General features: G+C 39.5%; 2 protein-coding genes across 3 annotated transcripts; one reads left to right on the forward strand and one right to left on the reverse strand.

The window, feature by feature from the left end:
- The first annotated feature begins 6881 nt into the window (after nucleotides 1-6881).
- On the forward strand, nucleotides 6882-14289 carry SLN (sarcolipin). 2 transcript variants are annotated; one of them, XM_063304471.1, is made up of 2 exons: nucleotides 6882-7202; nucleotides 13668-14289. In XM_063304471.1, the coding sequence occupies exon 2, from the start codon at nucleotides 13770-13772 to the stop codon at nucleotides 13863-13865; it is 96 nt and encodes a 31-aa protein (XP_063160541.1). In that variant the 5' UTR covers nucleotides 6882-7202; nucleotides 13668-13769; the 3' UTR covers nucleotides 13866-14289. The 2 variants fall into 2 exon arrangements, with proteins under 2 accessions (XP_063160541.1, XP_063160540.1); XM_063304470.1 differs by having other exon boundaries at nucleotides 6899-7202; nucleotides 13734-14289.
- A 9476-nt stretch (nucleotides 14290-23765) lies between these two features.
- ELMOD1 (ELMO domain containing 1) lies at nucleotides 23766-50772 on the reverse strand. Its single transcript, XM_063304472.1, has 11 exons — nucleotides 50676-50772; nucleotides 42378-42523; nucleotides 41200-41228; nucleotides 40346-40443; nucleotides 39471-39600; nucleotides 37158-37291; nucleotides 36093-36161; nucleotides 35831-35854; nucleotides 33197-33247; nucleotides 27249-27382; nucleotides 23766-24194 (listed from the first exon to the last, which is right to left on the reverse strand). Exons 1-11 carry the CDS (start codon nucleotides 50690-50692, stop codon nucleotides 24022-24024), a joined length of 1005 nt encoding a protein of 334 aa, XP_063160542.1. The 5' UTR covers nucleotides 50693-50772; the 3' UTR covers nucleotides 23766-24021.
- Nucleotides 50773-70200: the final 19428 nt, after the last annotated feature.

Below are 70200 nucleotides of genomic sequence, written 5' to 3' on the forward strand. Positions count from 1 at the left end.
TGGAACTGCTGTTCCCCTACCTTGAAGTAGTGAGAATCATGAGATCTGGGTTCTCACACCATTGGATGGTTGTGAGAGGAAATGATGGATTCCAAAACCATGTGCTTTTCCTGCAGGCCACTAGATCCCCTGTTCTATGAAAGCAGAGCAGCGGGGAAACCAAGCAAGTTTAATAAATATGCAAAAGCTCCCAGGAAGTTATTATTTAGTTAACATGACAGGGAAAGAGGCCTGGGGAAGAAAAGCATCCTTAAGTCCTTAAAGATCTTCAAGATAAACTTGTCTCTAAGAAACATTTTGGCTTTTTGTTCCTTATTTTGTCCAACACTAGAGTTAAAATCTCATGTCCAAAAAGGTTTTGCCTGCCATCAGATAAATTTGCACAGGCAGGTTCTGCAAACTTTTATTAATCAACAACTCTGTCACATGACTATTGCACATATATGTCATGTAGAATGCATTTGAGGATGTCCTTGTTGTGATTACAGAACTCACTGGCAGGCAAAAATGTTTGGCAGGCAAAAAAGGAACAAGAGAAATATTCCCAATGAAGAACTACCTCGATTCTTGGTTTCTGTGCCCTGGGGACTCTCAGACGATGACAGGTGGTTATACATTGAATGAGAGCCCCAGTTTTAGCACCCGTGATATTCTATATAAATTGATAAATGCAGGATCCCAACTGACAGAGCTTGATCGCCTTAATTTGGGATCTTCACAGCACCAATGGAAGTTGAATGCTGTTGCTAGTAGGCAGCCAGTGGCCCAAATAAAATAACATTATGATGCAGAAAATCTACTGCAGGAGAGCTGTTTTCCCTCCCCTCCCCACTGCTCTAAATATGTCCTGCCTGCATTTGAAATCTCAGTTCTTTTCCTTGTTTCTCCCCTGAAAGTTCACTGCTGTCACTATTTTCAGGTATATCAAAAGCTGTAGCAGAACTGCCCTGCAGTTACTTAGCAACTACAATATTTCTGCAAATGCCTTGGGTATATACTGAAAGAAAAATATGCCATCTGCTCACATGGCTCTCATTTTGACTATGGCAACATGATCTGACAAATAACAATCAGTTGTGGAGAAGTGGGAAACACAGCTGTGACTTCTGACACAGGGTTGTTGGTATTTCTCTGCTTGTACCCTACATGGTAGAGGATTTGGAAAATATCAACTCTCAACTAGAGACATACACATTGGCTAATATAAGGCAGCCATCCTTTAGCATTTATATAAGGGTCAGCATTATCTTTGACATTGCCAATTCTTTGGCATGGAGAACAGGATATAGTAGATAAAATAAACGTAACAGACAAAATGGACATTGCGCCCTTTTCTTCCCTGTCCTTTGGACATGACCAGAGTCAAACCCAACCCTTCTCTTTGCCTAATCCCATCAGCCCAAATTGACCCTCCCTGCCCCAGACAGTCCCCTGCAATCCCATCAAACAAAAAAATAGAAGCCTCCTCACCAGCTCAGAGCACAGCCCAAGGGGAGCCCTAACAAGGGAATTGCAACCTAGAGAAACCCCACCTGTTCCATCCTCCATCAGCTGATGACTTCAAAGTCCCATCTTCCATCTCCTTCACAATGAACTTCCTCTGCTGCCCTCCTGAAAGGTCCATTTTGCCTAACAATAGAAATAACTCAAGGTACACTGACAAGGACCTGCCTAGCTTCCCCAAACTGGTCAGCAAATCAGATCCCTAGGATTTCCTGCCTTGTAGCCCTCAACTTCTATAAAAATCTTTGTTTTTCCATTTTTTGGGATCCCTCTTTCTTGTAAATCAGGCACCAAATGATTGTTGCAATAAAGCTTGGTTCTTCTCTTCAGTGTCATGGTGCTTCTTCAGACTGAATCCATGACAAGAATGATAGCTTGGTGCCTATCCCAAAATACTTGCCTCTTCCTGTGCTGCAGTGCTGCTTGGAATTTAGGATCAAGGCTAAATGGTTCAAAATGCATGTAACATGTGATATCAAGAGACTTTGTTTGGTTCTCAAGTGTTAACTGCATTCAGGCTTTCTCTAATCTCAGCTTTCTCTAATCTCATGCACCTACCATCACAACTTAGCCAACCTGCACTTCTTTACAATGGGGAACACAACTGTAAAAGCTTGCTGTTTACACAAAAGGTCTCTGTATGTTGTAAAGCCATGATAAGATATTGGCAATAGAACAGATCTACATCTGCTTCCTGAAATTTTACATATTCCCCCAAGTCTCTCTAAAAGTTGCCCATCAGATAGTCATTTTTAACATGACAGAAGGGAAATATTACAAAATACAGGTAGTCTTTGTTTAACGACCATTCATTTAGTGAAGGTATGGACTTATGACAGTGCTGAAAAAATCGACTTACGACCAGTCCTCACACTTACAACCATCACAGCGTCCCCAAGGTCACATGATCACGATCTGGGTTCTTGGCAACTGGTTTGCATTTATGACTGTTGCAGCATCCCATGGTCATGTGATCACCACTTTTGACCTTTCCAGTTGGCTTCTGGCAAGCAAAATCAATGGGCGACCACATGATTCACTTAATGACCATGTGGTTCACTTAACGCCCGTGTAATTTGCTTAACAATTGCTGCAAAAAAGATAATAAAATTGGGTTAGATTCACTTAATCACTGCTTCACTTAGCAACTGAAATTCCGATCCCAATTGTGGTTGTTAGGCAAGGACTTGCTAGATTGATGTCAGCTATCCCAGGTAAACTAGACAGGAAACATGACTTGATGAGCAAATTCTACTTTGTGATAAGGCTACATTAACAGAATCTTGCAAGTCTGAAAGTACAAACCTCCCACCCTCCCTATTTACTGCCTGGTGGGTCCTTCCTAAGTTTCTTTCTCTGGCTCTTACTCTGTTGAGGGCTCCTTTCTCTTTTAACTGATTGTTCCCTAGGTGGCATCTCTTCCTCCTGTCCTCACATCCCATTACAGTATCCCTGTATCCCTGACGTTGTTACCTGGACAATAAATAAGGTTCTAATACAGCAGAATAATTTATCTGTTTCAGTCTCCTTTGCTCTTCTTCTATAGTTATTCCAATGCTGATGTGAAGACTAGGTTCATAGAATCATGAAATTGTAGAGTTGGAAGGGATCCGGAAGATCATCTAGTCCAACCCTCAGCATTGTACTGGAAAACCAATTACAGCATCCATGAGAGGCAGCTGCCCAGCCTTTTCTTAAAACCCTCCAGAGCTGGAGAATCCACAACTTCTTTGCATTCAAGGGCACATGCAGCCACCAAAGCTGATATGACTTAAAGCCATCTGGTATCTCTTTGCCCAGTGTGACCTCACAGGATTGTTGTGGGAATAAAATTGCAGAAGATGCTCCTAAACAGGAAGAAAAATGGAAAAGTGCCATCTCTCCACCTTCACAGTATGCATTTTGCACTTTGCCCCTGGATACCAAAAGATTGCCCACTCCATAACATCATGAGCAATTGCACTTCAATCACATAAGATTGCTAGTAAGGCCTACGTGCTCCTTGAGGGTTGTCTAAAATGAAATTGACACAGGTATGCTGAGGATAAATATAGACTGGTGTCTTAAGTTACACTATAAGGCATGAGGAGGGAATTTAGGCCAGATATTTTTTAAAAGGTTAGCGTATTTAAACTGATTTTAGAAACAATAATAACCTGCAGAGTCTGATAGTGTGGTTAAAGTATATAATTCCCCCAAATAATCTGGGGTACCTAAGGTTCATTTTGAAGAAACTTTGGTAGCCAGTGGTAAGCAGACCATAGTTGTAGCATCCCCAAGGGTTCCATGTCATCAAGCAAATATATAACTTTGTTTTTGGTGTTGGGTGACAAGGCTAAGCTACTCTATCTGTAATGGTAGTTGGCCTGAAATTTCAAATGTGAGCTTTTCCCAATCATGCAGAAAATTTGCAAATATAGACAGAAGGCATGAGAGTAATAAACAGGACTACCAGATCTGGAGGGCTAAAATCTGGAGAACTCCTAGATGGTAGCAAAGAGATACAAAAAACCCCTCAAATGCTTTGCTGATATCCAGTGGATGTCTGGGTTTCTAAGCCCAGATCTGGTAGCTCTATTCCTGAATCCTCTCCTTAGCTGATAAGTGCAGAATTTGGGGCAGGCTGAGGGCCATGTTTGTATGTGATCAGGGACTGCATTCCAAAACTGTGGGGGCACTGGATAATATACATACTGTATACTATTTAATTTACCAGATACTATTTAGTTTGACTAAAATTAAGTGATGCAGACTTAATGCATTAAATTATATAAAGGAATTAATAAAAAGAAATAGAAATAATTCCCTCCATAACTAAACTTCTGAGGTAATAGAGTCTTGCCCAACCAGAGTAATTTCCAGTAGCAGTGCCAACTGAGGTAAGATGAATAAGTGGCTTGTAGGAGAATGGGTGGCAAGAAAGCAAGGAGTCAGCCTCCTCAACTTCCCCCCGATTTACATGTTAAACCACACCCCCATGCCCTGCTGTAGATGGTGGATGAGTGGCAGCTCCCCATTTGAAGACAGTCCCATACAAACCTATTCAACTTTGACACTGACGATCAGGATACGATAATCTTGTTGCAAACATTGATGCCCCTTTCAGTTATATTTGTCCTTAGTATTTTGGTTCACCTTCTGGGTTTTTCATTAATGCTTAGTTGGCCAGAGTGGGAATTAGATGCCCTGTTGGCCTGATTCAGCATGGCTGTTCTTCAATATGTATATTCATTTCATCTTATGTAAGCTTTCTCTCTATCCTAACATTTAGTATTTCTGGCAAGTCATTATCTCTCAGCACAACACACCTCAGAACTGTTGCCAACAGAGACTAGAATAGCCACCTGTTCTTTTTGGATGAAGGATCAAAATATATCCATATGGTATGACACTTAGCAGACGGGGTGGATGTTTCAAATACTCATGTAATAGCATGCCATATATCAAAACCACAGGTACTTTCCTAACATTAAGTTGCTATCAAAGCAACAGATGAAAACACTTCTCTTTGAAATTGCTTTGAACTTCCTTTCCCCCCATGCTTTGAAAACTCCATGTTGCACTTTGTGGTGTTGAAGCAAGAGTTTTCTGGGGGTACATTTGTGATATTTCAATTCAGTTTCTACACAATTCCTAACCACAGAAGAGAATACTTTTTTTTCCATAGTTAATCTTCCAATTTATTATTTGCCTTCCCTGGGAAGACTCATGTGTAGGAGTGTCCAGATGGGGAAGAGGAGTGGAATGCAGGATTCTGCCCCATCCAACAACTTTCTGCAACACCAGTCTGCATTCTTTATGTTCTACAGAGCTCTGAAGAAACACTAGCCTGTATTCACACAGATTCCTCTACATAATTCAAACCTCATTCACATGGAGCTACTAGTCAAGTGGAAGAACATGTTGCTGATTTCATGAAGGGTGCAGAGGTGAGAATGGGTTATGGAAGTGACATTGGGATGAAGTCAGATATATACTCTGGGTAATCCACCGCTGAGAAGAAGGCTAAACAATGAAGGGGGTTTAGTTCAGCCTTCTTCAACCCCAATAAATTCCAGTTATTTTGGGCTTTAATTCCTAGGCAACAGGCATGCTGGCTGAAAATTCTGGAAATGGCACCTTCCTGAAAGCTGTCCAGGTTGGGGAAAGTTGGCATAGTCAATCAATATTCCACCCTCTGTCCAATTTAGTATGGGCTTCCGTTGCGTACGTAGCACTTCTGTTAAGTGTTATCTACATCTTGCCAGATGGCAAAAAAATGAAATTAAATTGTTAGACCTCTAAAATGATTATGGAAAAGTTTTCTGCAGCTTATATATTTATACCCACATGAATATCAGTGTGTGTGTATGTTGTGTGAGAGAGAGACAGAGAGAGAAACAAATTTTCCTTATACATCTAAAATGATACATTAAATTAAATTTTCATGGTCTTATTTTGAATATCTCCTGCTCGAAGAAAAAATCAAATGTATAAATCAGTTTTAAATAATGTTATGTAAGCTTACTTGGTACTTTGTAAACAATTTGTGCCAGGGCTCATGATGTTGAAAATTTGCTCCTTTTCGCTCAATTTTGCCATTGAGAGTGTCAGAGGAACTGCCAAACAAGAAACCGACACCCATGAGGGTTGTCAACTGCTTACCTTCTGCTAGGTAAGTCAGAAAAGTGTTATTTCAGTCATTATGTCTTTTTGTAGCATTTTTTGTGTGTGTGGGGGGGTAGAATATCTTTTCTTTCAGGTAGTGTATACTGAGGTGTGTGGCATGATTTTGCCAACCATACTAGCTGGGAGAGAGATTGCCCAAGGCGTCCTTTCTTAACTATTATGACATCTAAATGATTTGCCAAAACTGCTCATGGGAGCCAGAGAAAGGCATGTCATCAGGTATTTAACACCCAGGGCACTATATTTATGAATGAATTTATATTCAAATAAACTTCTTGAGAAAATGAGTTAGGAGATGAAAGCATAGGGTAAATTTATCAATAACTAAGTCCATATAGCATTGGTTCAGATTGTGGGAAATTGGAGTCCCTTGGTTTTCACCTTATAACAGTTTAACTAGTTACTTCATCTTGCAGTACAAAGAAGGTTTTGCACCTGCTGTTCTTTCTTTCTTGGATTCAATCTATAGGAATATGAGAAGCTAAGAGATTACTATAATAAGAATGTGGGACAGGAACAGGTGGCTGTGCTTGTCAAGCAATCTGCACAGAACCTGGAATTTGGAAGCTCAGTTGTCAAAAGGTTGAGTAAGACTTCCTTGAGCCTAAAGAACATAGAAAATTCCAGGCAATTACCTCTCTCTCTTTCTCTTTGCTTTGCAGGGCATTACGTAGTGGATGCTTTGAGGAAGAATCAACTTGCTAAAAAAATATCTAGAAGGATCCTCCCTGATTCAGAATTCTTTGGCATTCTTACAACCAAATCAGGCCAGAACCCCAAAATATGTAAATCTGAACATATTCCTGCCTCCCTGCTCCCAATACATAAATAACCTCAACTGAATTCTCCTCATCAGCTTAACCCCATTTAAAGAGGAAGCCTGTGACATCACTGCTTATGTTGCCAATGCTCTCCTCCCTCGGACTACTTTAGTTCCTGCAGAGGAATTCCCACCCAGACAGCCCTGGATGATGAGAAGAAGCTGAGAAGCTCTGGGCATCAAGCTCTGGTGCTCCATCCATCATCTGCAGGTAGAGCAAGAGATGCATTTTATATGTGTAGATCTTATTTCTTCTTCAAAGAGGAAAGAAAACTAACAGCCCAAAGTGGGAAAATCCTGACATTTAAAGCTATAGGAAATGCTGGCTTTCCCACTTTATTGTGTAGCCAGAAAACTTTTAATGATGTAGAGTATTGACTTTCTTTGCTTCTAATTATGGAACTATTACTAATCATTGGACATAATGCTTGCTAATAAGGACACAGTATTACCCTCATGTAGAGATTTGGAATGGAGGTTGAGGGAAGCTGAATGGATCAGGACCATTTGGATCCAGTGGGAGATGACACAGGGTTGCTAGAATTAAAAGCAATCTAATATTGCAGAACCACGCTGCTTTATCTTTCACAGAACTAGTTTAACATAGAATGCAATCTCAGCTTTTGGTGAACCCGCTCAGGAGCTTCAGGCAAGCTGCCATCTCTCAACCCAAGACTTCTATAGAACAGAGAACGTAGTTAGTAATGCCCCTTACAAGAGTGTCTCAAGCATTACTATGGAAATTATGACTTAAGTTTATTTTGTTTACAGCTTTGATGCTTATACCATTAGATTATATTGTTCCCCACTTAATAGTACTAATATAAAAATCCTACTCTAATATTTTCTCAAGTCAACACATAGCTGGGAGATACAATCCTTGCCTAGGTACACAGATCAGCCTCAGTGAAATCAGCATAGGAATTTGGTTGAGCTTAATCTCTTCATTTATGGATCATGTGGAAAGCTTGAAAATTTAAATACATAAATTAAGCCCCCGACTAGCTAACAAAAGGAAAATATTTGATACTCGGACTATTTTGGAAGATGGTACTGAAGCCTCTCAATATTCTTCCCAAAATAAATGGACTAAACTATTATTAGGACAAGGAAGTATGGAGGAAAACATTCACAGAATATCTAATAAGTTTCTCTTCAACCTGTCTTTCTCAATCTGGCACTCTCCAAGAATTCCTTGCTTGCTGCAGGTACAGAGCTGTAGTCTTTCAACATCTGGAAGGCACCCAGTTGGGAATGCTGCTTACTGTTGTAAAGACAGGGTATTATTTCAGGGAGAATGAAAAGAGTTGGCGAATCTTGAATAATAGCCATGCTATTTTTGAGAATTGTTCTTTTATAGGCCTTTATATGCTCCGGAGCATATTTCAAAAAGGGCAAAGGAGAGGCAGGGAGAAAGAATGTAAGATTCTTTCTTAACTATATGAAAGGTTGCAACTGGCCACTGACAATTCTCCCTAAGATATATTTCTAGCACAAATTTATGAAGGGGGTTAAAAGAGAGAAAAGCAATCACTGAAATTAATTTGCATCCAATCAGGAAAACTATATGAACTATGACATGAAATTTAATGCAGTCTATTTTGCTTTGATTAAAGTCCTTTGCAGATACTTCTATGCATATCAAATATTCACTGTCCTATAGATCTAAAAAGCTTATTGTGAAGTGAAACCCTGGGCAAATCCTTTTAATGAGTCTCTTGACATAAAAAAATATAAAAGGTAAGGCTACTATCTGATCCACTAGAGTTTAATTTAACTGTACCTTAAAGCAAGACTGACATGTAATAAGATGATAAACCAGCCCTTATATGATGTCTATAGAAGAACCAACAAGGATCATCAGATTCAAAGAATACCTTGTTGCAAGACTGCTGGCTTTTCCCAGCATTAATTGCTATATTAACTGAGCAGATTTCTTTAGACTAAGATGAGCTGAAGAAGCTTGGAAAAATCCCAATATGCATGGAATTCTCTTACATCAGGATGCGGGGGTGGGATTACTATCATTTCAAGCAAGGGGGATTGGACTTGCTTCTCTTTTTTCATTCGGGAGTTGTGGTTGTATTTTGGTTCTTGTCAGCAGTGCAATGGGGAGAGAAGATAGTCTTTGAAGACCTTTCAGCCATCCAGGTTGTCCTTTCCTACTTATTAAGCAAATAAAGGAAGGAAGGAAGGAAGGAAGGAAGGAAGGAAGGAAGTTGTCCTATTAGCTGATACCTGGCAGGACCTTTCCAAGGTAGTCCAGCATTTTGAGCCATGACATTGCTGATATTCTGAATGTTGTAGCTCTGACTCCTTTGGAGGGTATCAAATTGGGGAAGATGGCTTTAAGGTTTCAAGTGCAGGATCTTCACAGCTTTGGTACCTTTTCTAAGAAATTAAATTCAGACATGTAAGTCTCCAGTTGTATTGCAGCAACATCTGCATGTTCATTAACCTTTGTGGTCAAGATCGTTAGTCATACAGTAAAACCAACCCCAGATCTATACTGTTGTTAAGAAAAATTACTATGGGATGAAATTCTTGCCTTATGAAATTTCTGTTCAGCAGTTTTTAGGTTTTTAAAAGTAGCACTGTCCTTTATATGTTTGTTTAAAAATAAGTTCCATTATGTGCAGCGGGACTTATTCCTAGTATTATTGTAGCCTAATACTTGCAGTAGAAACTTATACATGCTTGATCAAGGGTAAGGCCCTTTGTATTCAAGCAATTGTGCATTGAATTGTGGTCCTATTAGAAGCATCCTACTGGTTTCCTTTGAGGGAGACCTTCCATAACATATGCTCCAATTTAATGAATTAGATTATGGAACTAGGACACCCGCCATGTCTGTAACTTCCACATTGGAGGAAAAAAATGGTGCTGATCCCAGTAGATCCTAAATCTAGTAAGAGTTTAGCATTCTCATGTGAACTCTTGAGATGCACTGAAATCATATGCAATTTTGGTGTTCTCAAGAGATCCCATGAGATTTTGGGGTTGAGATTGATTACCTAATAAGAGTTGGGCAATTTTCTAGGAAAATAGTGGAGATCGGGGGCTGCAAAAGTTTTCAACTGCTGATTTAGATCCTTCTTTTCCTCCAAGGTATGCAAGGCAGCATTTATCCATACAAGCTGCTTGTCTGTGAAGGAGAGATGGGGGACCATGATTCACTGCCTCTTCCTGTGGAAAAGAATGATAAACAGATAAATAAATAAGACTTCTGTGCAGGAGTGGTACTTCCCTTCCATAAAGCCAGACGTTGCTTTATTATAAAGCTCATTTGTTTTGAATGGAGGAGGGCTACATTTATCTTCCTGTCTAGTATAGTTGCCACACAGGTTTGATGATAGAATATGTTTTCATTTTGTATGGGCCTCACAATTTCTAATAATGGGATCCCCACCTTTGGAAAGAATTGGCCTTGGAGAATGGTGATGAAGGATAGAAATTTTCATCTTCAGGTTTCCCTCCCCTCTCTTACAAGAATAAAATTCAGTCCATAACTTCTTAGTGTCCTAGGGGCTCAGCTTTTGTATCCTTATTTTCAGTATGTTTATCTGAATTACTGTTTTTGGTTGTTTTGTATTCTGCTATGCTTGTTTATTGGTTTTATTATATTCTATTTGTGTGCATAGCTTTATTCGGACATTTGTCCCACTGCCCTGGAGTCTTCTGGATAGAGGGTGACTAAGAAATATTTTTAATTACTCCAGTGCAAACCATTTATAGCCATGACCATGCATACAGATGGATTAGATGTCTAGGTAATTTCATCTTGGCAGTGTTTATATAGGGTTCATTTGTTCAGATCAGATCCTATCACAACACATCTGATGCCAGTATCTTTTTAATTAGCTTGTTTACCATAGAGACATCATATTGACTGGGAAGTCTGAGAGCCAAAATCCAATAATATAATTAGGCAACAGGTTGGAGAAGATAGGTCCAGATATGGAGAGACAGTCACTTGGAACTTCCTGCCTTGAGCTGAAATTACTATGTTGTCTCCTCTAATTTCCAAGATGTTTCAGGAAAATCACAGTTATTGTCTAGATGAATGCACAGTAACACTTTGCTACTATATCAACAAAGTATTAAAGGTGATACATTGTGGATCTTTCTTAAATGTGTCAACATTTCCAGTTCTCTGTTTCATCACCTGAGGCATCTTTGTCTTCTGGCTTGGCTGCTATATACAAGTGGTTGGATCCCACTTTGCTCTAAAAAAATTCAAAATTGAGGAAGTATGTGGCATGAGATTATGACATGCCTTCCCATCTTTCTAACTGCAAGGAAGGGGCATGACTAGTCTTCATGCCATCTATATGATTCACTTGATTTCCTGTTTGAAATTTCACCAGTTCTGTGTAATGTCACTCCTTTCAATAGCACTTCAGTAGTGCAATAAGGTAAGATGAATTGAGCATCCATGTTGTTTCTTTGGCAGCAATACAGAAACGGTTTTCAACCACCCAGTCTATCAGATTTTCTGGTGGTCTCTCATTCACTAGATCTGTCCCTGCCTAGCTTTTTGAGGTTAGCCAAAGTCCACTAGGTATTTCAATTTTAATTATATTTTTATGAAACATTTTTGAGAAAGGAAAAAAGAAAAGAAGATAAACAAGGAAAAAGAAAAAAGAGGCAAGGAAGGGCAGTTAAACACTAAGTGAATAAACAGGGAATTTACAAGTATCACAGAATTAGGTAAGAATGTTCAATCTTTCATAAGTTTTAAATAAAGGAATATATTGCATTGTAAAAACTGCAGATCATTATTAAAATCTAAGCAATATATAAATATCAGTAACAATAATCAGCACTATAGAAATCATACAATGAGATTAGGAATCACAGAATTTCCATCCAAACAGCTGAAGATCTATCCTCATTTAACAGATCACTGAAGATTCAAGAATGGTAAGATTTTATGTTAAGAGAAACCCTACTTTCACAGGTGGTACAAGTCATATATAGAATTATAATCCCAAAATGTTTCAGATATTTCAACCTGCTGTGAAGCAAAATAATAGTAAAAATCGAACTGATTCTTAAGGCCAATTGCCAGATGATGTTTAGCAAATGATCCTGAACAAAACCCACCAACAAAACAACAGGGGATTAGTGTTTTGGCAATATTCAGTTTAGTATTCAAACAGCCCAAGAAGAGAATGTTTAAAATCTATTGCTAAACCATTTATGCCATGAATTCTTTTGTCCTGAAATGCTATTACAACCAGTGCAATATATTAAATATTAAATAAAATATGTAATATTTATACAAACTAAATAATTAATAATTAATTGTAAATTCTAAAATCAATGTTAAAATAGTTACCATTGAACAAATAATACTATCAAACAGGTGCATCTTGCTTATTTTTTCCATAACATCTTAATATTTTCATTCATACTCTATTAAAAAAAACTTCTTACAATTTAGGGGTGTATTCTAAGGGGGAAACCAAAACCCCACCATTCATCCAAAAGAATTCTTCTAGCTCAAGGATAGATGAAGAATAGATCAAAATCTACTGTAGTTCTGTGAGTAAATCTGAAATAGTTTATCAAGGATTTTCAACTTCCAATTGCTTAACAAGAGTAGCCACAAATTGTTTCTTCACATCCCCACATTATGGTCAAATGAAGAAAGTGAATTGTAACCAACAATAGATTATTGTACACAAGGACTACTCAAAATAGATTCCTAGACTCAAGTATCTAATAAAAATATGTCTTTTACATCAAGGTAGATGTTCCTAGATCTTGAGTTCCAGTAAAACAAACAAACAACACACATATCCAAATATACCCATATTGCAATGCTTTTCTTCCAAAGAAGAAAATCTCATACTAGCACCAAAGCAGGGTTCAAGAATAGATTAACTGGAAAGTGGTCATCTTCACATCTGAACAGAAATAACATTAAAGGCAAGCTAATTCTAGTATTTGCTTATTGAGAGCCAGTTTGGTGCAGTGGTTAAGGCACCAGGCTAGAAACTGGGAGATCATGAGTTCTAGTCCCACCTTATGCACAAAGCCACCTGAGTGACCTTGGGCCAGTCACTCTCTCAGCCCTAGGAAGAAGAAAGCAATGGCAAACCACTTCCAAAATCTTGCCAACAAAGCTGCAGGGACTTGTCCAGGCAGTCCCCAGGAATCAATAATGACTTGAAGGCACCAAAAAATAAATAAATCTAGTATTTGGATGAGCAAGGCATTAACCATGATACACTCATACTTCTGAAACAGCTGAAGGAGGTTCCTAAAATATATGAAGGTGGATCCTTCCCAAAATATATGGAAGGAAGCCTATGCTTCCTTTTTGTTTTAGAGCAGACAAGAATACAGTCACTACTAACTTTCCCCCAAGATGCAATATGTTTCCACAACCATAAAAAACAAAAATAATTGCAAATCTAAATGGCACTCTCATGAAGGTTATGTCTGTGGAGAAGTTGAGTGATGTCAACAAGAATGCTTGTTGCACAGTAGAAACTGAAGAAGGCGATAAGCTGTTAGAGATACCTTCTGCCTTTTTTATATCTCTTGCTTGCATAACGGTTAGCAATAGAAATAACATTTACTTATGCTAGTTGTGGTATAAATAGGACTGGAGAATGCTTGTGATCCTCCTACATCTAGTTTTGTTGGGATCTTTCTTGTTCTTTAGGTGAGGACAAGGTTGGTCACAAGGACAAAGTGAAACAAGAGCTTCCCTTTCCCTTTCACCCCACAGACGGAGTTTCTGCTCTTTCTTTGAATCTTCCTGGCCATGGATAGATCCACGCAAGAGCTCTTCCTCAACTTTATGATAGTAGTGATAACAGTACTCCTCATGTGGCTTCTGGTGAAGTCTTATCAAGACTGAGCAACCATCTCACACTCCTGGAATCATGGAAAGATCTGCCTCTGGTGAAGGATGAGAGTGCTACTCCTCAGAAGTGCTTCTCGGTGTGCTCCAAGTTTTGATGTAGAAAAAATGTAATGCATTTTTTTAAAAAAAGCTAAAATACCTCATTTATATTTATCTGATAATTCAAATGGATCTAAGAAGATGTAAATTAATTTCTCTTCAAAACATGGCAAAAACTCTCTTTTCCCTGAATTTTTTTGTAAATGATGGATGTATCTCATGTAGAATCATGATACTAGCTACAAACATGAAAACTTATTAACACATCAGCTTATTGTGGCTTAGACACTCATGAACTCTTCATTGTTTCCGTTTTATGTAATCAATTAGTGGAAATATGCTGATCTACCATTGTTATCATCTGAATAAATAATGTTTGGTGTGCTTCCTGTTCTTTTCAATTGTCTTCTTGATGTTACCTTTGTAAGCAAGTCTTTTCTTACAGGATAACAGGATGTTATTGTATTTCAAGAACACTAAACTCAGATATTGTTGTATGCATTCTAATTCAGCAGTATATAAAAGCAGGAATTGGCTGAAACACCAATTTCACAAAAACACCTCGATCAGGAAGGGATCTAGACATGGAGTTTTGGTAGGACAACAGGTTGAAACACAAGTCTTTTGAATAAGGCAACTGTCACACTTATGAGAAATAATACTCATCAATGCATGGGAAAGTGAGTTTGTTGGTTGATTATATATATAGGAGTTGGCCCTACCAGTCTTGGTTTGGGTGTGGTTTCTTCCTTGAAGATAGTTCCTTGATTTGGAACTATCCCTCCCATGGTCAAGGAACTATCAAGGAAGAACACCCACCCACACCTGTCAAGACTGGCAGGGCAAGCTTCTATATAGAGTTGCTCCTTGAGATGGGCAGTGACTAAATTTGAAGAATACACACACACACACAACAGCAAACTCCACTCTTCCATGCACTGATGATGTTACCTAGCCTGATAATGAAATGCTTGCAAGAAAACAACCAAGCTCAGAGAACATCACAAATCTAGCAGTTCAACCTTGAGCTACATATATTTTCTACTATATTGGAAATAATACTCACATATTATTATTTTAGCCCTCAGAGCTCCCCAAAGCCAAATAAATGTTTTGTAGGATTGGAAGGTTTAAGGCTTAAGGCTTACAATACAATTTCATCCCTTAATCATTCTGAAGAAATCTTAAAAATTGCAGTCCTGGTCTAGCCCACTTTCAGAGTATAGACTTTGACATGCCACACAAATTTCCCTGCAGCCTTAAGCCAATTAACATGGTCAACCCTGTTTGCATCACATAAAGGGAAGTAATAATAAAGGCTTAGTGCAGACTTTCCCAACCCAGTGTCTTCCAAATATATTGGGATTGAAACTCCCAGAATCTGAAACAAGCATAAGATATTCCGAAGTACTACATAGCAAATGAGGAATTTGGTTTTAATTGTATTTGGAGTTGTATTTGGAGTTGTCTCTCTGTAGAATTCAGAAAAAAATGTATATTTTGAACCAGGATGAGGAAGTCTAGCAATGCCAATTGGGCAATATTATACTGCCAATATTATACTGGAAATAGGAAGTGATTTAATGTACCCTTGGTCCCTCTAGTCCATATGGGGAATTACTATAGTGCTCCAGAAATTCTACTAGAGAGAGGCCATTCTCATCAACTGTTACCTGCCCCATGTTATTTAGAGATGCCAGGGATTGAACTTGGGGTCTTCTGGACACAAAGCAGGTACTCTGCTACTGCCCTGCCTACTGAAAGAAAGTTGCCTTACATGAAGTCACACAATTTAATCAACTAGGCAAGTACTATCTACTGTAACTGTCAGCAGCTTTAGAAAGTAACACACAGAGAGAGGTCTTTCCATTGTCCAAATGGAACTCCACATACAACTCCAAATACAATTAAAATCAAATTCCAGGTATACCTTGACTGAATACCTGGAGGTACCATGAATCTGGGGCCTTTGACTGTGCATATCCCTTACTAGTGAGCTATGTCTCTTTTTCCCACAAAATGTAAGTACATAAACATAAAAACCTTGCCTATGTGGACTTCCAGGATAGGAACTGAGGAAAGGGTCTTACAAAGGCATAAGAAAGGTAGGAAAGGATATGGTTTAATATTGTGTGTTAAACCCATTTAATATACAATATAGTTTCTTAATTATGCATAGAAATATACTAGAGCAATTCTATACATATCTACTGAGAAGTCCCTTTGGGAGTTTACTGCAGAAGTAAGTCTCCTTAAATTCATTTGGACTTTTTCCACAGATAAATGGGCATAAGACTGAACTACCTGTAGACTTCTTTCCAGACTAATAACAGTCTACTCATATCTCCTGTTCTCCAGAAGTGTTGGACTTCAACGTCTGTAATCCTAAATGTAATGTAACTGAAATGTAAAATAAATATGGTGAGTACTGCTAATCCTCACTTACTTCACCATTGTCTACTTTTGTCACATTTAGATACTGTAGTTTTTAAGTCTTGGGGGACTTAAGGGGTTTCATCCAAACCTTTCAGAGCTGCATGTGGTCATGGGGCTGTCTAACTGCAGGTCACTAATTTCACTTCTTCCCACACTGTTTGAGGACCCATAGCATTGGACCTTCTTGCACCTTCTCAGACTTCTTGTCTTACTCATGCTGCCAAGCATTAATGCATGCCATATCTTCCATTCCACCAAGGTAACCCAAGAAGCTGGTCAAAGAAGTTGATTTATGCTAAGAGAGAGATTATACATAGCCTTGACATTATCTTCAATCAGAAGAAGCACCACCAGTGCTTTGCACATTTCTGTTCCACTCTATGGCTTACAGTTGACTAATGGGAGTGCCATCCAGAGAACAGTTAATAATCTATATTTCTTTAAGTTGTGAATTTCTTGCCATTGAATACAGAGGCATCTCATTACATATCATGCCTGTCCTGATATCCTACTTGACTATGTGTGTCATCATCTGGTATTCTTAGATGTCCCACCAGCTTAAAATTACTTCCCCCTGAGAACCATATGTATTAAAGCAATGCTTTAGAGCTTCAACAGCTGCTGGGCCAGATTTCTCCCCTCCCAAGTAATGAAGCCACAGTGTGTGCTTGAAAGATACTTCTCATAGATTCAAAGGCCATCTTAAAGACAAGCAGAATGTGACTCAGCTGCTTGACACACATTTCAGAAGGCAGGGGAAATCCCATGAGACAGACAGTTGTATGTCACTTTTTTATTAACAAAACAGGACACCTTAGGCTTAAGCAAAAAACCAAGTGAGAAGCAGAAATAGTATTTTTGCTCTAGCTTTTTTTTTTTTTGCTCTCTAAAGGAGAAAATACATGGGGTCTTTCAAGAAACACATATTTAGTTAGCTATATTTCATCTTTTAAAAGTTCCATTTAGAACAGGAGTGGGCAATTTTTGGTGAATGGTAAAATAATGGATTCCCTGGAGTTGATCTCAGCTGGTTCATGGAATTTTCTTGGCAACAGTATAGAATGCCTTTTTCTGGGTCTTTTTCTTTTACTTCCTACTGGGAAGAAAGAAAGCTACATTGGCCAATTGAGAGCAACTCCAGGGAGTCTCTCATTTTACCAGTCCCCATAATTCTCGAAATTCCAAGATGGTCCCCCATCCAAGTTCTAATCATTTTACTCGTCTCTACTCAGAAATACTGTAAGTCCCAAAGGGGACCAGTTCCACGTAAATATGGCATCCTGTAGCTGGAAGGAGATGGTTGGGGTGAAGACATGCACAGTTGTCACTTGATGATTCAAGGCCGAATGAATGAACAGCTTCTGCAAGAGTATACCATAGCTGAAGTGATCTTGGTGATATGGAAGTTCTTTCTGTGGACGTAATTCTTCAACAGTTCATTTCTAGGTTGTTGTAATTGTCAAGATCCATCTAGGATTCTTGGTTTAGGGAATGGTTCACATTTGGAGAGGCAAGAACTTCAAAGATGAGGTGATGATGTACAGTAAATGGTCAGGGTTAGGAATTTTCTTTTTTCACTTTTTGGGGGTGGGATTTGCTTTGTCTGCTTTTTAAACCACGCTAAGTGAATAATTTTCATGTGTTTCTTGCAAAAAGGCAAGAAAACAGAATTTGGCTGATTTTCAGAATGATTGGGGGTGTGCATGCATGTTTGTATTGATAACTTAATATCTTGATGGTACTCATCCTACTAAGCTGGCTGCCTCCATGAGTTCCAAGATCTTTCAGCTTTCAGTTACAAAGTTTTTCAGCTTGGCAATGCAGGACAGGCATTACGTAAGTTAGGTTTCTTCTTACCCTGTGAGTCAAAAACCAGAAGAATTGTGAGGAAGAGGACTGCCTTTGCTTTATGGGTTACAGCAAATTTGGAGATCAAGATGCTATTGGGAAAAAAATTGCATGATACTGCGTATCCCTAAAAGCATTACATATATTATGACTTGTTTTCTGCCTTGTAGGTCTTGTGTTATTCTGCAAGTCAGCCCAGCCCTTTGAATCTGTCTTCTAATGACTGGCATCAATTATACTACTTATGTTGATGGTTGTAACCACTCACTTCACTAAATCCTAAAATCCCCTGGCCCTTAGCCCAACAGGGGTACAGTCTGATCCAGGGAGATCCCAGAGTTCTCTGCAAGGATTAAACCTCTGAGGAATCCCTGTTACACTGCAAGATATGGTTGCCAGGCACCAGCAGGCTGTAAGAGCACTTGAAAATCACAACCCTTTTTATCTTATCATTCCTTAAATTTCTTATCTACCACTTCATCAGCTCACCACTGTCTGCAACCAACATCTGTTTTGAACTGAGGGAATCTTCATCTGTATTTCTACTAAACAAGTGAATAGCATCTCCTTGCTGGGAAAAAAATAAACTTATTTTGGAGTAGAAGAAAACCCTGGATCTGTATGAGTTAACTCAATTGTTTTGAGATTCCAATATAGTTTTATCCCATGAGAATAAATCAGCTTGTGTAGCATTAATTCTTATTTTCCTTCTGAAATTCTAGCACCGCCTCTTCCAACTTGATTCCTATAGGAAGCCAACAGGATTCTAGCACCAAAAATCCATGGGAGCAGACTCTAGACAATTTAGAGACAGGGCACTACTGAGCAAAGGCACTTTTCCTGGTTGCTACCCACCCAATGTTATCTTGTTGGAAAGGGAGGGCATGCAGAGATGGGTCTCCACTTATTAACATTATGCACAAGTGAGCATGATCAGAGCAGGCAATCCACAGGTCCCTAAATGAAAGGCAGAAGGCAGAAGCTGGAGAAGTTTGTTCTTTCTTGTTCCACAGGACCAAATTAAAACCAAGCAGAGAAAATTACAGGAAGCAGATTTGGGATGAAGGTTGCTTTGCTTTGCTACTCCAAGGCTGGAAGGCAGGGGAGGCATTATATTCAGAGGATTTCTGGGAGAAGAGGTTTGAGACCTCCAACCTTTCAGTCTTTGGGCTTAGCTGGTTACTGCATATGCCTACATACATTTCTGCTGTTGAATTGCTGAGGAAAGAAGCAATAAGCCCTTCCTATTTCCTTCCCACCTGTTGACTGGGCCTGACTTACCAATGTGGCAGCCTCCACTGGTTTTTCTGAAGGGTTGTGACTCCACAAAGCTCAGTGACCATACAGTATTCCCAGTGCAGAAATCATAGTGCTGGATTTTTAAGAGACCCTGTTCTTTTTAAAGCCTGCTAGAGCTGGCTCAGAATAAAAGGTCAGGTGTTTCTGCTTTGATTGTTACACTGTATGGTTGGTTACTGGGGGAAAATGGTGGCAGCACTGGTGAGTTAGGAGAGAACCAGATAATTAGGGAAGGAGGCTGCGGATACCTATGGAGGGTTATAACCTGATGTACATCACTCAATCAGGTTTCAGAGGATAACTTGGACAGATACATCTCTATCATGTGTCAGCAGCTCGATCTTCAAATTAGTTTTTTTTATAATTCTACAAATGCACTAATAAAAGGTAACCTGCCAATGTATAGGTACTAGCAGTTTCTCTCCATAAAGAAAATAGATTTTTCTGCTAAGGATGCTTTGATCACAATCCCACTTCCTTATACATTTTTTTTTAAACTCGTAATCTGAAACATTTTGCATTGTACAATACTGCATTTTAAACATTTTTATTAGAGAATGCAATACAGCAGGCTACATGCTAAACAAAATGGGTCAAATTGTTATGTGTTAAGCTTTATTTGATAAGACTAGATTGCTGCATGTTAAAAATAAAATTACTGTAACAGTGAAGAACATATGTTATTCTTTTATTAGAATATCTTGTGATTTTCAGACTTGGAATGAGACAGAAGCTTTCATGTCCCTATTGGGAAAGGGTGGATGGATGGTGAAATGAGTGAATAATTCATAGATGATGGGATGGTTCCCAGGAAAATAACTTGTGCTTAATAATTCATGGTATTTTATTCTTAATAAAATATCATGAATTACAATAAAAGGTTTGTAATACCTTTTATTGTAATTCCATGAATTACAATAAAATACCATGAATTACAATAAAAGGTTTTTATTGTAAACCGCCCAGAGTCCCTCCTTTTTTGGGGGGATGGGCGGTGATAAAATTTGATACATAAATAAAATAAAAATAAATAAGAATAAATAGCAAGGAGAGTATCAAAACCCCAGCAACTATCACTAATACTGTAGTAGCTTCTGGGTCTTGTTAGTGTTATGTTCCTGGTGAATGTTCTGATTGAAATCCAGTTTTAAATAACATTTTGGGGATGGTTTGTCAGAGAGCAACTTTTTTTAAAAAAGTTGGGGTAGTTTAACTGGGAAAAATGAAGAGATCAGCAGTTTTGAAGTTGTGTTATTTCTGCTGGAGTTAAGAGGTTTCACTGAGTGAAGCTGAACTTCTGATAACCACATGGCTACATCCATTTGATTTTCTTCAGCAATAATATGGAAGTGGTTTGCCATTTTCTTCCATCTTTTTTTTTCTACTTCCCAATTTAACCTATAGGCCTCAAATTACCTGGTGATCTCCCATCCTAATCAGTTTCAACTCTGCTTACACTCTTTCAAGCAGTTTTACATGTAACTGCAGCAAAGACCTGATTTATGCATATGTATATTTAAGTTGGAATCTTATCCTATAAACTTTCTAAATATACCCATTCAACCCCTTCTCCTTACTTCACATTTCAAATGACGAAGACTTTATGTGAAAGAATGTACATAAAGAATGTAGCCACCTTATATCATTTCTCAATCTTACTCAGTATTGTCTATGCCTGTGTTTCCCAACCTTGGCAATTTCCAGGTGTGTGGAATTCAGTCCCAGAATTCCACAGGCAGCATAGACTTTGATGAGGATTCTGGAAGTTAGTCCATACCACCAGGAAGCTCCAAGGTTGGTAAACACTAACCTATATCCTCCAGGTATTTAGAACTAAAATTCCCATAATCAGTTCTTCACCATTGGCTATGCTGACTGTAGTTGATGGGAACTGTAGTCCAAAATGTTTGAAGAACAACAGTTTTCTACCTGTTCTGCATACTCTCAGCAGCTTCCCAGGATTTTAGGCAACCTTTTGTAGCTGTTACTGGGACTTTTTGTGTACACAGCAAATGGTTTGCCACTGAACTACATTTCTTAGATCCATAGGATGTTCCACTGCAAACCAAATACCCCATTTGTTGGGACCCAGAAAAACAATGGATGAACTGTAAGATACTGATATATAGCTTTAGCTTCTTTATAAACTGGCCAAAGTAGCAGCTGTGGGTCCAGGAGTCAACTGGTTCTGTGTTGGGTTTATTTATCTCATTAACATACCAAAGACTTCAGAAAGCAACTCAGCATGGTTCCTCAGCATGTGTACATGCAACACAATTCATATATCATGCATGATTTATCTCAGTGTCTGGAGTCGGGCAGCATATAAATTTAATAAATTATGATGACGATTAGCTAGATTTATAGATCACACTAATCTTAAATAAGTTTGATTATTTGTGGCTCTGAGTTCAGCTACTGTGGCTTAAAAAACAGACCATGAAGGACTGGATTGGGTGCTTCCAGACAGAGGGCTATTGTGCACCTGCTCCAATCTTCATCTCCTTAATTTTTGCTCCTAGGTTAAAAAAAGTGGCAATGGAAAACGTAGTAGGAAGATTTATTTATTTGACCCACTGCAATCAAGAGAATATAGGTCAACAATACCACATCCAGGCTACTGAAACTGGGCAAGCATTAGATAGAAGCAAGGAGATAAGAGAAAGCTGTCCTTGCTGTCATTTAAAGAGTCTTCTGTCTCTATGGACTTCCTACAAACTCTGAAATGAGCCAAGTTAAAATGGGCTCCCCAAATTTGGGGGTGGATTTAAAACCAGCTGAATCTGGATTTTACCATTACTAGGAAAAAAATATATATATATATATACATTTTCTCCTTAGTGATCACAATTGAATCACACAGTATTCTGCTCCCATGTCTTTTCCTCGAATACACCTGAGCAGTAATACTTAACATTGCTTCATTTTAAATAATGAGCCGCACAGTTTTCCTGTTTGGAATGATGTCATTTATTCATATAATCCACAAATAATTAGGCAATACCTCAAATTCAATCTTGCTATGCAAGCAACTTCACAACCTACTCTATAACAGTCAGAAGGTTAAAAAAAATATCATGGTACAGTATGAAATGCCATGGTAAATACAACTGAGTGTAGATTACATATGGTGTCAGAGGAGCTGAGGACAATCCAAATGGCGTTGTTCTTCTGAAAGCCCATTTTTTTAAAAAATGAATGTTTGCATGAGCTTCATGGAAAATATAATGCATCTACCAGTCATTTCAGCACAATTTTATGAGAATGTTTTATACAGAATGTGCATGTTTTCTTCTCTTGAATCACTTGTCATTTCCTTAATAACCAGTTACATTTACTCACTTCACGCCTCTTCATTAATTCCTTTCAGCTAGGAACAGAGCTGAAAATCCAAGCCCAAAATTCAATAATTGAAAAATGAAGAAAATATAGTTTTGACTCCTTAAAGCAGTCCAGAACACACTCACACGCAATCAAATTGCATTCAAACATGCAGAAACACAACCCAAGAATCCTGCATTTTCTTAGTTTAGCTGAATATGGTGACAATAGTCCAATGTAAACTTCTAATGAGATAAACCTCCTCTGTTCCTCCTCTCCAAACAGATACTTTTTTATAGTCATTGTGGTTGGAGATGAGAAGAACATCTGATGAGAAGGGCATCAGTCCAGCGCATATGAAGGTCACCAAGTTACAGAAGGTTGCCGGAGACTTGCTTACAACAGTGTACTTTTTTGAACTCTTACCAGTTTAATTCATTCCCTCAAATTCCCTCAATCTCTCTGCCAATGCAGCCTCATTATAAATTATTTATGTACGTTAAAATTATTCACACACTTTTATTATAAATCTTACTATTGTTTTTTCATGAAGCATGCATGTCTGCATGAGGGAGAAATTGTTACATTTAATGTATTTTGCCAAGGTCAGGCTGAAGTCATATACACCGCCTTCCAAATAATGTTCAATGCATGATGCCAGTTAATGCAAGCACTTTTTAGTCCCCTCAACTTCAGTGCCATTCAGTTAAATGGGACTGAGAAAAGTTGACTATAACTGGATCATGCCCATTTAAAAAAAAACGATCAGTTATCATAAAACAAAGCGAGTAAGTTAAAAGGCTTTCACAGTACAAGTTTCCAACGAAACTATTCTGTATATATAAACAAAAAGAAATAAAATGCACCCCCCACCCCCCAACCTAGAGAAATACAGTTCTCTAATTAAATGAATTATGTGGTGGGAAATGGAGCGGGTAAGAGCCTAAAAAAAGGGGGAAAAATACAGGACATTAATTCAAAATGTTTAACACTGCAAGATATTGCAATATGAGCTCTCTTTGTCAGTGACCAAACTCTCCATAGGAGCATTGGGAGGAGGTTCCCGAAAGAGAGTGCGAGAGATGAATACTGCATCAAGAAGCATGCATGCACTTGCCGTGATCATTCAATACATCAGCAATTTATCTCTAGATGGTGGTATAACACAAGAACGGGGCAGTGTTTCCAAGCCAAACCATGGGAACGGCTACAGGTTGATCAAGCTTTCTGAGGCAGCAAAGTGAGGGCATAACGCCATATTCGGATTCTGGAGCTGCCTGATAATTCGTTTGTGGAATTTCTCTCGCACCCGATTGAACTCCATTATGTCCAGGGGATCCTCTTCAATCCAGAATTTATGAAATTCATGCATCAAATAGCCTAAGGGAACAAAAAGTCAAAGGGTTTGAATTCAAGTGCACCGGGTTTTCCTTTGGTCCATAAACAGTTTCTACTATTCCCCTTCTAAATGTAACCTAATCCAAATGTCATTTAATGCTATGACTTTGTTTTGGTCGTACTATGGATGCAGGAGAACACAATCTCGCTGGGGAGAAGGAAGCCGCTGCTGAAGGCAAGTCAGCCCAGAGGGATTCAGGCCTCTGGTATTGGACAGGAATTCTCATAATTCTCTGCCATCATGCACACAAGACAGGTGGAAAACACTGGCTTGGAAAAAGCCACGTGCTGTTTTTTAATGCAGACAGGCAGGATTAGAGATACTTCAGTTTTGCAGTATTTAGTGCATATTATTAGTTTTCCAGATGCCCTTTTTATCAAAGGTACAGATAGTCCTTGCTTAACGACCACAATTGGGACTGAAATTTCAGTTGCTAAGCAAAGCGGTCATTAAGCGAATCCTATCCAATTTTATGACCTTTTTTGCAGTGGTCATTAAGCAAATCATGTGGTTCCCCATTAATTTTGCTTGCCAGAAGCTGGCCGGGAGGGTTGAAAATGGTGATCACGTGACCATGGGACACTGCCATGGTCATAAATGCAAACTGGTTGCAAAGCGCCCAAATTGTGATCATGTGACCACAGAGATGCTGTGACAGTTTAAGTGTGAGGACCAGTTGCAAGTCAGTTTTTCAGCAATGTCTTAACCATCACTAAATGAATGATCGTTAAGTGAGGAGTACCTGTAATTTGTTTCATCCCAAGAAAAATAGATTCTCTTATTCTTATCATCATTCTCTCTCTAAAGAGCCTTACCATGCCTCTTCAGTGCAATCTTTCTAGCTAAGAACAAAACCAAAACCAAACAGCTTAGTTACCAGTTTTAAACAATCGTTTAGATTGTTTTTAACTGTGCATTTAGATACTGCATTTGCACTGCGCTAAAATCCAAGCAGGTAAACTTGGAAAAGCAAAACATAAGCCCCGCGGCTGGAATTCTGGCAGAGCAAAAGCTCAGAAGGTATAAGGATTATTTAAAAACTTACTTTCTGGTAAAATGAGCCTAGGGAAGAAATAGAGCGTGTGGGTTTCTCTCAAAGTATACTTGCAAAGGTGCTTCCCGGCTCTACCCAAACAGCATTAAAAAAAAAGCCATCAAAACTTGAAACTAGCATCATTATCCTTTCAAATGGTTTTTCTAGCAGAATTTGTGTCAAACTAGCAAAGTAGGAAGCCTCTGAAACCAACAGAGGAGCACCTTTTGAACAAACTATTTAAAACCAAGGATATGAATGGAAAATGTACATCTGTAGCCAATGGAGAATTGTTGTACATGGGAATTTCCAGTTCAGGTGTGGCAGCCATTTCAATCAGGGGAAAAAAAAAGAATGCTGAGGCAGTATTTCTTCCAAGAGATCAAAAGGTCCCAAAATATATGAGATAGATACACCCACCCACCCACACACACACAGAAAAAAGGAACATAGTATTTCTGGCAGATTTATAATTAACTATACATGTTCCATTTTGAAATTGTGCATCATCTCTTTATATCTAGCAATTTTAGATTAAAAAAATTAGTAATCCCCTTTTTTACCACAATAGGAATGCCAAAAATGTGCTCTGCTTCTGTGTTACTGGAGATGGCTGAGCGTCACACAGGTAAACATAATAAAAGCCAGTGGGAATGGAGGAATGCAAAGGCAGCCAGAATTTGACCTGATAATTGCAAGGCAACATTAGTCTAACTATCATTCTTTACCCAAGGGGACATTCTGAAAAAAGATCTGAAATGCATGACTTCTTTCTCTTGAAACCTGTCTGTGCTTAGTGAATGGAAACTGTCACAGCTTGTGCAGAAACAATAGGGGAATTCTGTGATGTGTTGAAATCCTGAGCTAGCCAAGGGCCATGTTATTACTGAAGGGGTAAGGAACAGAATAGGTTGGGGCAGAATTAGAAGACAGAGTTAAAATGTGTGTTTGATGACTGCAGAAATAAAACAGCCCCATCTGCTGGCATTGGCAAATCATAACATGTGCTGTCCTAATGCCACATTTGTGCAGGTGGTCTTGGCTGATGTTAAAAATTCTCCAAGACTCACAAAGGATTTAACTATCAAACAGTAGACAGAAAAGTGGAATCTGGGGGACATTTCAAAACTGTTTTCCTGGACTAATTGTCCTGCAGAGACTAATGGGCAAAAAATTAGAACAAGAAAAAACGGTCCAATTTCACCAACTCACAGGCAGTAGAAATGATCTCACATGTTTATGGATGGTATATTGTGTGCGGGAGGATAAAGCTCATCAGCACCACTGGAGTCTCTCCCTCCAATGCTGAATACTATTTCTTCTCCCCAAAACCCCTCAGTGCTGCTAGATAGTAATACAGCAAATCTTTTTAGGGCACCATCATTCTTCACTTTGATAGCAACACAATTCACAAAATGTATTTAAATTATATAGGCATGCATTTTAGGCTTGACGATTACAGTATTTGTTCCATCTTTAACAAGCATAACAGTAGTTATATATTGTGACACTCTTTGAAATAAGCTGCAAATGCTTCTCTCAGTTTTCAGTTTTAGGCAATCCTTTTTTTTTAAAGGATACAGCATTTTGAGATCAAAATGGTTCAGTGTTGGAATATTTCACACACCTCTACCAGTAAACTTTTAAAAAATCTAATATAAGAGGGAAAACAAAATTAATAGGTTTTGCAGACACGATCTTAAGAGGCTAATGAGTTTCTGGTTGTTTGGAGACAAGTCAACTTTTGCCAAAGTTCGTTTGTCATGAAATTCCTCATAAAACTGATTGGCTTATTTCCTGTAAAACAGATCTATTACTGCCAAACAGTGGTCATTCTAAAAACACATATTAGTTTTAATATAAAGCATAAATTTAGTCAGTGGAATACAACACTTTGCATAATTGATCCCCTGTGATTTTGATAAAAATTGTGCTTGTGTGCGCACACACAATCATTCTCTCTCTTACACAGAGAAATAGTCACACACACAAATGCACTCACAAAATGTTTGCTGGAAATGGGATAACGTTGGAGCTTCTGGAGCAACATTGTAGAAATGTGTTTTCAGAGCACCGCTCACAAGCAGATTGTACGCAAGCTCTGTTATGTTGATGCCAACAATAGCAAAAGAGTATCTGCAAGAAATATAGAAAAGAGATTACAAGGCATGAAACTAAAACTGATGAAACTATTCCATCTAGAAAATCCACAGTAAAGTCTGTCTCCAAAAAGTAATGTTAAACAGAGTTTGACTTCTACGTTTCATTTTTCAGTTATAATTGTGTTGTGCATCTTTATGGTTTTTAATTTTGTAAGCCGCCTGGAATCACTGTGTGTGAGTTGGGTGGCCTTATAAATCTGCTTAATAAACAAACAAACAAACAAACAAATAAATATAGCTGCATGCCATTATGAAAGTCTGAATCTGCCGTCTTTTGTTGAATGTCTGCTTCCTGGCTCATGTTTTCAGTATCACAGTATGACCGGCAAAAGAAAGACTATACTTGTTAAAAGGAAATTCTTGAGAGAAAGGTGAATTATACATGGGTAATCAATGACTGCAACAGTTTGCATTTGTCTGGTTTATTTAACAGCAACCTTTACAGGAGATATTTAAAAGGAGCTGCATCCCACAAGAATACTGTGGACAGCCAAGAAAACAAACAAGTAGATCATCAAACAAATCAACCCAGAGTTCTCACTTGAGACACAAATAACCAAGCTCAAATTATCCTACTTTGGATACATTATGCAAAGACTCAGCTCTGTGGAAAAGGCTCTAATGCTGGGAAAGGTGGAAGGAAAGGGAAGAAGAGGACGACCAGCAGCAAGGTGGATAGACTCAGTTACAGTGGTGATAAGTGCACTGTTGGAAGACCTGAAAGACCAGGTTAGGGACAGGTTGTCATGGAGAAAATCTAGTGGTTAAGGTGCTGGACTAGAATCTAGGAGAATGAGAGTTCTAGTCCCGATTTAGGCATGACAGCCGGCTGGGTGACCTTGGGCCAGTCACTCTCTCTCAGCCCAACTCACCTCACGGGGTTGTTGTTGTGGGAAAAAAGGCAGAGGAAGAAGTATTAGGTATGTTCGCCGCCTTGAGTTATTTATAAAAATAATAAAGGCAGGATAGAAAATAAATAAATAAATAAATCTATGTGGATGCTAAGCGTTGACAACAACTTGATGGCATATAATTGATGAATCAATGAATCAATCAATCCCACAAGCACTATAATAAATCTGTTTCTTTACTGAAATAAACCTAGCAAGCAATTCCCATTGAAATAACAGTGGTTCTAATACTGGACATGCCTCTATTGAAAGTTTTCTTGGTAGAAACTCATCCTTGTTGAAGAACTGTTTCTCCCATGACAGAAATAAGGAGATGAAGCCTGATTTCAAAGAAGGGATAGATAAGAAACTCACTCCATTAAAATGTTTGGACAAATACGCTACCTGCCAAATATACAGAATAATTTGGAATGGACGTGCTCACAGGCATTTTGAGAATGTTACGATGAAGTTTGTACATAAAATAATTTCAAACTGAAATATTATCAGGAAGGAAGTGTGAATCACAAGTACCCTGACCATTAGTTCCCCTTTGGCTCCCCTCTGAGCCTCATGCCACTTATTTCAGGACCAACTTTCAAGGATGCCACAGTTTGGTGGTATTTGTACCCCTTTCCACAAACCTCAGAGTAAAGATGAAGTTGCATTCGAGCTGAATTTGACTCTATGTGACTTGACTGCATCCAGTGTTACACAAATGGCTTGCTGTTGCCCTTGTCCAGGAAGTTCACTTTAACAGTTCAAGGGGTACCAATCGAAGCAAATATTTGTAGTTCAGGGTTGAACTGTGGAGTCCTTGGTGCTCTCTGAGCCTTGTTGTTTTCTTGCAGACGTTTCATTGCCAGGCTAGGCAACATCTTCAATGTGAAGAGGGAGTGGGCCTTGCTCTCTGTTTATATACAGTGGCTTGCCCTGCTTGTGTTGGTGAGGATGGTGTTCTCTCTCTGGGAGTTCCTTGATTGGGCTGTTGTTTGCTGCTTGGTTGATTGCCTGAGTTAATAGTTCCTTGATTAGGGTGTATTGTGCTGTTTGATGGTTCATCTGGTGTTAATCCTAGTGTTGATTTTTGCATATCTGGGTGTCGATTGCTGGCAAGGGAGTGTACTGGTCTTTTGGCTTTTCTATTGTCTCTTTTGAATGGTATGTAAATGTTGTTTACCTCTATGTGTCTGTTGATGGCTGCTTGGTCTGAGTGCCAGGCTTCCAGGAATTCTCTGGGGGTTTTGGATTTCGCTTGGTCTAGGATGCTCACAGTTTCCCAGTTGAAACTATTTTTATTTTATCTATTTATTAATCAAATTTATCACTGCCCATCTCCCAAAAGGGACTCTGGGCAGTTTACAATAAAACCTATGGTTGAGTCTGTCCATGTGTTGTGAGATTAAGGAGTTCTCATCGTGTCTTCTGACTGCTAGTTGGTATTCGTGGATGCGCTCTGCCAGTCTTCTGCCTGTCTGTCCTACATAGTGGCTGTTACAGTCTTTGCATTGTATATTGTAAATAACTCATCTAACATCTTGGGCTATTGGGTCTTTTGGGTTGCTTAATATGTTTTGAAGAGTTTTAGTTGGTTTATGTGCTACGGTGATGCCATGTGGTTGTACCAGTCTGTTGGTGGTTTCTGAGATGTTTCTGATGTATGGCAATGTTATCCTTTTCATAGCTTCAACCCATTGGTTGGGTTGTAGTGGGTTGGGTGGTGAGGCACTTTTTGATAAAGTTGAGCGGGTATCCATTTTGTTGAAAGATGCTGTGCAGATGTTCTTTTTCTTTTTTCTGGTGTTCTGGGTTGCTGCAGTGTGTAAGTGCTTGTCTGAATAATGTTCTTACACAGCTTCCCTTGTGGGAGGTTGGATTGTTACTTTGGTAGTGGAGCACTTGGTTGGTGTGGATAGCTTTCCTGTAGACTTGTGTTTCTAACTTACCATCATTTCCTCTACTGATGAGGATGTCCAGGAATGGTAGTGAGTTGTTTTCTTCCTCCCTTGTGAATTTCATTCCATTAAAGATGTTATTGATGGTTTTGTGGGTTTCTTCCAGTTGTTTCTTTTGTATTATGACAAAACTGTCATCTACATACCGGATCCATACTTTGGGTTGTATGTGTGGGAGTGCTATCCTTTCCAGATGCTGCATTACGATCTCTGCTATAAGTCCTGAAATCAGTGATCCCATGGGTGTTCCTTTGATCAAAATCAACACTAGGATTAACACCAGATGAACCATCAAACAGCACAATACACCCTAATCAAGGAACTATTAACTCAGGCAATCAACCAAGCAGCAAACAACAGCCTGTAAGGAATGCCTAAGACTAAATAAAAGACTCAGACTCTAAATCAAGTTTAAGTTCTGGCTTTTATTCAGAATAGAATGCACACCAGTAAAAAGCTGAGAGGGAGGGAAGCATGCCAAAAGTTGAATTAAATAGCCTCGCGCCAAACAGTGCTCCACCCCCATACTCCCCGGGTGTGCCCCACGAGTTCCACGGAGTGACAGGTCATCCAGGCTTGATAGGTGAGAGGTCGTCCAGCCCCATTCGCCCCGGGCATCGCCCCGTTTATCTTCCTGCGAGGTAATGGTCCATTACCAGGCGATTAGACTTCGATATTCCTCGAAAGCCTGGCCGCGCCCTTCCAAACCTCGCCCTGATTATTTCTTTGATAATGGTGTCAATGGTTGATTACCGGGTGGTGAGACTTTGTTGTTCAATAGATCTCCCAAACCCATTACCTTCTTTGTCCGGTTTATCGCCCGCACCTCTCCAGTCATTGACACATATCTGCGCTTTGTCATGCGAGCCGTTACGATGTTGCAAACATCGCAACAGCGATCATGACATACCACCCCCCTGAAGAAAATCAAGCCGCGGGCTTGGAGGGATATGCCATGTGGAAGTTGTGTACTAGCTCGGGGGCCTGAATGTTGTGGGCAGCAACCCACTCGGGGTGGGGAAAGTGTTTCCAGCGCACTAAGTATTGGAGGGAGCCACGAAGCTTGCGGGAGTCAAGCACCTCCTTGACTTCGAAGTGCTGCTGTCCGTCGATCATGACAGGTGGAGGGGGGGTGCGTGGATGCCACCGGGAGGGGTCACTGGCTGGCTTGAGTAAGCTGCAGTGGAACACGGGGTGCAGCCGCTTCAAATTATGCGGTAGATCCAAACGCACCATGACCGGGTTCACAATTTGTATAACCTGAAAGGGGCCAATACATTTGGGGGCCAGTTTCTTGGAAGGTTGAGGTGATTTGATAAATTTGGTGGAGAGATAAACCAGGTCCCCTACTCGAAAAGGTGGCTGTTGGTGCCTGTGCTTGTCAGCCTGAAGTTTGTATGAGGTCTGTGCCTCATTGAGGGCGTCCTTAATGACTGGCCAGGAGTCTGCGAGTTTAGAACCCCAATCACCGGCCGCCACTACTGGAGACAGGGGCTGTGGGAGCTTGGGAATGGGGACAAAGTCCCGACCCGATACCACCCTGAAGGGGGTTTGTCCCGTGCTTTGATGCGCAGCATTATTGTATGCAACCTCCGCGAAAGGAAGCAGATCCACCCAGTCGTCCTGGTGGTAGTTGATGTAGGAGCGGAGGAATTGTTCAAGGGTGGCATTGAGGATCTCAGTAGATCCGTCAGTCTGGGGATGCCAGGAGGTTGACAATGCTTGCTCTGTGCCAATTAATTTTAAAAAAGCCCGCCAAAACCGTGAGGTAAATTGTGTGCCCCTATCGGTCACCAAGCGAGAGGGACAGCCATGAAGGCGGTACACGTGCACCAAAAAGAGCTTCGCCAGGTGTTGCGCCGACGGGATAGAAGCACAGGGGACAAAATGAGCTTGTTTGGAAAAGTAGTCTTTGACTACCCAAATGACTGTTTTCTTTTGACTGGGCGGTAAATCCACGATGAAATCCATGGAGATTTCATCCCAAGGGCGTGAAGGGTTAGCCACGGGCTGCAGCAGTCCCTGGGGTTTACCGGACGGTCACTTAGACATTGCGTAAACGGGGCAGGATGCCACATACGTTTTGACATCCTTCCTCAGCGAGGGCCACCAAAATTGGCGTCGGGTCAAGTGGAGGGATTTGAGGAACCCAAAATGACCAGCCTGTTTGCTGTCATGAGACCGGCTGAGGATAGTTGATCGTTGCGAGTCAGGGACGTATAAACGACCCTCCACCCAGGCGAGGTCTTGTTCCATGGAAACCTTGTCGGGGTTAGCAAGGAGCCAGGGATCAGACTTTAATGCGAGGCCAAAATCTGCACGCAACCCACCTGGCATCTGTGCTTGCCTGCGGCCCGGAGCGGGCTGCGCCGGAGTCATTCGCAGGGGGGGGGGGAAGCTGTTCCCGAGCGCGGCTCCGGGTGACAGCGGCCAAACCCAATTGAGACTCAGAGAGCACAGTCCCCACGACGTCGGAGACAGGCTCCACGTCCTGGGGCAGTCGGGAAAGCGCGTCTGCCAAAAAATTCTTCCTCCCCGGAATAAACTTCAGCTGAAAGTTAAAACGGCTGAAAAATTGAGCCCAGCAAATCTGCTTAGGGCTGAGGCGCCGGGGCGTGCGGAGCGCCTCGAGGTTGTGGTGGTCTGTCCAGACCTCAAAAGGGCAAGTCGCCCCTTCTAAAAGGTGACGCCAAGCCTCCAATGCTGCTTTCACTGCAAATGCCTCTTTTTCCCAGACATGCCAGCGCCTTTCCGTCTCGGAAAATTTCTGGGAGAGATAGGCACAGGGCTTCAAGAGTCTGGCAGAATCCTTTTGTAATAGGATAGCCCCAATCAAAAAATCAGAGGCATCAGCCTGAACGACAAAAGGCTGTTTGGGGTCGGGATGGGATAAAATTGGCTCCGCTGTAAAGAGAGCTTTCTGGTTTGGAATGTTGCACTTACCCAATAGCTTTATCAAATTTTTTCTTCTCCCATTCAGTCTTGCTGTATTTGCTGAAAAAGTTAAATAAGGGGGTGATTTACAAATGAAAAATGGTTCTCTCCCAACAGTATGTCACCACACTGGAAAAACCAATCAGCTTGGTAGTGTTTTACTCTGGCTTTTGAAATTGTTTCTCTCTGAAGCCAATTTAACTCGCTTTGCTTATAAACCTATCTCTATAACACACTTCTCAGCGCAAAATAACATGTTTCTGTGACTCTGACCCCCTTTGTGTCAAAGACGTTTATTCTCCATGCAGCCTAAAAAAAGGTTGCACCAAGGAGAGAAAAAATGTGAAAGTTCTATATTTTTTTCACTTCTGAGCAGGTTTGACTGTAGCCTTTGGTATTTCCTAAAGCAGGTAAGACACAAATCACTTGAAAAAGAGAAAATAACATTACTTATTGGAAGGAGAAAAGAAGAAAATGTATTGCCTTCATGTGGATTTTTTTTAAAACATCCGAAAACTAGTTTACACATGATCCCCCACATTCCTGATAACCTATATGTATGTCACCTGATTCTGACAAGTGAATTCCCCTACATCTGGATGGGAAACTGCAGCTCTCAGTATCATTAAAAATAAACAAATGGATAAATAACCCATAATCCTTTCAGTCCTCAAGCAAGATTGGTTGCATCTCAGGAGGCTTCTTGTGGGAGAAGATTGGGAAAAGAGAAAGGAGTGATTTTGAATCTACTTCCTGACTATCTTATCCTGCCTAAAAGGAAAATAAACCAGGTTACAAAGTTATAGACAGACTGAATCAACTTCCTCTGAATTACTGGAGAGAAAAAAAGGGGGCACTAAGATGCGGCATGGTGATTACTCCATTACCTTTTGTATGACAATTATCCAACACCTTCCTGGAAGAAAAAGTAAATTGTTTTTCACTGGGAGTGAAGAAGGAGAAACTCGATATTGGTGACGCGGCAGGAACTAAGATATTTCAGATGTTTAGGATTAACAGCAGAAATGCTCAGTGGTGGTTTCTAGACTACAGAACTTTCAGTTAGAGATGTGTTGCACCATTTCCTTTAATATTTGAAAACCAATGACTACCAAGACTGTTGCTTCTAATGAGGATGAAGAATTTTAATGTAGATTTTTAGTTCACTTCTTAAAATTAAACAATACTGACTTCAACAAAGAAAAGAGCTGTTGTGACATCCAGCAGGCCAGGCACCAGTCAACCAAGTCACAACACACAATTGAGAATGTGTGTAATCAAAATCCCACATGATGGTAGAATAAAATTACAATGCTTTAACCATCACCGTTGGATTTCAGCTCCCCATTACCAATTTCCAGAATGGAAGCTTGGGTCCTGCTGTTATAATTCTTTAATTCTTCAGATTGTTTCAAATCTTTTCATTCTACGTATTTTAAGCAGGATAGGATATTATTTTCTCCAGTTGTCCCTATGAGAGAGTGGGAACTCAGGCTAATACTTCATGAGCTCCCACCAACTCCATCATATAATCTAAAAATCAATTATTTCTTTAGACATTCTAGGAAAGAATTGTAGTAGATATATTATCTACTATAATTACTAATAATATACTATTATTTATGGGATGCAGTAGGTCTGTCATTTTGGCTAATACACATACAGTACTTGATTTTTTTTGCTTTTTATATTTGATGCTGCCACCACTTTTTCACAGGTCTTAGAAGCAGCACCACACAACAGAAAACACTCACCAGCAAAAATTAATGGCCAGATTTAAAAAAAAAGAATACCACACATATTTTACATTACTCAAAACTACCCCCAATGTTCTAACTAATGCACTCCACAAAACTGTTTCTGCTACATTTATGTAAAACCTATTGTTATATGTTTTTTCTATATTCGTTGTTTGTTTTTATGTTGTGAGATGCCATAGCCAACTGGAGTCAGGTGCCAACTCTGTCTGATTTTATTTTATTGTAAAACTGGTAGGAGTTGATTCTGATTATGGTGCTATATAAGTATGATAAATAAATAACATTTCTACTGATTTTATACCCATATGTTATATTATGTATTTTGTTTTAACTGTTGTAAGCTGCCTTGGGTGCTTATATAAGGAGAAATGGTGGGTATATATGTAATAAATAAATACATATCTCTTAAGTTACCTATGAAAATAATTAAAAACAATATTAAAAATGAGGAGGTGGCATGTTTCCACCAACATCCATGAGCACTTTTGTAAAATAAAAAAAAATCTTACTACAATCTAATGCTTTGTTTGGAAGTGTTCCCACTGGCTCATGAAAAGGAAGAATGTAAAATGATGGGTTATTTGCTAGTCCTAATTTGCTTTTTATTCCCTGACCTTCTTCTTTGTCCTCATTTGCAGCTAGAACATGCAATCACTCCTTTCTCCCTCACCAGGGTCTTCCTGCAAGGAAGCTTTCAGGGTCAATAATAATAATAATAATAATAATAATAATAATAGTAATAATAATAAATGGTGCCTGACTCCCAGGGACTCTAGCAGCCAACTTCTCAGATCTTTTTGGGTCTGTGCCTCTGGGTCCCCTTTATGTCTGTTTCCAAACTATATTTCAAAGCTTATAAAATAGAAAAGGAATATATATCTACCTTATTTCCTCTTTAGTGATTTCCCTTCATTGTGAAAGATGAAAAAAGAAAGGAAAATAAGTAAAAAATATATAAACATGGATTAATGTTCATGATTTTTTAGTGAAATAAATATGTAAAAGCAAAGTATTTTACCCCACCCCATCCCAAGTAAAAGAATACAAGGAAAACAGAGTATTTTACATCAAGAATAAAAGGGATGCAAACTGATATTTCAAATGATTTATTAGAGGCTGCTGCTATTTCCAGCTTCAAATATTACCTATATTTGGGCTGAAGAGAGTCTAAGAGAATCTGCTGAGCTGCAGGACCATCATGCTCAGCAAAGTATCTGGAAGGGAGAGGGACAAACACATGCCATGTGTCAATATTTAATGACATCATCACATCTATTTCTGGTATATTTTTTTTCAACATCTGGAACTGCATTCATATACTTAGAATGAATAGACAAACCTCTTTGCATGCATGGGAATTGAGTTCTGTTCTTTCCATTGCACCATATGTGATGGAATAGATGGGGTACACACCTGTTAAAAATAATCTAACCAAATGCATACCAGGAAATATTCTTAACTTAACTTGTCTGAAAATGTACGGGAACATACACCAACTGAAGAATTAAATCATTATATAAGAGCACCAGAGGATGAAAAAGACAGAGATTGGATACCCCTGTTAAACAAACTGGTGACTTTGTACAGGTAGTCCTCACTTAACAACCACAATTGGGCCCAGAATTTCGATTGTTAACCGAAGCAGTCATTAAGTGAATTTGACCCAATTTTACAGCCTTCTTTGCTGCAATTATTAACACTGTGGGTGTTAAGCGAACCACATGGTTGTTAAGCAAATCACACAGTTCCCCATTGATTTTGCTTTCCAAAAGCCAGCCGGGAAGGTAGAAAGTGGTGATCACATGACCACGGGACACTGTGATGGTCATAAATGCAAACCGGTTGCCAAGCGCCCAAATTATGATCATGTGACCATGGGGACACTACAACGGTCATAAGTGTGAAGATCGGTCGTAGGTCATTTTTTTCAGCACCGTTATAAGTCCAAACCATCACTAAATGAATGATTGTTAAGTGAGGAGTACCTGTAATTGTTGTATTTAAATTCAAAACCCTGTTTTCCTGTAGGCACTACAATCTTGATTTAAAGAAATCCTCAACAGGGACAGATAGCTGCAATGAACTGAAGTCAGATTTTCCAGGTGTTTGAAGAATAATTTCTTTGATAAGGGCTGGATTTAAAAACAAAAAAAGAAAATACAATTCGTACCTTTAAATTAATTATATGAAAGAAACAAAAATATACTTACAGCAAGTTATATAATCCCAGAAGGCCCATTCCTCTGAAATCCGTTTTAGGATCATCACCTTGGAAACCAATTTCACACCACTGCTTTGAAATCCGAGCTTCCAATGGAGAATCAGGTTTCAAGCATTTCCACAGCTCCAGAAGAAAAAAAAATCACAGGTATATTATAACACAAGGCTCATGTGCAATGATATTTTTCAAAATCTGTCCTTATTTGCTTTGCCTTTATTGTTATTCATGGTACTGAAGGATCCTGGGGCAATGTGCCAAATAAAGATCAGCAAGGAGTTCTCCTTAGACATGGCAGACGTTTCAAACATGGCCCCTGGGAAATCTTATTTGCTCTAATATAGAAAAGGTGCAAGAATCCTGACTAGGCCTCAATAGTTATTTTCTCTAGCTTGGCACAAAGCTCTAGGCAAAGCTGCAAATCAGAGAATGGCTATGAAGACTATTAGCTATAAAGAGGGATTTTTCTCCCTTATACTACTTTTGTAAGAGCATAGCAGCGGAGGAAAAATAATAAAAATAAAATAGGGACCTATCACACTGGAGGCTCTGCTTCTCAAAAAATGGATATTGAGGCCTCAGCCAGGTCTTAGGATTCATATCCAGAATGTTGCTAGAATACCAGGCAAGCAAATGGCTATATAATATTTTCAGTTTCAGAGAACTGGTGCAAAAAACACTTGATAAGGTTGTCATTTACTTTTGAACTTTGTTGAAACTATTGATCACCAGCAGGGTCCAGCAGTCTGTGGCAACAAGCGGACTGGCTGCAAAATAGGTGTTAATCTGCTAAACCAGTCAGAATTAGGCAGGCAGCCACAATCTGTGCCATTGGGAACTTCGGAGTCATCTTCAAGCCAGCCCAATGTAAATGGAATTATAGTAGTCTAATTGTGAGATGACAAGAGTCTGTGTCATCATCATCATCTTCCATGCCGTCTTTTAGTTATTTGAAAACCACCCCAATTAATTTAGACTCTGGGTAATGTACAACAAAGTAAGAATAAAACAGACAAAACTGCATAACAAAAATAGTATATCATAACAATGGTTGTCCACAGATGTTCAAGGCCAAAGACACACTGGAACAAAATGCTCTTAACAGCCTTGGGAAGTGCAGAAAGGGATGGGGCCAAATGTACCTGTATAGTAGCATGTTCCAAACTGTGGGCATTACTAATGAAAAGGCCTGCCACTTGACTACTGCCCTCTCAAAGAGATGGACCAACAGAAGGTCATCTCTAGAAGTTTGGACTAGTCAGGCAGAGACAATTCTGGCACAGTGGTTTGGATATATCCTGGTGCTGTATTGTATAGGGCTTTACAGGTAACGATCAGCACTCTGAATTGGGTCTGCAAGCCTACTGACACCAGAGCAATGACCTGAACATTGGTGTACTTATCCAAAAGCAGATTTATGATTTGGCTCATACTAATAAATCAACTTAATTTATATGTTGCTTCCTTTAGGAGAAAGTTTCTGACAGTGAAAGTTGTTCAGCTGTGGAATCTCTTTCCTATGGAAAGTTTGGCTCCTCTGAGAGATCTTTAAACAGAAGAAGCCATAGTTAACATTCTAAATTCATCATCATCATGTTTATTACAGCCCTAAGGCCAGACACAATAAAACTATACGATAGCAACAATCTTACATTAATACATGTATATAATAATGATGGCAACTGTCTTACATTAATACATATATATATATATAAAGATCCTACACTGGGGGGGAGAAGTTGGATTAGCTTATGGGTGGACAAATCACAGCCTGCATGGTCCCAGCACCCAATCGGCAGGCCTCAGTGTACCCCCAGAGTCAGTACAGTCAATATTTTCAGCCCTTTGTGGTAGGTTTGGAGACATGGGTGTCTGGCAATAGGCTTAGGACACCATTTTGCTTATTAATGCTCCCAAAGGTCAGGTTTTTCCCATTTTACCCTTTATTTCCCTATCTCTCATAACATCACATTGAAAATCTTGGTTATACTGATTTTAACAATATCACATTGTTGCCTGCAGCCTTTGGAAGCGAAAGATATAAGCAAAAAAGTTATACCGTCCTCCCCAGTTTAGAAGATCTCCAATCACTCTATGAGTTTAGGAAGAACTGTATGTCAAAACCAGAATTCCCCAGCCAGCATGGTTGGCTGGGGAATTCTGGGAGTTGAAATCCACACATCTTAAAGTTGCCAGGGTTGAGAAACACTGGTCTAAATCTTTGACCAATACTGTGAGCGTGTTGCTTTATTAATGGCCTTCTAAAGAGATAAAGCTTACTTGTAAACATAGCTCAAGCACATACCTTCAGAAGCATTTCTTCATGCTGAGCCTCTTCAGAATCATATGGCTCTCGACGCAGTCTTTCAACCTCTGCAATCAGATTTCTGTACCCTACAATCTGTAAAAGGCAGGCCTGCAGAGATACACTTAGCCTAGAGTGAAAAGATAAGCCAGACAACATGGCACTCTCAGTAATTTGGCTTTGCATGCTTGATATTACCTTGGTATGAAATGGTGGCCTATCTCTGTCACTTTTTCATCAGGAAAAACGGCATTTTTTGAGACAATGTATACTGCTCATGAATCTGACTTTCTATGTATTCTATATCACACAGCCTACTTAATTCAGCAGGAAGGAAACTTTCCATGTGGCTGTACAGAGGGTGAAAGACAGAAAGGGAACTCGTGGACATGCCATCTTTCAATTCATCTTTACTGCTTTCCTTGAAGTTTGTTCTCACAGCTAATTTGCACCCTTCTTGTTTAAGAGGTGGATGGAAAAAATATCATGGACTTTCTGAGGGCAAAGGAACTCTGTACATTTTGTCTGACAAAAAAAAGCTTATGGCATTGCTCTGCTTCTAAGTGAACAACTAAGAACCGAATGTGCACGTGAAATGATCATTATATAGTAAGGTAAGGTGGGATGGTAAAGAATTGGTTTAAGGGAACGATGCAGCTGTGCCTGCTGCCCATCAGCAGTTTTAGTAGAAAAATTATTTACTCAAGATAGTCATGTTGGTGCTCATGAGGGATCAGGACAAAGAATTACCTTTCACAAAATGTTTGCCTAAAACTGTGCTGTATTGGAAAATATGTGGGAAAATCAACTTTAAAGAAGCTCAAAGCAAAGTCTGAAAATATTCCCTCCCCCAATGCCACATATTGAAAACTTACTGTGGGTTTACAGCTGGATTAATCTTTTTCAGTTCTATAATGGCATCCACAGTTTTTTCAATTGCATCTGGATGAACACTAATGGAATTTTGGAGCAACTGAAACAGAAGAATTTATCTCATATCAGTTTTCCCACAGGAAGTGAAATGTAATAGAAATAAATTATTGGAACTATGGTGAGAGGTCCATATAACCTTGATCTACTTATGCTTGCATCATACCAAATCATGATCAATTCTGCACTGAAATACATGCAGGGCCCATTGGGGGCTGGGGACGGGGGAAGAGTCAGGGAGAGTTAAAAAAAAATCAAGATGAGAGCTGTACCACACAATCAAAGCTCCACCCCTTTTTATGAGTCATGCATGATGCGTGTTAAAAAGGGGCAGGGTTGCAGCCACCGTCTTTTTTGACGCCCCCCCATGGACACCCATGCATCATGGTGTCCAGTAAAGACTATCATCTGTGTTCTCTTTAACTGAATAACAATTAAAGATAATAGTAATGAGTCTTTAGTGCACAAAGCAACCTTTAAATTTCCATCTTATGGATATTCAACAGTTGTCAAAAGGATAAGGATGAAAGACCACTATTTGTTAAGGCATATCAATGAGCATTGATATTACCAGGCAATCAGTTCCAGGCCCTCTAAATATGTCAGGTAGGTATCCCAAAGCCAGTAAGATAAGGAGGTTATATTTCATTTCTTTCCTTTATATTGATTTTTTTTCAGTTATGCCAGGTTTTCATTCAGTCTTGTTTGCTACTGAGGTCCTATCCTGGTGTTGCAATATAGATCATAGAGCTAATATTGTGGCACCAAACAAATACAATACAGAAAGACTTTTACCTACCTTGTTTTTTGAACTCCTCAATGATGTTTCTGTTAGGAAAAAGTATTTTTGAAATTTTTAATTTTTATTACATTTTAGCATTTTTAACAATGTTGCCAATAGAACCACATAATAACATTTAATCATTGGGCTTTCACCAGCAAAGAAAAAAAAAAGGAGGGATTCTATTAGGAAACAAACAGCATTGGATTCTTACATGTATACAAAAGATTTTTTGAGGTCAGTGAAGTTTTAAACATTAATAAAATAAGTTTTTTTTAAAAAAATAAGCCATTTGTCTCAGGAATGTAAAACAAGTTTTTATTGAGCAGGACAATCTTTGCCTTCTAATCTAGAGTTCCTAAAGTCTTGAACCAGGATGGCCAGTGCGGGATCACGAAATCGCCAAACATTAGCAGATATAACCAAAGCCATATTTAGGATGAACAACAGAACAAGCTAGAAGCCATTGCAATATTAGATCAGGTACTAGGAGGAAAGAGAATTGATGATAAGCAGCACAAGCTACACAAGAAAAGAGAACACGTGGTCTTTGTTCCATTTGCTATCTATCTTGCTAAATTCCCCAGAAAAAAGAAAGTTAGAAATAATTATGTGTAGTCAAGGGCAAGTCTGTTCTTTTCCTGTATCAACCACTGTTTGCTCCTAATAAGGAAACTGATGTGATATGATGGATGAACCCGACTTGATAAAATGTTCACTTCCTTGCTAAGTTTTGTCTTCTGATGAGAACACCTCGTGGCCACAGATCAACAGAACTTTAAGAGGCTCTTCAGTTGCAGATTGTATTGCCTTTAATTGTGATTAAGGAGGAAAGTTTTTCTTAAACCATGTATATGGAGGATACCAGGGTGAGGAAGCCTAGAGCAGAACAACATGCTTTCCAACAAAATATTCTGAAACATTAGCTTTTATGATGAAGTACACATAAACACAGAGAGTGACTATACATTAAACATGTGAACTAGGTCCACATATAATAAATCATTTTAAACTAGGTTCACATATAATAAATCACTGTAATCATGGTTTGAGCCAGCTGGTGAGCTCTAAGTAATATTCTACAAACCACAAAAGCTGGATTCAATCATCATGCTAAGCCACAAACAAATCAACCATTTTATGACTTAGTACAATGAATGAAAATAAATATTAAGAGTTGCCCTAAAGGCACTTACCAATTTTCATAGTTCTTTCAGCCCCAGGCTTGATATTATAGCAGATCCTTTGCAGCTCACATCGTCCGGTCAGTTTCCGCACCACAAATTTCAGGCAGCGCCACAAGCATTTGCAATAGAAGTACAGGCACACCTGGACAAGCATTCTGTCAAAAGAATCCTTAAAATGAGAACCCAGGAAAGCCTTTTGTACCAGCAAAAAGATATGACAGCATTCCTGAACTTCACTGAATTTAAGAACAATATTTTTAAGGCACAGCTCTATAGGGCCTATCCTCAGGAGAAAGACTTTTAAAATGAGTTTAGCATGGTAAACAAAGGATTGCCAGCATGACATAATCATTCTTTGGAGTTGCTGGGGCTAAAGGTGAACAAGGTAGGGACACTAATGCCATGGTTTATCACACCCATGACTTAATTTCTGCAGCAATCCAATTGCTACCTATTATGGAGGAAAACTCTTAGTACATACATGTACATTTTAGAGCAGAGTGGGCAACGCATGAGCCATATGCAGACCTTAAAACCCTTTTTTGCAAAACACTCCAAAAATAAGACTTTTGCTGAAATAAACAGTAAAATGAGAGTGTTCAATCTTCAAAAGGCTATAAATAAAACCACCCTGCTAAAATCTTCCAACCCCCCAAAACTTCAGCCTTGTCCCTTCTGGTGTTGTCATCAAGCATCCTTATAGAATCATAGTCCCAGTCTTTGTTCATACAACATACTAGGTTAAAAATATGGTTGGATCATTTCTGTGCACTGGATGAAGCCAGACAGAGTGGTCAATTTATGGATCAGTGTATTGTGCAAACCAGACAAATAGCTAAATTCAGTATTGTATAAACATTGCCCTACACTATTTACTGAGGCTTACTCCCAGGTAAGTGTACAAAGGATTGCAATCTACATGAATTAAAATTATGTGTACACTTTAAAGGGCATGTGCCTACAAGGAGTTGGTTTATTCTTCCTATCTCCCTCCTTTTCTATGGAAGCAGAAGAATTAGAGCTGAATGTATGTTGCTTAGTTCTTAAAGCATGTGATTCTCAGGGGACATACTCATTTACCATAATTGTCAAGAATACTTCCATCTGACAGAACCGATCTCTCTGCAGCTGGTTAAGAAATCTATAATTCTAAACTCAGTGATGCTAGTTTTTAGCAGAACCTGGTACAAGGAATTTGCACTCTGCAATTATTATTCCTAGGGATACATACAGTATATTGGCTGCACACCCAAGCACACTTGCTAAGGCCATTTTATTTCCAAGCTACCATGCAAAGGACTGGTCTTTTGGGTCTTAGTCAAACTGCAGAATAAGCTAAGCAGAGTTGATAGGAAAGACCACACCACAGCTGTAGCACCAAAAATGATTGTAGAGCATACTAATATATTACAGTGGGATACTACAAAGGAAGTGCTACATCTTAGAAAGGTAACTACAGGAAGTGAACATTCATTTGATGGGTACCTTCAATTGATACACTACTCCTCCACCTTAAACTTATGACATTGGAGATCTTCTTTAGGAGCAAGAATGGTATAGACTTAAGTACAGTTAAGGCTGCTATCGTTTCAATGGCTTATTTTTATACAATATAAATTCTTGCTTGTAGAAATCCTGCAATAAAAGCACACTATTTATGAAATGGATTAGGTTTTTAAGATGATCTGACTTCCCTAATTTTACCAAGATCACAAGATAATGCCCCTCTCTTATAAAAATAGTAGTACAACCTTAATGCAAAATAATTATATTCAGAACGGGGACTCACAAACCTTGCATGTACATAGCGTACTGTTCCCTGAACAAATATTAAGAGATGGGGAGAAAGCTGCCCAATTCTACCTCTTTCATGCTGAAATTCAATATGCATCAGCAACAGCAGTAAGGTTTTTCCCCCCATCAATATTGGTATTTCTTTTTGAATGGAATGCCCTTCCCTGGAAAAAGAACAGTTGCTCCTTCTCTTTTTGCAGCAAATTCAACCTTACTAAAGACACTTGTTAACTCGAGGTGGAAGGAGCAACGCGGTTGCTTCCTTGCAACCTACCAAGCTCCTCGATCCACCTATGTTAAAAATGTATTTTAGTAAGTACATACGTAGCCATGTTGCAAACAAAGTCACTCCCTACGGCAGTATATTATTTTATTAAAGCACTGAAAACATTCTTAGAAGATGGAAATGGTGAATGTAGCGGCACCATGGTGCTTTGGAAGTGTGTACAGCTGTTCTGGAAAAACTCACCAGACCTCAAGCTTGATTCAGAGGAAATTGTACCTGTTGTGATGTCATTTAAAAGAAAAATAGATTTTTTTTAAACCCACCTTTATTATTTTTATAAATAACTCAAGGTGGCGAACATATCTAATACTCCTTCCTCCTCCTATTTTCCCCACAACAACAACCCTGTGAGGTGAGTTGGGCTGAGAGGGAGGGACTGGCCCAAGGTCACCCAGCTGGTTTTAATGCCTAAGGCGGGACTAGAACTCTCATACTACGCCTGATTGGCTCTTGGGCTGAGAGAGAGTGACTGGCCCAAGGTCACCCAGCCGGCTTTCATGCCTAAGGCAGGACTAGAACTCACAGACTCCTGGTTTCCAGCCCAGCACCTTAACCACTAGACCAAACTGGCTTGGTTGGCTTGATTGGTCCGAATAAAGGTATTATCCAGCAATAGGTTCTGGATTTTTTTCCAACTCCCTGTTTAATTTACAGGAGATCTATCTATAGAAAGAAGCATCCGCTTAGTGTCTGAAGCAGAAATGAAGGTAATCCCCAGCATCATAGTGAATGGACTATGGACTGAATGCAAAGGCAGCTGGTATCACACTGCACCCAGCCTTATGGAATACCAGCAGTAGTTGCTTTTCCCCAGTTACAAAAATGCAAGACATAAATGCAAGCCTATTGCCCACTCACAGCATCACGCATGGGCAGAGAGCAGAAACAAAGAATGTTACGAAGTGAGAGATAATGAACCTGAACATTTGTTCAGCCTGGAGTGCTTGTATGTATTTTATAATATTTAACTGAGACTTAAGCTCAGTAAAAATCTGAGCTTAACTTGAAATCATTACAATGAGGAAACAGCCACCTTTATCTTTTACTGATGCTCTTTTTGTTTTCCTTGAATTTCCCCCCAATAACAGCTAGATTTTCAGATAAAAACAAGACTGATTTTTCATTTTATCCATCTGTTTAGATAAAAAGAAGCACCATGGCAACCAGAGTTAGTATCACAATAAAGTCGTTCAAAAACACTGCATACTCTGCAGCCTAGTCTCACGATTCAGCAGCCTTAGTGATTTATTTCTCTAGATGTGAGTGGAATAAATATCAGCCCCACTACAGATATTCACTGCCTCTAGTAAGGAATGTATAAAATAGGTTTACAGAAACATAGGAAACAATGGTTCTATGGATTCTGGGCAAAGACACTCTGAAAAAACACAGTTAACAAAAGCAACTGGCTGACTTGGAATATATTAATTCTGCCCATCAATTCCATGATGAGCCTAAGTCTCATAATTTTTCAATCTAAAAATACAGATAGGGATGGCTGTTGGAACTAATAACTGTTTCCCAGTTTTCCCCAGCCACATGAATTGGACTAAGTCTGTGATTGTATTTATATTTATTTATATTTCACATTTCTGTCATCACCCATCTCCCCCAAAGGAGGAGCTTTGTGTTACCACTCCATCAAAATTGATGTTTTAGAAAATATCTGCTTCTAACCATAACCTAACAATTCCTATTAAATCACTGAGCTTCACCATTAAATACATACAGATATATACATACTATTTCAGCTACAGATGATTACAGTTTGTTCTCTCTTAAAATGCTTCATTGGCTAGAATATGAATCTATCTATCTATCTAACATTTCTTAGATTACCAGAACATAGCTCAATTCTAACAGTAGTCTCCAGAGAACAAATAAAACTCCTCCATAACCTTAAGACTGGATTCTATTTAAAGCTTTCTGGCACCTTATTATAAGGTGAAGTGCAACCTACTAGCTTTGGTATTATCATCTTCCTTCCCTTTCTAGGCAGTTTTGCTCTGCTCTGACTGCTTTTTAAAATAAATTAAGAGGACTGATAGAATAGCCTTTGTTTGTGACCCCGGCTCTTTAGTTGGCAACAGGACCATGGAGAGCACCTGGGACTGATCTGCAAAGATTAACTCACTGGCTCTGCTTTGCAAGCCAACTCTAGGAGTTGCCGTTGAATACTCTGAAGACAAGGAAAATATTTTCTTCTGGGGATAGACTGGGATGGTCAACTCAAATAACCTTAGGAGATATAGCATATTTATATGTGAGTAACAATTAATATATTTCCAGCAAACTGCCATTCCCATATATATCAAATCCAGGATTTATTCCTCCCCACCAGCCAATGAAAGCATTGAGTTTTTATAACTTCTTGGTATCAATAGCAATGAAGGTGTTAGCATAAGGAGGAGAAAGAGCATGATTCTAACACGCACAGCTGCAGCAACCTGCAGATTCAAGGCCCATGGGTCTTCTTTGGGTACAATTGCCAAGGGAACTCTGAACTGTAAAGCAAGTTAAAATTATACTACAAACTCTAACTCAATGAAAGAAACAAAGAATATTCCCAATCCTAACTTCAAAAAAATAAAAAAATAAAAATCCAGAACAAAGACAAATTCCAACCCTGTTGACGTGTGTACCAGGATTCCATCCATTCTGAATCCCTCCCAATGAACTGTGTCCCACAGACACCTGTGTGGCCCCAAGCCACCAAAAGCTTTTCATCCTGACACAGCTTAATACTTTGCTTTTAATAATTTAGGTCATAGCATCGACAGAGTGTTATTTCTGAGCAGATCATTCCAAACATGCCAGAACAAATATTCTTGCTTTGAGACGCTGGAAAGAATGCAACACAGAGAGAAGTATTCAAAATGGGGATATTGTAAATTATTAGCATGGGAACAATTCATACGGACAATATTTGCACTAATGTCTATAGTATATTAGAGGTGGTTAAAAGACAGAACAAGATCTCTGAGCAGACACTGGCAGATTGACAATAATTTTGTCCTCAGCCTTTTTAGCAACAGCAACGTGACTTCTCACTGAAATTAGAAAGCTAGAAATGACCAGGAATGGGCTTGTGTAAAAATAAATAAATAAATGATTGAGTTCTGGCATGAAATACAAATTCCTCAGCTCAAAAGTGCCCAGTTCTAACTATATGTCTTTTGTACCTTGCCCTGTTCACTGGGCCTCTGTGTTTTAGTAAAAATAACCCCAACAAACCAAATTAGATCTGATGTTTGTACTGTACCCAGCAATTTTTAATGGTATCTTTCCCCCAGGACATCAAAGATTACAATAGCACAAAAAGGACTAATAAAAAAGCAAAACCCACTTCACCAGAAGCACAGACTTGAGGTTACTACTGATGCAAGCTTTAAAAAGGTTATGTCACAGTATTTCCATCAGTCTAAGAAGCACAAGCCGCTCCTTTTTTTCTTTCCTCCTTTTGTGCTTGGACAGAGTAAATTTGTTACTAAGTCTAATATTGTTTTTCCAAATATCCAAATTACGACATGCCTTAGGAATGCATTAGGCTGAGAAGTTACATCCTAGGAATTCCACAAATCCATGATCATGAAATTGCTGTAAACTCAGCTGTCATTTTCAATTAACATCTTAAATCAGTGGTATGTGTTAATTGTTTAATTGTTTAAAGATGAGACAGAGACAGAGAAAGAGAGAGAGAGATTTTACTGTGGTCAATGACCAGTCCAATATTTTAAGACTAATCAAAGATCAGAATTATACAGCCCAACAGGTGCACACTGAGACACAAAGACTGAATTATGACAAAATATTTCGATGATTTTATTCCTACACAATGGTACACATCTCAATTAATTGTATTATGTGTTATTTATACATGCATTACTTATAAACTTTATCTTTTAAAACATAAAGGTACAGAACTTATTCAATACTACAGGTCAGTCATGATTTGTTGTTCCCAAAGGCTGGGGAGAAAGCAACTCATTTCTGCAGAAGTCTGGAGAAGGTAAGAAACACAAAACATTCTTCACTTCCCTTTTTTGAAAAGTATATTTAAGTTTTACAAAAACAAATACACAAAAACGGGAAAAAAGGAAAATATATTTTTTAAAAAATAAGAAAAAACAGTAATGAACTTAATAAAAGGAAAAAAAAGACAAAAACATCTACACATATCCCATAATATTCTTCACTTCCTGAAAAGCATTCCTGCAATTTTTGTTATCTTCTTCCCAATGGAGAGCAAAGAATGCCCTGAGGAAAAGTGTATCTGTGGATTTCTGGTTGTTCTCCCTGCCAGTGAGCCCAATCAAGTTTCCAAAAACTCTCTTTCAAACAAAACGGTAGCTTTCTTGGGACAGAGAAAAAAAATCATGTCCATAACCCTCCTTAAAATGTATAAAACACTGTTTCCCTCCCCTCTAGATAAAAAGAATTGTTCACAATTTGCCCTGTTGCTTCCACATTTAAATTTTTTTTAAAAGATCCTGGAATTCCTGTTGGATGTGCCAAGAATGACAGGTGTCAATTTGCACTTACTTGTGGGCAGTTCTGCTCTGTATTTTAAAATGTCCTCCCTTGCCTGAAAGTTGTGAGGCACCTTCTTTTAGGAATGTAACATTTGTCACATAGGCTTTTCCTGTTAGGAATGTTCTGTTCTGTTTTTATTTTCCATCTTTTTCCATTGTTTTTATTTGCTGTTTTCGTAATTGTGTTAACATAATACAACACTATTTGTACGGTGCAACTTTAATTGTAAACTGCTTGGAAATACAGTATGCCTTTATGGAAAATGGTATAAAACACTGTATATTACAGTATATTAAATAAATAAATCTAGAGCAATCTCAGGGATTTGGAAATCATGTAACCAATGCACTAATATCACACCACAAGATTTTATTGATTTATTTATTAAATTTAGCCACCGCCCATCTCCCCCAAAGGGGGGACTCTGGGCGGTTTACAACAAAGATAAAAATATTAAAATACTCTAATAAATATAAATACAAATAGGACATAACCATAAATACAATATAAAATCCAGATGACAGTAGCAGTTGGAATATCATTTGTGTGTATCTAAAGGGGCCATTTCAGGCGCTAACCATCTCCAGGTGTTATTACTTCCCTTCCTGCCCCAAGTGAGGTGGCAGAACCAAGTCTTCAATTGTTTTCGGAAGGCCACAACAGATTTTGCTACATGCGAAATTCCAAGTGAAAGATGTGTGGAATTTCCAGCAATTATTTCCATCTGGCTGGGTGACCTTGGGCCAGTCACTCTCTCTCAGCCCAACTCACCTCACAGGGCTGTTGTTGTTGTGGGGAAAATAGGAGGAGGAAGGAGTATTAGGCATGTTCACCACCTTGAGTTATTTATAAAAATAATAAAGGCGGGATAGAAAATAATAAATAAATAAATAATGCTTTAGCTTGTAGGCGTAAGGTACAAACAGTGTCTTAATTTGACTTGCTTGCTTTTAATAACTGATGGCGTCTAAACTAAGCAGTAGATTTAGAAATATAACAAGTGCTTCCTGGGTTCATCACACTGTCAATGTAATATTATCCCTGAGGATAGTCATAACCATTAAGTCTATGAACATTTTCATAACTTTTATCAGCACCTGAGCCATTTCTCCTTTTTTGGTTCAGCCTTAAACTCATCCTGAGCCTCTCAATTTTTGTTCCTCAAAGTTTAAGGTACTAAGTCCCAAGTTCATCTTGAAAGTAAATAAGCAATGCCTACTGGAATTAAAGAATGAATAGAAGATATTAAGAAGCATTTTCAATGGCTGGGAGATCAGTACTTCAGCATGCTACACAAAAGTGTAAATGTATAAGATGGGGAAAGATAGTCAAGCTAACATAGTGGTTATGGTCAGATCCAGATTAACAGTCTCATTCAGTCATGGAATTCATTGGATGTCTTTGCACCTCTCACACAGAGTTGTTTGGAGGATAAAATGAGTAAGTATATTGCCTTACACTCTTTATAGGAATGTTGAGATAGAAATACAATGAATAAATTAAACTAGTTTGGAGTATGTAATTTGCTCAATATCAAATGATTATATAACCCAGCTTTTCTTGAGCAAAATGATTGCCTTGATGCAATATTTTAAAGCAAAGGATACAAACCAATCTCAACTGGAACTTGTCTTAAGGGTATTCTAATCAAGAGCATTCCAGTCAAGGGCATTCTATAAACAAAGGAAAGTTACCTTAGGAAGTGCTTCATGATGGTGATTTTATTCTTCAGTTTTAGCAACTATCTTCAGTTAGACACAGGCAAATAGCTTCTCCAGAAGTAACTGATGCTATGAAAACGAAGTGAACATATTTGATCAGTGAAAAATAAGCACCGTCCAAACACAATAGAGTCTTCTTTTCAAACATAATCCTACTATTGAAGACCAACTATATATTTTACAGAAAACCTTTACCCAGAATTCGAAGCACACTACATTAAATGAAGTTTAGTATCAAGTACATGAAGCACCTAACTCGCTTTTTGGGGGGACCTTTGAGTCAGCCTTGACTCTTGGCAACTGCCTGGATAAGTCCCTGAAGTTTTCTTGGCAACATTTTTGGAAGTGGTTTGCCATTGCTGCTTCCTGAGGGTGTGTGACTGGCCCAAGGCCACCTTTGTGACTAAGGGGGGATTAGAACTCACAGTCTTCCTGTTTCCAGCCTGATGCCTTAGCCACTACACCAAACTGACTCTCAACTCACCTTAGTTTATTTTTTAAAAAGTTAAACAGGATGGGCCTGGTTAGTGCTTGGATGGAACCAGGAAATACCAGGGCTATAAACTTGATCGTGTAGTTGAAAAAAACATTTTGGAAGAAGACAGTGGTAAATTGCTTCTATCAAGTTGCCAGGATTGCTGGAGACTTAGTGTGGAGCAGGGGTCACCGTTGGACCAGAACTTGGAAGACTCAGGCTGAAGTCCAGCATCGGCCATGGAAATCACTGGAATGCACAGATGAATTCCCTATTCGAAATGGACCAATTCCAATCCCAGACAAAAGCCTGCAGGACTGGCAAAGAAAAATTAACAGATTTCTATGGAGTGGAGAAAAACCAAGAGTGAGATTCAAAATTTTGCAAGACTCAGAACAACGAGGCAGATTTTACTCCTAACTTTACAGATGCTCCTCATGTATGCTCTTTTTCTATACAAAGGTAAAGGTCCCCAATTTGCTCTCCTCTAGATGCATTGGGCTGCGTTTCCATCACCACCCACTTCTTGCTGGAGATTATGTGATTTATAGTTCAGCACATCTAAAAGTTGAGGAAGCTGCTTTGAAGAAGAAGTCCTGCTTTACAGCTCTTTCTTGGGGGTTTCGATTTGCATGAAATTACTGTGAATGGCGTTGACAGACTGGATCCTGCGACATCACTGAACAGTTCCAACACACATTCTGCATCTATTGTGTTAATGCCTACAACTTAAAAAGAAAAATATTGCTTCAAACAACAGCAACATATGCATGAAAAAAAGCAGATGCTGCAGTCGAGTTGATTTCCTGACAATTTTTATCTGTTTAGAATTGCTGAATGATAGGGTTCAGATGAACCTTGGAGTCCTTTAATCACCTGCCCAGGGCAGGAATCCTCAGACCACCCCAAATAAATATTTTGGAAATCTTTGTTGAAATATTCCAGTGATGGAACACCCATGAGGAGGCAAGCTGTCCTACTGCATAATAGCTCTCTCAGTCAGGAAATTCCTCCTTATTTCAAGTTTGGATCTCCCGCTGTAAAGCTTCCACTAAGTGGTTCTTGTCTTACAGTTGGGCCTTATGCAGAATAAATACCTTCTTCCCTGTGACATCCTTTCATGTATTGGAAGACCTCTTCTTAGCCTTTTCTTCCTTTCTGATTTAAAGGAACATACCAAGTTCCTTTAAATCAGAACAAGTCTGGTAGTACCTTTTCCAACTAACAAATTTTATTTGCTTTCATGTGCTGCCACTTTTAATAAAATCTTAGTTGGAAAAGGTGCTATCAGACTCCTTCTGATTTTTTGCCAACATAGATTAAGAGGGCTTTCTTCCTACAAGTTCCTTTAACCATTCTTCATAGGATTTAGCCTTCAAGCCCCTTACTATTGTTGCTGTTTTCTGTACTCTTTCCAGTTACTCATTGTCCTTCTGGTATTATAGTGACCAGAACTGGACCCAGAATATTCTAGGTCCAGTCTGAGCAGTGCAACACAGACAATACTATCACTTCCCACAATCTTAACACTATACCTTTGTTGATGCAGCCCAAAATTGCATTAGTAGTTGTAGCACACTGCTGCCTTATGCCTAATCTCTGGCCTACCAGACACTTGATCCTTCTCACAACTGCTCTTAAGCCAGGTACCAGCTATCCTATACCCATGCATCTGGTTTTTCTTACCTAAGTGCAGAACTCTATAGTTTAGAAATTCCTATTGTTTATATTAATGATTTTATGCAATTGTAGGAAGTTGTAACTGAGGCACGACTTTCACATGATAACAAGAAACTTTGAGCTGATTGCTAATGAAAGGTCCCCTGTGCAAGCACCGAGTCGTGTCTGACCCTTTGGAGGAATGCTGATTTCGTGACGTTTTCTTAGCAGACTAAAGAGTGGGATGGTTTGCCATTGCCTTCCCCAGTCGTCACCTTCCCCAGCAAGCTGGGTACTCATTTTACTGAACATGGAAGGATGGAAGGCTGAGTCGACCTGAGCCGGCTACCTGAGAATCCAGCTTCTGCTGGGATTGAACATACATGCACATAAAAGTAGATATCAAACTATGAAGATCATTGGTGAAAAGTTTGTTTGAATTCTCATAACATTTTGTTTGTTTTCACTATACATTTTTTCATACCAATTCAGCTCTTTGCAGATCATTGATTATTCAGACAGACATGTTTATGCATAGAAGTCCACGGCTAAACAGAAGTATGCCATTTTAAAAAAAAATGTTCCTCTTAATTTAAGCAAGGAAGAATCTCTGTCCTCCATACTTTTGTAGCTGGATGCAGTACATTAGGTTTGAAGTATTACGTGATGTTTAAAAAGAAGACACACATTTAATGCAAAATTACTGTGCTGTAGTTATCAGGTATTTATCAAAGATTAAGGCATCCTTCCATAACTATCCTGAACCTTTTACACAATTTCCAGGAATAGTGACCAAAACTAGATGACTAGATCTGTCACCTTCCAAACTGCCTGGAAAACTTAATATGGTGACCTATAAATTCTATGCATGTACAAATAAATAAATGATATGGTCTCAGGCCTAGATTTTTCATTTCCTATTCATGATAGAGCAGCATCTCCTTCAGGCTTTCTCTTGTTCTATATATGCTGCTTATGAAGTTCTATTTAGATCCTATTCTAGAAAGAATGGCCCAGTACCAAATATAAAACTGGATTCTGCTGAGTGGGACTTGCTGTGCAAATATTATCTAAGTAAGGCATTCACAACCAAGTTTCTAATCTATGCAGTGTTAATCTATTCCTTCTTTTAGAATCAATAAAAAGCACAGACACTTCCTCCTCAGGCACAGTTTTTATTCGAAGTTAACAGAGACCAGCTTTTATCCTATCCTAAACCATCCCAGATCCAGTGGGCATCAATCCTGGCACAATTCCAAAGCATCTAGAATACGTTTCCAGCTTTCTCCAAACTTCAGTATGCTTTCTCCTTGTTACAATGCAATTAAAATAATTTGAATGTGATAATTCATGCTTTACAGATACATTAAAAACATCAGTTTAGGCATAGCAACATTTAGGCACACTCAGTGCTAAGGACCCAATGTCATGAGATGAAACCCACATTCATTTAAGATTGTTCAAATCAAATATAATGCATAGCACAATGACACACCTTGTTTCTCCTTTTACAGTGTTTTAAAGGGCTCAATGCTCCTTCAATACAGACAATCAGACCATGCAATCTAACAAAGTGGGAGATTAAAGGCATCCCTTTGTTCCACCTACTGATTTATTTTTCTTTCATATTTTTTCAGAACATCTGTGAATGTATCAATTATAATGTCACCTGCTAAAAGCAAGCACTCAAAAAGACACTTTCCTGTTGGTAAGTGGTCATTTAAAAACTAAGCAAGCCCTAACGAGCAGAAGCCTTCACCATTAAAATTGCTTTTGACAGGTTGGATCTTGCTGCTTTACCCTGAATTCTTCTCTAATTACTATTGACAGTGGTGACACCTGCTTGAGGAAGAGAGAGAAAGGCTAACAGCAAACTTGTTCATTAATGAACTTGGCAGGTGGACTTCTAACACTCTCTGGAAAATCATTTTGATGTCCCTTCCATGGCAGAAGTTAGCAATAGAGGAGGAAGAGCTAAAAAAACTGAAGGAAAACTCCAACTTGACAACCACCTGATGGTAAGAACAATAAGCAAGCTTGTGCATCTTAGTTTGCTTCTGTGACATGTAATCTTGTTCACGGCACTTGCAACTGTTTGGATAGGGTTCCATCTTGTGTGGACACACCATTGATGGCTTGTTAAACTAATGATCGCTGGAAAATCATTAGAAATGGTCCTGTTCTACATCCTACAAGTTGGAGACAGTCAACTTGTAGTTACTTACACAGTCCTTCGCAACATGGGTGCCTATTCTCTGGAATGCTCCCTTAACATTTGGGAGGCCTCTACTATTATTTTACTTTTTAGACAACTGATGGACAATCAGCTCAAGTCTTCCCTGGTTGGGTGGTTTTTTAAAATAATTATTTTTGCAAAACAAAGATATAAACTGAAAAATACTACAGAAAGTACCATATGTACTCTGGTATAAGCCCATCTGCAGATAAGCCAACCCTCAACTTTTGAACCAAAATATAAAAAATGTGCCACCCACGGATAAGCCAACCCTCATTTTTTCATGGTATTTTTGTTAAAAATTCATGGGTCTGCTTATCCATGGAAGGGGTTATATGTTACCATAGATACTTGTGGAGAAACCCATCTGCAGATAAAGTGAATGTAATTTTGGGGGGTGTATTTTGACACCTAAAATTCTCAACATATCTGCAAGTCTATATGGTAAAGCTGTTACAAAAACTGCAAGGAAGAACTAAAAAATGGGGAATGTTTATTCATGTGATATACAGTACGATATATACATATCAAATACTATATTGAGCATTTCAGATAAGTATTTTAAACATTTGTATTCATTATTTCATTCCAAAGTGACATTTGTACATGGGATAATAACCTACTAGTAAAAACACTGGTGATATACCCAATATAATACTGACTAGGTTTTGATATGTATAATTCCTTGAAGTTTTCAAAGCTCTTTGCAGTATCCACCCCAATAAATTTCTCACACTTCTGTCCAAAAGTTGTATAAGAATGTTTTCTCCCTACTTTCCCATATTTTAATTTTATATTACTTTTAATTATAGCTGCATTTTTTCTATTTAAATTTTTATTCATTCACTGGTATGGCTTTGAGAAAGCAGAATAAACCTATATTACATAAATAATATTTATTTTTATTTATTTAAAAGATTTATATTTATATACTGATAGTTTACAGTTTTTCCCAATCTGGTGTCTTCCATAAAATACAATTCCCATTATCTCGGCCAGCATGCTCATTCCGGTTGGGATTCTGTGAGCTGTAATCTATCCAATCTGTAAATACCTGCTTGGGGAAAGCTAACCTATGATGGGTCCTATTTTTAAAAAAATGTCTGGAATGCAAGCCAGAGAGGCAAGGCTTAGATCTGGGGGGGTGGGGAAGAAGAGACAGACAGAAAGAAAACCAGTGTTGTATTTAAACAGAGTGGGGAAAAAAGAAAAAAAGTTTGCATTTTGGAGTTAAGTGGCAAGAGGCACATTACAGAACTGCAAGAAGGTAAATTTTGGGTGGAGGATAAGAGGACTGCGTATCAGGCTACCTCATGGATAACCATATGCCTGGACAAAAGCAGCAGTTCCTAAATAAGTCAGTGACAAATACAAGAGGCAGAAAACTCTGCTTAGCTACTCTGCAAAAGCAGTAGCTGTGAAATCTAGAGAGGCCAATCCTAAAGCCTCATTCTTGAAACAAACCACAAATGATGGTATGGCAAAATTCCCTGTACACCTTTCACGCTTTGTTGCTTGAATACAAACATTCAGCAGGATTTTCCCTGGACATATGACTATGATTTGCATGCAACAATAAACTAGACTTCTAAAAATCCTAGTTTATGATCCTGCTGCTACAAGAAAATGCATTAATCTCACTTGGCTCCTCAGAGTGACTAACCTATCCAGGAACTGGAACCTAGGTCCTCAAGGACTGGGGTTTCTGACTTGTTCCTCCTAAGCTAGAATTCATATACAAAAGCATATATACCAGAACCCAGCTTGATAATGATACTCTGAGATTTTGGATTATAATTATACTTAACAGAGAGCTGGCAGCATGAAAAAGAGGTAGCATTACTGTGAATCAGGATTAAAGCAGAGGTTCCCACATTTGGTGGATATGTTTGGAATTCTGAGACCATATTGTAGGTGTTCTCACAACATGGCTGTCATAGGGGACATAAATAGCTTGGATTCACTAGATGACATCTAATGTTGACCTACTTACTTTATTCACTTTTTGTCCTTTTTGCTTGGCAGGTAAGCACACTTTCAAAAAGAGAATTGGGCTATTTTTAAGTACTGAGAAAACATCTGCTCTTTGGAAATTGGTGGGATTCTTGGAAATAACCATGGTGCAGGAGGCTAGCTGAGTGCTTTACTAGAGCAAGGAGCCAAGTGGTAGATGTCCATGGGCAGCACAAATGCCACCATTTATTGATTCTAGATTTTAACTGTATTTTTTTAAAAATACATAAATAGTGCCCCAACATAATCTCACCCATACATTTATCCAGGGAAGGAGGGATGTTTCTTCATTTAAGCTTTCTAAAGTATATAGTACAATAATCTAATTTTATTATACAAAAGAACTTCCGAAGATTCTACATATATTATTAAACAATAGTACAGTATACTAGAGTACCCAGTGGTTTTTAAAAAACTAATTTATATCTGTTCTTAGATTATTATGTGTTAGGTTGATTAAGTACCTTTGAGTTGGTGTCAACTCATAGCAACCACGTAGGTAGATTTTCTCCAAGAAGGTCTACCCCACAGCCTGGTTCTTCAATCAAGTCTTCCAATGTATATTAAGGAGAGTACATAAATTGGTGCCACTGGGCACATTCACAATAAAGTTGTAATAAACTGTTAGAAGAGTCAGTTTGATGTAGTGGTTAAAGCCACTGGGCTAGAAACAGAGTTCTAGTCCTGCCAACTGGGTGACCTTGGGCCAGTCACTCACTCTCAGCTCTAGAAGAAGGCAATGGCAAATTATTTCTGAAAATCTTGCCAAGAAAACTTGAGGGACTTATCCAGGCAATTGCCAGGAGTCAAGACTGACTTGAAGGCAGAAAATAAAAAAACAACAGCCCATCCCTGTCAGAAAGTCATCTTCAGCTACATGAAGCCCTTTTTCCCTGCCAGATTCTTCTTTAGGTGTTAAGTATAGTCTGTGTAGCAACTTCAATGAATTCTAAATTTAGGTGATATTGATTTAAACAGGTGTTTAAATCAATATCAGCAAAATGAAATTTAATTCAATGAAGGCAGAGATAAATCTCTATTACTGAGCTGCACATCATGTACATCTAAAGGGGACACTGGACGAGGTAGTAGCATGATAAATGTTCCTAGGAATACGGATGGAGTAGGCTTGTCGGAGATTGTAATACGAGATCACAACATCACCCAATAAAGATCGCTGTATATTCAGGAGTGGCAAAAATAAAGCCTTTTCTTTATAGAGTGCACTTTCTTCATGCAATGTACACACAAGATAATTAAAGCTACTGTGGAAATGCACTAGGACCAAGAATTTCCAGCCCAAGGAAGGCTGAATTGAACATACAAATGAAAACTGCAACAAAACACCCAGTTTGTGGAAAACTTTTATTTAGAGTCCTAGAAAGGCCAGGAGGGCTTTTGTGCAACTTCGTGTTGTGCACCAGTTATGCCCCTTCCTGGATCAGGAAGCCCTTCGAACGGTCACTCACACCCTGGTCATCTCCCATATTGATTACTGCAATGCGCTTTACGTGGAGCTACCCTTGAAGAGTATCTGGAAGCTTCAGTGGTCCAAAATGCAGCCACGCAGGCTATTTGTGGCACCCCTAGAAGGGTGCATATAACACCTTTGCTACGTGAGCTGCACTGGGTACCAGTTTGCTTCCGGGTCCAATTCAAGGTGTTGGTTATCACCTTTAAAGCCCTACATGGCATGGGGCCAGGTTACCTGAGGGACCGCCTCTTCCCCGTTACATCTACCCGCCCCACCCGATCTTGCAGAGAGGGCATGCCGAGGACCCTGTTGGTAAGAGAATTCTGTCTGGCGGGATCCAGGAGGCAGGCCTTCTCTGCAGTAGCACCCACCCTCTGGAACCTCTTGCCCCCGGAGGTGAGGCTAGCCCCATTGTTCCTGGCTTTCGGAGAAACTTGAAGACCTAGCTCTGCCACCTGGCCTGGGGTGGGGAGGAGAACAGTCATGCCTGGGGTTGGCTAGTGCCTTGAAGTACCCCTTCCACGCAAAGACTGAACGAGATACAGCCATCTGGACTTTATTTTTATTTGTATTATTAATAATATGTAATTTTATAATGTATTTTATATATTTATTGTTTTACTGAGTATTTTGTTGTAAACCGCCCAGAGTCACTCTGGTGGGAGGAGATGGGCGGTGACAAATTTGATAGATAAATAAATAAATAAATAAATGGAACATTGTCTTCTACCATAACCCATTCTGTTCTCTTCAACATGCTCAGCTACTAAATGTGTTCAGTGCTCATACAGCTCTTAGCGAGTTGCTGCTTCATCCCCTTGCCCCATTTTTTTTTCCACTTTTCCAAATTCTTGAATTTTTCTCAACATGCCAATGAACCCACTTGTTCCTACAAAGCCAGCCATTGTCATGGTCCTCTTTTATGATTTATTGGTTAGTTTTATTTTACCCCATCTTGGGATCCCTTTTTTAAATTAAAGACATATAAACTGTATAGCATCCTTAGCATATATGAGAACTGCCTAATCTCACATTCTCCTGAAATATATTACTGAATATAACATTGAAGGTGAATTATTTATTTGCACAGATGTTTCTCATCTATGATTCTACTCTAAAATGAAGTGCTCTGAATCATTAACAAAACACACACATACCCAAACACAACAATAAAATTAATAATTACATAATGAAAATGCTTACATTAAAATAATAAACTAAATAACTATAGAATCAAGGGTTTATTTAAAACAAAAAATCTTCAAATGCTGTTGGAAATAGAAATAAAAACTCCTTATTAACATAGCTCCGTATAAATGGTTCTGCCATGTGAGATTCTCATGCATGATGCTACTAACAGCACTCATATGTGCTGGAGGACCAGCAACAGCTGATGGGCTGATTCATGGAGAGGGAAACAGTGACTGGATTTGTAGATCACACTAAGCCCTAATGCAGTTTGTCTGATTCCAGTTTATCTAGCCACTTTATTTTTGTAAAGCATACTTTATGATTTATATATATTTGCATTTAAGCCAATTAAATGAAATTTGGAGTCTTCCTGGCCTCCCAACTCCTGCTCGAAGAGTAGGTGGCAGCTGCGGCCAGGAAGGCCTTCACACAGATGCATTGGGTGCACCAACTGTGCCCTTCTCTGGACCTGGAGGCCCTTCTCACAGTCACTCATGGCTAGTTCACAATTGTAACGCGCTCTACATGTAGCTGCCCTTGAAAGCCATTCTGGTCCAGAATCCAGCTGTGCATGTCCTGATGTAATGGGAAGAATAACCTTGAGGAAAGGAGGAAGAACCACAACTGAGACAATGGTCAGACAAAAGAAATTTGAGTCCAAGACAGAAATGTAATCTGAGTAAGTAACTCAGACAAGACCCTTCCTAGTCCTCATGAAGGTAAGTGAGGAATGGGGAGGTGCATTTTGACTTGCAAGAGATTCTGTTACTGTAACCTTATAATAAAAATAGTATTAGCATTACTAACTTTGGTTTTCTAGTCTGCTCTACCTCAAAGTGCTGATATCTGGTATGTCCATGCTACACAAGTTACATTGCTTACTAGTTTGCTTCCAGATCCAATTTAAGGTGCTGGTCATCACCTACAATGCCTACATGGCATAGCACCAGTTGTTTGAGGGACTGTTCTCCTCCCATTGTTTCCACCTACCCCATAAAACCAGACAGCGTCAGCATACTCTGAGTCCATCCATGATGCCACGTCAACTGATGGGACTCAGGAATTATGCCTTCTCTGTCACACCCCTTACTTTCTGGAACAGCATTTTTTTCAGAGATATGAATGCTCTTGACCCTGGTTTCCTTTAAATTGTGACTTGAAGATTTGGTTTTTTCCCCACGCTCTGGGCTAGGGCGGGGCGGGCTCCCTCTATGAGGGATTTATACATTTTTAGTATGTGTTTTTCCACTTATATGACCATATTTCTTTTTTCTGTTTGTGCTGTTGCTCTATTGGTTTTGCTTCTGTACACCACCTGCCCCCAGCTTTTGTGTTTTCTGCAGTGGGAGGGGGGATCCAAACCCATGAAGATGAAGATGGAGGCTTCAGCATAGGAAAAAAGTATCTGCTTATCCTTCTCAACTTAGCTTGGCTGCCCCTCGTTCCTTCTCTTGGACTTCCCATTTTACACAAGTGGGGAGAGTAAACCGCCTACTTGTACCTGTCTGGTTTCAGGCTGTTAGATAAATTTTATCAATAATAAGTTGGGAAGCCTCAGAAATGTGGATTTTAAATAAATAAATTTATACCCCACCTTTCCTTCAGGAGCTCAAGGCAATGTACACAGCGCATGGTGAAAGGTCCCCTGTGCAAGCACCGAGTCATGTCTGACCCTTTGGGGGGACCACACAGAGCACCCTCCTCTTATTTTTCCTGTGAGGTAGGTTGTGCTGAGAAAGAATAACTCTCCGAAGTCTCCCAGTGGGTTTCTGTGGCCAAAGGTGGACTAGAACATGATCTCCCCATTTCTAGTTGAACATCTTAACTACTACACCACACAGGCAATTTTTAATCTTTGTAAGCTACACTGAATGTTATGTGGATAGAAACAGAAAATTGTCTAGAATTAGACAAACAGGTTAAAAAAAATCTCTAGGTCATCCTTCTCTAAACATGCTCTCCAGTCCAAACACATCTGAGAAGCAAACTGAGGGAAGTGATCAACATTCAAGATTAGCAACAGAGTACTCAAGAACAAAAATGTGCCTATAGATATATTCTGCAATGCATGGCAGGCTCTCTGCTCCATCTGACATCACTTTGTTTAGGTTCTTCAGTGGTTTGCAGCAACCACAGCACCGGTTTTTACTATCTTCTTTCTTTAAGAAATGTGGCTACCACCCAATGCTTTGTTTAAAAATGTGCCCACCTGCCCCACAAAAGGGGCAAAGTAAGTGGTGGAAGGAGAGAGTATCCTAGCTGAAATCCCGTATTTTTATTCAGTACATCAATAATGTCCTTCTGTTTATTTGAGGGAGGTGGGTCTAGAACAGAAGTTGGGAGGAGGAGGGAAGGCAGCACGAAATCATTCCACTTCAGAATCATTGTACCTTTCTCAAAGACCAAGATTTTGCACTCAACTGTGTTACTCCAGCTTGAGATGTACAGTCTCACAGCAGCCCTTGAAAAGCACATACATTCAGCAAACAGTGCTATTTGGAACAGCCTCTAAGGTTCCACATCTGGCAAAAAGCAGGAACAGTGCCAAAATACAAAGTTTAGGTGAGCCACTGAAGATGCTCCAGTTGCCAGCTGGACCAAGGCAAATATTAGTGCTCTCCTGTAAACAGGTTTTTTTTAAAGTGACAAAGAAAAAAAATCAACCAACTTATGTAGCAACACATTAGCATTCTGCAGCTAGAATGCAGCTTGGCTGTCTAGTCCTATTATATCTGTCAGCCAGCTCGCAGGCACAAGCAGTAAAGAAAAGGTATCTTGTCATTCAACAGACTTTATAATTCAGATAAACATACTTCTCTGAATCTTCTGGTGTAGCATTATTTACTGCAGGCTCTGGTTTGTAGAACCAGACAGATTTCTATATAATGCAATTTTAAAAAAAGGAAGAATTTGGAAGTTTTCTATGAATATATATCTCCGTGCATTTCTAAGAAGCTTTATGGATCTTTTTTCTTTCTTTAATAGATACCATTGAACAAGAAAAAGATGTCGATTACTACCCTGATGTGGTGGGAGGACACAGTAGTTTCAATGATCCTAAGAGTGATATTAGTGGGAATATGAATTCCTAATAGGGTAATCTTTGTTGGTAACATCAAGAGGGGAAGGGCAAAGCTACCACAATAGGACTGTGGGCAGCTGGCCCTCTGTAGGCATGAAGGAAGCCAACACACCTAGGACAAGAAACTTCAAAATTAAACCCAGAAGAAGGGACTAGCAAACTAGCTATGTATTGTTGTCAAGAAAACTGTATGGACACGGCTAAGACATTCAGACAACTTTGAGTGCCAGAGGATAAGACACCCCAGGTTAGAAGGTACTTCTCTAGCTACTGAGAAGAATGCTAAACTTCAGTGAGTAGATCTGGAGGTGATAATGTGTTCAAACACAAGATGTAAGGCAATCTAGTTACTGAGGGTACATGTACTGAAAGAGGAGTTCCTTGTCTTACAAGGACACATACACATGGAATGGGAGAAGCATGAACTAAGGAAAACTTAAACTAAACTGGTGAATGAAAGTAGATCAGATTTGGTTAATTTAAAGGTGATGATTATATGATATACTTTTCAGGCCATACAGTATAAAAAATGGAATAGTAAGAATACTAAGAAAGGACACAACTTCATGCAGGATCGTATCTATTAGAATTAGTGGATATTCAGTGAATATCAGCGTTATACAAGTGTATGCTTCTGCTGTAGACCCAGTGATAGAAAGTGCAAGAGGTACTAGATGCAGCGTCTAGAAAGGACATATTACATGTGGACAATTGGAATACAGAAGTTGGAGATATGTGAGAACATGAAATATTCCATGCTCCCTCCCTCCTGGACTTTAGGAAACAGCTAAAGACCTGGTTCTGTAATTATGCCTAGGGTGGGAGGGAGAGTAGCCATTTCTGGGGATGGTTAGTTTCTTAGAAGGACCCGGTTCTGCCTGCAAATCATAAAGAACTTTTAACCATCAAGGTTTTTATTATATTTATTCTATCTGTATTATAGGGTTTTATAGTTCTATATTTTTATCTATCTTTTATTGTAAACTGCCCAGAGTCCCTTTTAGGAGATGGGTGGTGATAAATTTGATTAATAAATAAATAAAATAAATAAATATTCAGGAAGGTTTGGAGTGGATAGATATAATAATGCAAGAGATAAGTTAAAAGAGTAATCAGCTATCACAGAGCGAGAGAAAGATGGATGCAGAGTGAAAGCTTTGAGTAACGAAGACTACAAGCAGACTTTCAGTGTCAAGCAAGAAAAGACAAGGAAAGAATGTCAACAAATAGTTAAAACGAAGTTTTTCCAGTGGTAATAGATATTGAGAAAAGCAAGAGCAAGTACATAGATAACTATGAACTGTGGTTTTGGATACCTTTACTAAGTTTCCATGGATTGCAAGAAAAACCAACCAGTTATTCCTGGCCCAAATAAAGATTGATTGCTTACTTGAAGCAATGAACAACAAGCAAACACTCACATACTTTGGGACGGGCATGAGTAGTTGATGAACTAGGTGGTGGTGAGAATATGCTTGGCAAAGTTGCATGTAGTAGAAAAAGGGAAAGATAATGGATAAGGTGGATGAATAACTGCACCATTCATGGAAAGCTAGATTATCATTGGACACAGGCTGAGAAGATGAGTATTTGTCCACATACGTGCCAACTTTTAGGTCTGATCCAATGGCACCAAATTAAACAAAAAATCAAAAAGGCACATATTCTAGTATTTTGCTTAACAGAAAATCAAAATAAAATCTAGTCAAAGCTGATTGTGAGTAGAAGCCATGGTTACACAGTACTTTGGATTCATTTTAGAATAAGTGTTTTGGAACACTCAGGAACATGAATGCAATTCATTAAAGCAGCCATGAATGTTTTCAAGATCATGGAAACAGATGTGGCTGCATTAATGAGCCACTGTCAGGCATTCATTCTTCTGAATCAAATCTGAAGCATTTCACAGCCCTATTTAAATTATGCAAATAGGTAATATAATTAACATTGAGATAACAATGACTTTAGAAAATGTCTTTTGAAATGAAAATAAATTGTTAAGCTAGAAGATAGTATCTTCCTGACTCTTGGTTTGCACAATGTGAGTTATTTATCCCTGCATACTAGAAAGGAGAAAAATGCAATAGGAGCTGCTCACAAATTTAGTGCAAAAAGCAGACTTTTGTTTTTGGGCCATCAGGACACAGTCAGAAATATACAATGTCCATTCTGTTCATTTCTCATTTAGCTGTGCTACAGGTAAGCCTTCCCTAATTTGGCATCTTCTGGGAAAATACAGTTGTTGTTGTTGTTGTTTTTTGACAAATACTGATTTGGTAAGAAACCAAATACCGGTCTGGTCTTAATTTAAATATGCAGGTCAGTGTGTGTGTGTGTGTGTGTGTGTCTCTCTCTCTCTGTGTATAGTTTTCACTCACTCCTAGAACTGGAAAAAAAAAATGCACAATCCATCATGGCATTAAACTCCTCCAACTTCTCTTTTGAACTTTTTGAAAAGGAATCTTTGCGGCTCATAAACTCTACCATCAAGAGCTACAGCAAAAAGCGTAATTTTTCACAGGATAGAGATGTAATTGTTCTTAGAAGCTCTCACTTGCTCATTCTCATGGGGAGACAAACTCTCCCCAGAAGCGGATCTCGACTTCTGTATTGTCATAACTTAGATGTAGGCTGTTTCTGTTCTATCTCACTGGAGCTTTCATTAGCTGCTTTCTGCCCTGCTAGCTGTTCCACTTAAACCTGGCGTTGTCACACCATCAGCACAACCCAGACACATCCAGCAGAGCAAGGCATCTGGATACCTGCCCAGAACCTGCTTAACTATTCCTTCTCTAAGGAACATATTGACATTATAATTCAGTTGGTGTTTGGGGAGCAATATTTCTCCACTATCCTCATCCATAAATCAAGAGAGACTCTCAAGGTCCCCACAACATAGTTCCCCACAGATGTGTGGACAAAACACTTCTCAAAACTCTCTCGGAAAGGAACAGCCGCAGCTCCACTGGGGACTTCGGGCTGTTATAACTGAAGAATCCACACCTATTTTGAAGACGTAGCTTGGGTTAATGCTGTAATATTAGCATGCTCAGTTACCTGTGAGAAAGCCGCTCTGGACTTTATTATTCCAAAGTATGAAATATTATACCTACTATGGAACATATTTTGGAATAGGCCTTAAAGAACTGCAATGTAAATTACATTCACTTCCCGTTGAGGTTAATACTGGACCCTAAATTATTTAAGGATAGAATGCTTACAGCAGCATAAAAAGAATGAAGGCAGGTGCTTCGGAGCCAGAGTACAGAGGACCCCCTGGCGTCTACCTTCTTGCCTACTCCTTGGTCCATGTCTTCGACAATTCTGATTCTGCAGGGCCAGCTGTAGCATCTGGGCCACAAAAGTCTGGATAATCGCTAGATGACAGCAAAGAGAGTTCTCTATTTCTCTTTGTTTTCACAAAATAATTTTATTGCAATTTTTAAAAAGAAATATAGAGGAAATGCAGAGAATACCCCCCTCCAGTAATAAACACAGTTCAACACAATTAGTTCATAAATAATTTCAGAATAACGTTGTAATGTATATAAGTAGATGCATGGGTAAATATTTTCAGTTAAAGACGTCAACGTTATCTTGATTATATCCCAGAACCAAGAAATCTTGGTTATATCATGCTGAGAGACTGGAAAAGTACTATTACCCCAAATATCAGAGTGTGTAAATGATCAATTTTTAAAAAGGCTATTTTTTTCTACTAATCAAAAAATGACACCATAGCTTTTGGCACAGATCTCGTACCTTACAAGTATAGATAATTTTTGTGCGCAATTTGATACATTGCTATTCAATGATTCAACAAATATATGGTATATCCAGGTGATTTATATCAACCTGGTATGTTAAGTCTCTAGGGTTTTTTTTCCCTATCTGCTTATTTTGTCTGTTTTTATTTCATCTAGTATTATATTACTTCATAAGTAATTTTTGCTTCCATGTCTGGTAGTCACCTGGATTTCTGCAGCCTATGCCTAGGGCTCCAATAACAGAGTGGGTAATGGAACAAAGGCAGCAAGTGAGGGAAAACCTGCAATTGTTATTACCTGCCCCTCCACAGCTGTTCTCAAGTCAGCTGTTGCTTCAGCATGCACAGCTCCAGCAGATGCCTGGGAGGCCATGACACCTTCCCAGTGATCACTATTGGCTACTCTCTTCCTCTGTGTTTGTACAAGAGAGAAAAAAGCAGGCACACCAAAACTGGGATGCAAGCAGAGACATTTCTCACTCTGCTTTGGGGCCAGAATTCTACCTCACAGAAGTTTAATTTGTGAGTAAGCCCCACTGAAATACATAGGAGGAGTAGACATGTAAGATTCTACTGTGGCCAATGTGGGACTTACTTCTGAGTAAACCAGTACAGGACTGGACTGCAGTCCTATAAAACCTTATCCAGAACACTAGTCGATTGGACACCATTGCATTACGCCATACAAAGGATTTGGCTGATTTTGGTTTAATGTGTTGAATGAGCCCAGCCATTGTAGTTTATGAATTATTATTTACAGCTTAGCATGATGCTTGTTGCTTATTCAACCATGGTTTAGCAAACAGTGACTTACTGCAACATGTGAACTAGGTCACTGATTACATTGGGGCTTTCCAATCAATATGCACAGGGTAGGATTAAATGTTTGCAATGCTACAGACTCCCACTTGAGCATAGGCCATACTGAATATAGCCAATATTCCTATAGATGCATAGGACTGAGTGTACAGCTACTAAGGCTCTAACCACTGGGTGGTAGGCTGCAAAGGAAAACAACAGTGAGGCAAACTAGCCAACCACATCTTGGTATATTGTGTAAATCCAGCCTATATGATTAATTAATTTCAGTGTGTCCATCTAGTTCAATGACAACCCCCCAAATGGGATAATCATGTTACTCATCTGAGCAAACCATGGTTAAGTTACAGGAAAATGTATTGTGAGAACACAAGCACCATTTCGGTCCTACACAGAAGGAAATTAGTGAGCTTTTCAGAGCCAGTGTATGAACAAACTACCCAGAAGTCTTGAGATAGCTATTCCACAGTCAGCTTTTGCTCCAAATAATGCTTAGAACAACTGGATCTGACATGAAAATCCAGGAGACTTTAGATGGGAATATTGTTTTTGCTGCCATCTACTGGTAATCTAGATTTTTGCACCCCAGATCTGTTACTCTTAGAGCCTGTTCAGTGGTTAGATCTGCACTGGTACAGAAGTAAATGGCCTTTGTCCTAAATAATTTTATGCAAGAGGAGGGTGGCCCTTGTTCTCTTACATGGGGGAAACAGGAGGAGGAGGAAGAAAAAAAAATCCTCCTTTGAACACTGAATTTGTCCTTTTAAAAGTCTGTTGAAACAAATGAAGTTAGGATTCAAAGAACACCTTAAACCCACCTGCTTTATTGTTTTCTTGTTCCACTTCTCTGCAATATCGTGTTCTTTCTCCAGGTGGGTTTTTAAGTCAGATCTGCTCTGTTTTATTCATATTTTACTTTGTGGAGCTCAACTGTAATGTTATTTGTTTCACAACCCCACATCAGAATCAAGAGGCAATCAATAATAAATGACAAGCGCATTTGTGACACCCGAACCTCCGGTGGGCTAGAAGAAAAGGTTTAGCCAGGACACTAGCACTATCTAACCACAGCTATCCAGCAGCACGCTCCATTGACACCCAGGGATTTTCTCCCAGGTAAAGCGCGCGTAGGATCGCCTTCTTAAAATGGTCAGCTTTGAAAGCGCCGCAGAAACGCCAACGTGTGAATAAAATGAAGGAAGGATAAAAAAACCCCGCAAATTATACAAAAGAAGGAAAGTCTGTTTCTCTCGGTACTCACCTTCCTCGGTGCCTCTTTCCCGCCCTTAGCTAAACTGCAAGGGTGTCTTTTGGAGGCAGAAAGTAATCCCCTCTCTTTCCCCCCTCCCCCTAAGTACAGCCGCGGTGATCCGCCAATATCCAGGAATCGACTAGGGAAAACCACCGTGCAGGAAACGACGGATGCCCCAAAGCCACAATCAATAACCGCAATGCCGCCGCCGCCGCCCCCTCCTCCCATCTGCTGGCTCGGGTGTGCAGATGGCGGAACCGGGCGAGGGGTAACCGCTGCGCCCCAGGAGCTCGCGCCGCTCGTTATGATTAATTGATTGCCAGTCGCTAGGCGACCCGCGCCGGGACTTAGAGCACCCCCACCGCGCGCGCGCCCGAGAGCAACACGACTAGCACAAGCAGCAGCAGTCGCCTGCTCGGCCACTAAACAGAAAAGGAGGCGAAAGCCCCCGAATGCAAGCAACGCCTGGGGGAGGGAGTGAAATCGCTTGCGCTGCCCGCCACAATAACGCCCGCATCATTTCGACGCAGGGCTGAGGTGCAAGGAAAAAGAAGGGCAAGGTTTGCGGGGGGGGGGGGCATACCAAGGGTGGGGGGTCCACGCCTCGGAGATTTCCGCTGCTGCAACAGAAAGGGGGGGTCTGAAGGAAAAGTAACCCTACCCCAGCCCTTGCCGCTTACTCACCCCTCTGTCAGCCACCACAGCGCCACCCCACCGCCGTCTCAGGAGCCCGCCTCGCCGAGGTTTCTCCCGGCAGCGACGAGAGCCCGGTGGCGCGGCCGCAATGTGGGTCACCCGCAGGTTTCAAGGAGGAAAAAACGGCCGCCCCGCAGACAACAGTCGCCGCGCCGGGGCAAGGTGAGGCGCAATCGCTGCCAGCAGCCTGGAGGACGGGAGCCGCGCGCTCGTCCCGCCGCCTGCCGACGAGCACGGAGAAGTGCGAGGCGAGAGAGGAGCGTGGAGGGTGCCTGGGGAGCAAGTGTCGTCCCTGCCCGTATGTGAAGTCACCCGGCTTAGGGTTAGGTTAACTGAGTAAACAGTGTTAGCCAAGGAGAAGCCGGTTGTGCGAACGCAGCCTTTGCCGACCTGATTCTGACAAGAACCAGAGTTTGGGCTTCTGTGCTTGGATGCTTCTCAGTCCCAAAGAAATTTCCCGCTGCCTAGAAAACAGCTTGCCTGGGAAATGAGCTGTAGTTTGGCCTTCTCCTTCACAAGATAGTTATCTAGGCACCAGATATTTTAAGCCTAAAGGCTGAATAGCAAGTTCCCAAGCAGCCTAGATGGATTCCCGAGGATTACATTGAAAATTCCTGCTCAAGGAAGTGCCCTTTTCATGTTAAATGTATTTCTTTACATGATACAAACTTGCCCTGTTGGGTTTATATTCCTTTCCCTGAGTAAATTTCTTTCAAAACGCCCCTTTAGTCAAGGGTAAGGGGCCATCTGTAGTCTGTAACGGGATAAAGGTTTTATTTCCACAAGGAATCTTAACATGGCAGACTTGCCACTGAACATGCAAAGGTAAAAGCCA

The sequence above is a fragment of the Candoia aspera genome, chromosome 5 (assembly GCF_035149785.1).
Source record: "Candoia aspera isolate rCanAsp1 chromosome 5, rCanAsp1.hap2, whole genome shotgun sequence".
NCBI classification, from domain to species: Eukaryota; Metazoa; Chordata; class Lepidosauria; order Squamata; family Boidae; genus Candoia; species Candoia aspera.

Bases quoted from the DNA above. Each gene is read 5' to 3' on its own strand.
- SLN (XM_063304471.1), top strand. From the start codon at position 13,770: ATGGATAGATCCACGCAAGAGCTCTTCCTCAACTTTATGATAGTAGTG.
- ELMOD1 (XM_063304472.1), bottom strand. The intron at 41,229-42,377 runs GTAAGTGCCTTT...TTTTCCTAACAG, and splicing joins TGAAAGAACTATGAAAATTG to AAACATCATTGAGGAGTTCA. The intron at 27,383-33,196 runs GTAAGTGCAACA...TATTTCTTGCAG, and splicing joins AAATTTGATAAAGCTATTGG to ATACTCTTTTGCTATTGTTG.